General features: G+C 39.3%; 1 protein-coding gene across 1 annotated transcript; it reads left to right on the top strand.

Annotated features, from left to right (window-relative positions):
• The first annotated feature begins 11,826 nt into the window (after positions 1 to 11,826).
• On the top strand, positions 11,827 to 67,780 carry malrd1 (MAM and LDL receptor class A domain containing 1). Its single transcript, XM_053628243.1, has 33 exons — positions 11,827 to 13,634; positions 20,673 to 20,807; positions 22,506 to 22,594; positions 23,359 to 23,532; positions 24,250 to 24,346; positions 26,998 to 27,123; positions 27,274 to 27,426; positions 27,528 to 27,633; positions 27,717 to 28,084; positions 28,213 to 28,643; positions 29,542 to 29,629; positions 29,770 to 29,949; positions 30,052 to 30,211; positions 30,499 to 30,655; positions 30,917 to 31,027; positions 33,139 to 33,352; positions 34,483 to 34,730; positions 36,638 to 36,923; positions 40,586 to 40,831; positions 41,821 to 41,978; positions 47,966 to 48,143; positions 51,875 to 52,003; positions 52,987 to 53,139; positions 53,803 to 53,960; positions 56,861 to 57,062; positions 57,242 to 57,520; positions 59,372 to 59,491; positions 60,420 to 60,486; positions 61,600 to 61,691; positions 61,868 to 61,967; positions 62,136 to 62,196; positions 63,105 to 63,206; positions 65,581 to 67,780. The coding sequence occupies exons 1-33, from the start codon at positions 13,469 to 13,471 to the stop codon at positions 65,641 to 65,643; spliced, it is 5,397 nt and encodes a 1,798-aa protein (XP_053484218.1). The 5' UTR covers positions 11,827 to 13,468; the 3' UTR covers positions 65,644 to 67,780.
• Positions 67,781 to 72,089: the final 4,309 nt, after the last annotated feature.

The raw sequence follows: 72,089 nt of genomic DNA, 5'->3' as shown, positions 1-72,089 counted from the left end.
GACTCATTGATTGTTGAACATTGAACATTGGCATGAAATCATACGAGATAACGAGAAAGGGATATTATCATAATGGTAAATCGATAGCTTAATATTTTAATAGCTTAATATATTGTCCATGTTAGACCTGACATAAATAAAAACGATTAGTGGTATTTGTTACTTGTAATGATGAGCTCTGTGATGCTTAGGTTGAATGAATATGTTATCGCTGTGCTTCCAGGTGAGAGACAGGTAATTAGTGTCTATTCATGCAGAACACTCATATCGGGCTGAGCTAATAACAGTGCTTCCTCGTTCAATTGTGATGATGACGTGCCTAATAAAGGGCGTGTGTTTATAAGAAAAGTAGATACGTTTTCTCATAACGTTTTCTTATAATAGACGTATCGTAGCAAGTAAACATTTTGAAAGAAATTCCACTATTTCTTTTTATTTGATTGTTTTTAAACAAATAAAAGGTTATTCGGCCTATTCATGGGTATTTTTAATCAGTCCGAGCACGAAAGTTTCTTATTCATTTGGCAGATAGTTTTTGGTAATTTCAAACATTTGAAGCATTTCTAGAAAGAAGCAACACACACAACAACACACATATGTGCTTCGTATATATAATATACTGTATGTTGTTGTAGCTGTAACATTGATTTGGTGAATGAAAGAAAGGCTGCTAAAGAGCAAGCCTAATAAAATATATATATATATATATATATATATATATATATATATGTATGTACAGTGAGGGAAAGAAGTATTTGATCCCCTGCTGATTTTGTATGTTTACCCACTGACAAAGAAATGATCAGTCTATAATTTTAATGGTAGATTTATTTGAACAGTGAGAGACAGAATAACAACAAAAAAATCCAGAAAAACGCACATCAAAAATGTTATAAATTGATTTGCATTTTAATGAGGGAAATAAGTATTTGACCCCTCTGCAAAAAATGACTTAGTACTTGGTTTAAAAACCCTTGTTGGCAATCACAGAGGTCAGACGTTTCTTGTAGTTGGCCACCAGGTTTGCACACATCTCAGGCGGGATTTTTTCCCACTCCTCTTTGCAGATCTTCTCCAAATCATTAAGGTTTCAAGGCTGACGTTTGGCAACTCGAACCTTCAGCTCTCTCCACAGATTTTCTATGGGATTAAGGTCTGGAGACTGCCTAGGTCACTCCAGGACCTTAATGTGCTTCTTCTTGAGCCACTCCTTTGTTGCCTTGGCCATGTGTTTTGGGTCATTGTCATGCTGGAATATCCATCCACGACCCATTTTCAATGCCCTGTCTGAGGGAAGGAGGTTTTCACCCAAGATTTGACGGTACATGGCCCCGTCCATCGTCCCTTTGATGCGGTGAAGTTGTCCTGTCCCCTTAGCAGAAAAAAAACCCCAAAGCATAATGTTTCCACCTCCATGTTTGATGGTGGGGATGGTGTTCCAGGGGTCATAGGCAGCATTCCTCCTCCTCCAAACACGGCGAGTTGAGTTGATGCCAAAGAGCTCCATTTTGGTCTCATCTGACCTCAACGCTTTCACCCAGTTGTCCTCTGAATCATTCAGATGTTCACTGGCAAACTTCAGACGGGCATGTATATGTGTTTTCTTGAGCAGCGGACCTTGCGCGCGCTGCAGGATTTCAGTCCTTCACGGCGTAGTGTGTTACCAATTGTTTTCTTGGTGACTATGGTCCCAGCTGCCTTGAGATCATTGACAAGATCCTCCCGTGTAGTTCTGGGCTGATTCCTCACTGTTCTCATGATCAATGCAACTCCACGAGGTGAGATCTTGCATGGAGCCCCAGGCCGAGGGAGATTGACAGTTCTTTTGTGCTTCTTCCATTTCCGAATAATCGCACCAACTGTTGTCCCCTTCTCACCAAGCTGCTTGGCAATGGTCTTGTAGCCCATTCCAGACTTGTGTAGGTCTACAATCTTGTCCCTGACATCCTTGGAGAGCTCTTTGGTCTTGGCCATGGTGGAGAGTTTGGAATATGACTGATTGATTGCTTCTGTGGACAGGTGTCTTTTATACAGGTAACAAACTGATATTAGGAGCACTCCCTGTAAGAGTGTGCTCCTAATCTCAGCTCGTTACCTGTATAAAAGACACCTGGGAGCCAGAAATCTTTCTGATTGAGAGGGGGTCAAATACTTTTTTCCCTCATTAAAATGCAAATTAATTTATAAAATTTTTGACATGCGTTTTTCTGGATTTTTTTGTTGTTATTCTGTCTCTCACTGTTCAAATACAACTACCATTAAAATTATAGACTGATCATTTCTTTGTCAGTGGGCAAACGTACAAAATCAGCAGGGGATCAAATACTTTTTTCCCTCACTGTATGTATTAATCTGGTTATGAGAGATAACTTATTTATCTAATAATTTAAATAAACAGCAACCTTTCTTTTATTCTCAGAACCAAGGTCGCATCCTTATGTTTCCTGTAACAATGGCTGTCAAGTAGCTAGCTCAGAAGCCAAATACACCAAATAATACACAAACCCAAGTTACATAAGAAGGTAAAACAGCAAGACATGCATTTCAAAGATGTACTGACCATCCAGATGGCTGAAATCAAAATTCCAATACAGTAATGTACTTTTTACAAAATGCAGCAATGTCTCACACTTTCCAAACTTCCTAAGTGATGTTCATGATACTTATGCATAAGTCTCCAATTCACAAGTGTCAAAGGTTTGCTAAACGGAAGTGTCTGTTTAGGAATGGACAGCCAGGCTGCTGAGTGCCTCAAAGGAAAAGCGTTCACCCTAGCTTCCTGAGATCGCAAGTTTATGACAAGGAGTCCACGAGAGCAAAACTGTCCATGCTCTCTGCTAGTGTAAGCTCTATCAGTTAGAGAGGCACTAGTAGTATGTGAATGAGGTCTGTTAGCACTTTCCTCCAAATGTGTTCTGCTACCCTGTAATATAGTATGAGTAGCAATTTGAAAAAGTGCAGCAGTTGGTTTTAGAGAAAGCCTAAACACACACATACACGCACACACATGGCTTCAGGCTCAAAGCTGTGAAAGGACATCATGGTCAGGAGGGGTGTCAATGTTTAACCAAGCAAAGAACCAGACCTCATTTGAAGAGGGAGATCTAATGTAGTGTGGCTGAGCTGGTTCTTTAAAATTCAATTAAGACTTCTTTGTTTATCAGCTAGCTCTGTAATATCTTCGCAGTGAATAACTGTTAGCCTAGCGTTCTCTCTCTGTTCACTTACAGTAGTTTGTCTATACCCTAGCAAGTATAGTCTATATGATGTAGATTTTTTTTTCTACTGCACATACACTATATGGCCAGAAGTTTGTGGACACCTGACCATCACACCCATACGTGGTTCTTCCCCAAACTGTCGGCACAAAGTTGGAAGTGCACAATTGAATAGGATGTATTGTACACTTTACATGCTGTAGCATTACATTTTCCCTTCACTGGAACTAAGGGACCCAAACCTGTTCTATCATGACAACGCCCCTGTGCACACAGCGAGCTCCATGAAGACATGGTTCGCCATGGCTAATGGGAAAAACTCGAGTGACCTGCACAGAGCCCTGACCTCAACCCCACTGAATATCTTTGGGATGAACTGGAACACATCATTGCCTGCTTCTCTAATGCTCTTATGGTTGCTCTTACACTACAGCCATTTTCCAAAATCTAGTGCAAAGCCTTCCCAGAAGAATGGAGGTTATTATAACAGAAAAGGGGGGGGGAGGTAATAACTGTGTATAACTCTAAAGACTCTTTGTGAATTTTGTTTCTTACCAGAATTTCAATTCACTGTAAATTGGTTGTAATAATGAGGTGTAGTGTCACGTCTACTTTAAGTTCCTCAGTAACCCTTGATATCAATATCTTTTAAACACTGATTAACGGTCTTGGATAGCAAAGAAATGGGAGAAAAGAATCAGAGGTGCCAATCATCCAGTGCAGCACCAATTACCCAAAATTCGGCTGATCAGCTTCCTAATGTTTGATGCACCAGACATTCAGCTTGCAGCTACACAGCTGGGTATACACAGCTGCTTGTTAAAGCTTTTGTGGTGCTTTTGAGTTTAGGTGTTAAATGTGAATAAGTAGACGCTAACCTTGAAATAGCCTTAGGAATCAAAACTGCTAAAGACTTATGAGAGCAGGAGGCACGTACAGTTATAGTGGCAGAATTATCAGTATATCAGTATATAGGTGTGTGTGTGTGTGTGTGTTCATTTCCTTTAGTTTATCTCTAGGGAGAAATAATGCCTTAATGTATTCATTTGTTCTTTGGGCCAGAGTGATATTAAACTCTGCACAAACCTAAATATCAGGAAAGTTCATCCTCTATCCATCTTCGTCCATTTGACCTTTTCAACAGAGACCAGGCATGATACGTCTCAGTCAGATCTCACTGAGACAGGATATCCCTCTGTAGACCCCCTGTGTTTGTGAATGTGTGGATTGGAATAGGTATTCATGGATATGTAGTATTTCATCAAAGCTCTGAACCAGAAATAGCAAGAAATAGTACTCCTGGAAAAGAACAAGTGATGAAAAGAAATGATGAAAATGGCCACCATGTTAAGTGTGGTAGGGAGATTGTGTTTTGTACTGGAACGTAATGGAGGTCAGGACGGAAGCAAGTGCAGGTAAGCGCTTTTATTAAAGAGAGGCAGTCAGACAAATCCAAATCATGAGACAATAGCGTGGTAAAAAAAAAACAGGCAATGGGTCAGACGATTGGCAAACAGTCCAAACAAGGCAAGGCAAAAAGACGAGGTCGTAAACAAGAACAAGGTCAGAACCAGAATAAATAAACACAGTATCAATTGTATAACAACAGAGACGGAAGGTAACCGAGCGTATACTTCACAAAGATTTAGTGTTCGAATGGACTCGTTTATGTGTAGTGTGAGATTGGAAACAGGTGTGTGTGATTAGAATGAAGGTTCTAGGAATTGAGGTCCATGGTGGCCATGTTTATAGGCCGCAGTGCATGATGGGAGATGTAGACACTGGTTTGCTGTGATATGACAAATAGCAAATGGTCAGGAAAATAGCAGAAAAGATAACGGCTAAAAGAATTGCTAAAGCTTCAGAAACAACAGAATAGTAAACAGTACATTAGCCTACCTGTCTTTATTTTAGACTTACAGGTTTAAAACATAAATCTTGTACTTGACACATGTGTAAATATATAAAGGTATCCAAAGTGTTAAAAGAGCATCTATCCATGATGCAGGACACCAATCCATTTTCTTCATGAGAAAGGAATTTTCATTCTTAGGCACTTTTGATAAATTCAATTTGTAGGAAATCTTCCTAGAGTTCCAGTACAACTGTGTGTGTACTGTAGATGTATTTGAGTCATGAATCACAAAACCTATGTCTATGTTATGAAAATTGGTTCCTTAAGAGTTTTGCTCTTTTACACAAGTGAACATTTGGGTTCTGGACAAGCTTAAATTCCCAGTTATACATGCATAGGATTTAAAGATTCTTTTGGAAAGCATATAAGACATTTTGCTATACTCATGCAGACACACAGATCTGTTTCGATTAATATAAATTAATTAAAATTCAGCAATACGTACTATATTCATTATAATGATGTATTCATCTTCATTAACTACTGTATCTAGGTCATGGTGGATCCAGGATCTATTCCATGAATACTGAACCCAGAAACCCATATTGACAGAAACTCAATATGGATTGGATGCTACACACACACACACACACACGCACAGACACACACACATACATGTAGGGACTATTTTGTATAGTTGATCTGCTTACAGGCATGCTTTTATAAGGTTGGAGGAAACCAGAGAACCTGGAGAAAACCCATGAGGACAGGAGAAATTCCACAACTTAACATAGAGGTTAGAAATTGTTGTCATTCCTCCATGATTCTTCACTGAGGCCTTTAACTACATTTTATCAGCGGGTCTGAAAAGCCTCAGTCTCAGTCTTTTTTTTTCTTTCACTTTTTCCTTATCTGTCTCCCATGTTTCTTTTCAAAGATCTAACTAATGGAAGCTGTGTATGTACTGGAAGGTCAGATGGATGAGAAGTCTTTTACGTGTTATTTTTAGGGTTACTTATTTATTTATTTATTTATTTTGGGGTTTGCTTTGTTTTTTGTTTTTACATCATTTCCTGACTGTAAAAATGTAAACTATGAGAACAAGGTGAATTTTTTGTTTTGTTTTGTTTAAATCTAGAGCTGGATTTGAAATATATATGGCACCCAGTGGAAGTCTCAGTGAGATGCCATTATCATTTATTAAAGCACTAGAGTGCTCTGGAGTAAAATATGACTAAGGTAATGTCTTCAAGCTGACAGATGGAGTGCAGGTTTTGTGTTTTTATTAAAAGCAATATAGCAGACAAGCAAAACAGCTAGGCGATAGTCAGAAACATGAAGCAGGTGAATGGTCAAAAACGCTTTTCCTGACAGGCACATAACAATGGCTTGGAATCGACTTATACGTAATGTTGGAGTGGGACTTCACAAAAAAAAAAATGAGTGTGATTTCAAACAGGTGAGTTCCATTACCTATCAGGTGTTGACTGGAGGTCATGTGATGAGGTTGTGTGCTGAGGATCATAGGAATCTCAAACTTATATGGGTACCAGGTCTCTATACAGTTGTCTACATAACAAATCATTTCAGTAGCACTTGCAATTCGGGCCAAAATTCATACATCATTATATCTGTGCTTAAGTTGGTAACGATTCCTCGTAAGCATTTTGATCAACTCTAATAATGCCTCATGAAGCTGTATATCAAGTCATGTGGCTTTACTGTCATTTCAACCATATACAGTACAGCTGGTACAGTGCACAGTGACACGAAACAACGTTCCTCAGGACCATGGTGCTACATAAAACAACACAGGACTACAAGAGACGATACAGAACTAAATAAGACCTACACGTTTGTCAGATCTAACAGGTAGTGCAAAATAATAACAATCTAATAAAAAAGCTGTGAATGTAAACATAACATACTATGACATAGTATTCAGTAGATAAGCCGTATACCATATATGGACATAGCAGTTATTGCAGTAGCAGCCAGGTAAAGAAAAAATAGTGATTTTGAAGAAATCAAATACAGTTGTGCTCATAAATTTACATACCCCTTGCAGGATCTGCAAAATGTTGATCATTTTTGTTTTTTAATAAAGAGGGATCATTAAAATTGCATTTTGTTTTTGTTTTTTTATTTATCTAGTAATGCCCCAAGTAAGATATTTCACATATGTTTACATATAGTTCACAATACACAATAATTGAATTTACACACAAAAAAAAACCAGTTCAAACGTAAATTATTATTATTTTGTTTAAAGGTCTTATTTTTTCACTTATTACTGCCCTTCAGGAGTTAAATAAGATATTTGCATGTTTTCCAGAAGATAAAATAATAAGAATTTACACCGATCATCCTGTTCAAAAGTTTACACCCCCCTGGCTTTTAATGTATCGTGTTGCCTTCTTGAGCGTCAGTGAATGTTTGAACCTTTTGTAATAGTCGTGTACGAGTCCCTCAGTCGTCCTCAGTGTGAAACGATGGATCTCAACATCATATAGCCGCTGCTGGAAAGAGATCAAATATACAGAAGATGCTGGAAAAGTAAAGAATGTGCAGGACCTGGAGGATTTTTCTGAAGAACCGTGGACAGTGTAACTGGACAAACAAGGGACTCATGAAGAACTCTCACAAAACATAAACACAGTCGTCGATCATCCAGGTAACGACACACGCTATTAATAATCAAGCATGTGTAAACTTTTGAACTGGTTCATTTGTGTAAATTCAGTTATTATTGTGTCTTGTTGACTATATGTAAACATCTGTTATGTGAAATAACTTACTCAGGGTGGTATTAAACAATAAAACACAGGTAGTCAATACAGAAATGTAAGGGAAATGGGGTGGTGTTCAGTTCAGTGTGTGTGTGTGTGTGTGTGTGTGTGTGTGTGTGTCTTACAAAGAGCAGTTGCTTTTGTTTGTTTGTTGTTGTTTTTTTAATCTATGTATATTGGCTTTATAGAAAGTGTTACCATCATTATGGTAAGAAATTACACGTCAGGAAATAACACCAGCCTGTAGCTTTCATTTGGTCTCCTATTTTTGCTGTAGTGTTCAATACATTCCCTCTAGTCCAAAATATTTTTTTGCTTAATCCATTAAATTGCTCTCCCTTGTGCTTGCATGCAGTCTCATAGCTGAGAGTGTGAAATGAATGTAAATGCCTCATTTCTCCCTCAGACCCTCATCACTCTCAATATTCTGTAACCTTCTGTCCTGTCATTCTCAAGAATTTGGTTGCATTTTTCCCTATTCATCCAGGGCAGTTCCGACATTGATCAATTTTTAGCATAGCATTTTCAGACTAAATTAACCTTCAGTCTTTCTTCTCTCCTTCATGGAGTGTTTTTTACTCTTGATAATACCTTACATGTTGAGCACTGAACTTGCTGTACTATTAGTTTCAATCTGCTTACTGATTAATTCTTAATAGTTAACTATTATTAAGTGTTACGGTACCGCCGGCAGATGGCGCTGTGGCGACAACGAGCACGAGCAGCTTGAGAACGCGCACGTGCACGTGATTGAAGTGCGCATGGACGCTAAAGCTGGGTTAAGTGTCGCCAGCTGTAGGTAATCAAGAGACTGTTTACTTAAACACCTTGCGGTGCTGTGCACGGTATGAAAGTGTTAAAACCAAGCCAAGCGGAGATGGATTAACAGAAGACGATGGAATGTATAATGGTACCAGGTTGTGATGTTGCCATGCGCTGTCTGTTTTCCTGTTACTTAGTTTAAACCCTGTTGTAGTTGAGTGTTTGTATCCTGTCGTAGTCAAGAAAGTTTGTCCTGTCATAGATAAGAATGTTGATGCCATGCCCTAGATAAGTGCTTATTCTACGCTATAGTCAAACGAGACGTTCCTGTTGTAGTTAAATGTGTTCCTGCCATTGTTAGAGGATTGTTTCCTGTCTCCTTTATAGTTAAAGGAGAACTGTTTGAGGTAAGTTTCATGCTCTTTGCTTGAGTTAGCGTTATGTTTAGCTCTGGTTTCCTGCTTCCTCGTGTGTTTATTCAAGTGCACAATAAAGACTGCTCTCCTGTGCTTACTTCCTGTCTCCAAGTCCTGTTATGTAACATTAAGATAATATTTTGAAAAATAATCTGGGAGTTTAAGGGGTTAATTACCTGTCGGCTACAGAAGTGGACTGATACAGGGGTGTTCAAAAGTCTAAGACCATATTGAAAATTTGGTGGTTTTTTTAAAATAGGAAATAAACATGTTTTAGAATTTTCAAATGTTTAAAACAAAGTAAATATTAATATCCATCCATTTTCTGTACTGCCTTCTCCCAGAGAACTTGAAGCATGAGGTAAGGGACACTTTGCTAGCCCATTGTGGTGCACAATCACATGCCCATTTACACTATGAACAATCTAGAAATGCCAATTAGCCTACAGCACATGTCTTTGGACTGGGGCGGAAACTCCCGAAGCACAGGGAGAACATGCAAACTCCGTGCACTCAGGATGGAGGCCGGATTCAAACTCTCTACCCCTGGAGGTGTGAGGCAAACGTGCTAACCACAAAGCCATGTGCCCCCCATGTGCAATATCTTGAATATTTAATATTCAAGATTCTGCACTATTTCACTAGGTCCCTATTTTTTGTGATACTGACTCTGTTAACTGCTTTGAACAAAAGCTCAGATTTTCATCAAGCCTAATCTCTTCTCCTGAAGCACATGTTCAGACGACACTCCGACGTATTTGATCTAAAATCAAAGTTGTGGAGTCCATGCCAGCTCAAGTGTCAGGAAAAGCAAAAAGGGGCATACCAAATCCTAAAACTCCTGAAATTCATGTCATTATTTCAAAGATTTTACTTTTCACTCGAGTTGTCAATAATAGAAGTTGTTGTATTAAACTTGAAAATGATGCACACGAAGTGTTTTCACTGCTCTCAGACTCTTGGACCCCAGTATTCTGTATATACAGTTAATTTTTTTTTTTTTTTTTTTCCCCTCTCTAGTACAAGCACTGATTGACTGACTGTTATTATTCTAAAATCACCCCAGATCATTTAATTTACCACTGCTTTGGCTTCCTTTGTTTGGTCTGTCTATAGGATTGACATCATTATTAGGTGGCATTTAGGGAAAGCACAGCCTGTCAAGTGTCCACTTTGCTCTAAAGTTCAATTAACCTCATGAATCGCTGAGGCAGAAAGTAATCTTGGTGAGTCAAGATCTTTTGTCCCTTCAGACAATGTGTTACTGAGTGTCTTTCATTCATTAATACCTCATTTCATCAGTCAAGGTAACACCATTATTGTTGGAGCTTGACGGCTATAACCAGTAGAGTATAGGAACTGTTCTGATTAGCTAGGTGAGCCAATTCACAGCATCCATTAATTCTTTTGACGGAGCACAAATTGAGACAGTCGACACATACAAATATTTGAGTCCTTGGCTGGGTGGCAAATTTTCTTTTAAAACCCGTGTGGAACAGTTTACCGATTAAAAAATTTAATAAAATACAGATAGAAGACTTGTTTTTCAGTTGTTCATCCATTCAAATACATTGTCCAAATCTGTATCTGTTTTATCTGTGCTGTATTACGGTGCTTACTATCGATCCGTCCCAAACTACTCTCAAATAATCAGTAAGAGCTTGAGTGAAGGTCCACATCAAACATCAGAATGAAGGAAAAGTGTGATCCTTGTGACTTTAACCGCGGTGTGGTTGTCAGTGCAAGATGGGCTGGTTTGTGTATTTCAGAAACTGCTGACCTCCTGGGATGTTCACACACAGGACTAGCTAGAGTTCTGTGAGCAACAGTTCTGTGGGTGGAAACACCTTGTTGATAAGAGAGGTCAGATTAAAATGGCCAGATTGGTTTGAGCAGCCAGGAAGGATAAAGTAATATAATCATATAATCACTCTTTGCAACTGTGGTGAGAAGAAAAGCATCTCAGCATTCACAAAACATTGAATTATAAGGTGAATGGGCTGCAACAGCAGAAGACCACATTGGGTTCCACCCCTGTAATCCAAGAACAGGAATGGAGATTTGCTGAAACCGGACAGTTGAAGATTAGAAAAAAAACATCATCTGGTCTTTTTCCTGGTCTGTGCCCATGATAGCCTCAGATTCTTGTTTTTGGCTGACATGACTGGGACCACAGCTGGAAAGAGTACTGACTTAGTTTCATTTATTACAGTTTACTGCTCTTTATAGTATTTTTTTTTTTTTTTAATGCAGAAACATTTAATTTCAATATTTTTGAAGCTATCTTTGCTCTACAGCATATCTGCTGCAAGACTTTTGTACAATACTGTATACATACAGAGCCCTCCACTAATATTGGCACCCTTGGTAAATATGAGCAAAGAAGGCTGTGAAAAATGACTTTATTGTTTAACCTTTTTGATCTTTTATTTAAAGAATTCACAAAAATACCCTGCTCTCATGGATATCAAACAATTGTAAACACAACACAGGTTTATCAGAAAATATCTTTTTGAACAACAGTAAAGACAAATTTCCACAGCCCTCTTTGCTCATATTTACCAAAGGTGCCAATATTAGTGGAAGGCACTGTACATACGTTATATATATATATATATATATATATATATATATATATATATATATATCTCACACACAGCAAAAAAATAAATGTGCAAAATTATATTTAATATACAGTCGCCAAAAAAAAATCACTTTTTAGGAGACTGTATAGAGAGAGAGAGAGAGAGAGAGAGAGATTTAAATTTTCAAGACACCATGCCTCCAGCATCTTCTGTCCTTGTCCGAGGGTCAAAACATTAAAAAGTTTTGTATGGGGAAAACAGTCCTCTATCCCACAGTTTCCAGTGCTATGGTCTAGTGCATCTAAGACTGCAACTGACAGCCACCATTCGTTTTGCCATTTGTGACCCAATCCATGTCAGTGGATCCATGTCGCCATTTTGGATTTTTTTTGGTTAAGTCTGACAGGGTTTTGTGAATGGGTCGGTCATCAGACACTCACGGTACACTTAGGCTTATTTGTTCGTTTCATGGGGGGTCATTAGGATCGCTCTTTGTCTGACCTCGCTTCTTCTCATGTTTGTTCATCACAGGTAGCTCTAATGGAAGCATTAATGGGACCATATCAGGCATGTCCCACTGGATGGAGACCCTAGGGTAGACCCAGGATCAGCTGGAGAGAGATTGGGTTTGGAAATATCTAGGAATCCCAAAGGAAGAGCTGGAATCTTTGGTCAAAAATTTGGAGAAGCCTGGATTGAACTAACAGTTGCAAGACTTACTAACAGATCCTGTGATTAAATTTGGGGGTTCTTGGAGACTTCTTTTTGCATCAGATGGACTGCTCTTGGGTTGAATTTACTGGGATGGCAAGTCCTGGACAATTTGGCAGGCTTTTGAAATCTGAGCCCCTTGTAGATTATTTTCCTTGCAGTAGAATGATGTATTTCAAATAATTTGTAGAGACTCATAGGCATCCACAACTTTTTTTTTTCTGAAGGCCTTAATGAACTCTTTAGATCTTGGCATGATGACGCCACATACCTCAATAGCAAAGGGAACACCAGACACTAGATATTAGAGGGGTTTAAATAAGACACTTACCACCTGCACTCCCTAAGCAGATTCTAATCACTGGAACCCAATCTTGAACACTTGATTCAAATTATATGTATTTGAAGGTGTGATAATTGTAGGGGTGTACTTAATTTTTCCATGTGACTGACCTGTTTTTTTGTTAATTGTGAAAATTACTACAAAAGATACATTTTATGTGCCATTTCATCGTGCGTAGACATCTACAATCACTGTGTTTTGTCTTCTTTGAAGGTTATTGTAATATCATAACCAACATGACTTTCCTCCCAGTTAACACCGTGTCTGCATGCTGTCTTTTAGCCACGGATTCTTAATAAATGTGATAACGCATGAGAGAACATTTGTCATACAGCCATGAGCTGGCAGCCAGAACTAATGCCACCTAACACAATGTGGCTCAATTCACCATCCATGTTTTCTATCCTTCTACATTTTAATCAAACTGAGAGTGCATTGAGGAAGTCCTACTGAGGTGCGCCTGCCATTTAGATTACAGATTGCATGCTTTACAATAGATTTATCTGTAGCCAATGACTTCAAGGTTGACTTTAGTCTCCCCCATACACACTGTTTTGTAACCATCATAAAAGTCATTTATGGCCTGTGGTTGGTTTGAGTAAATTGCTTTCTCAGTGTACAGAATTTACACATACCCTTTTTTTTTTTGGTTTTTTTTTTTTTTTTTTACTTTTACGGAGCATTGAGGAGTTCTGGGTGTGTGTGTGTCCTTTTTTTTTTTTTTTTTTTTTTTTTTTTAAACTGAGTTTATGTATTTATGTTTATTTGATCTTACTGTCAGAAAGCCTAATGCATGCACTTGTGTGGCCCTCCGTCTTGGTATGGGCTGTGATGTGTGTGTCAGGTCAGCCATGCCAGCCAGATGAGTTTGAATGCCTGACAGGAGAGTGTGTGTCAGAGAAGTACGTATGCGACTTCACCCGAGAATGTTCGGATGGCAGCGACGAGAGGAACTGTAAGTATTAAAGCTCACTACTATCATCTAGCTTTGTGCTAAATTCTCTTTCATTCATGTTTATTGACTCTATTCATTATGTTTTGATGTGCTCGGTTATTTAAGACTTTACGTGTTATTGTTTGCTAACTGCTAACCTAAAAAGTGAGCTATTAAACTATTGTTATCTGTATTTCACCATGTTTGGTCCTACTTTAATTCTGCCTGGGGATGTAACAACTGATAAGTCAATTCCTTAGTAGTCTCAAAGATTCTTTCATAAGATTATCTCACAACATTCAATCCTTATAATCTTTAATCATTTGATAATTATAATCTCTCCATCTATATCATTTTCAAATATTTCAGTCATGTGCAAATTCAATCTCTCTTCTCTGAACTATTAATTATATTCAATGTAGTATGTTGTGGACTATGTGAGATATATAACTTTACATTATTCAGAACATTAGCAGCTTCCTGTTTTAGTTCATTGACAGGACAATATGCTTTTAAATGAGCTGTAATGTGTAAACACCTCGGTTTATGGCACAGAAAAAAAGAGCGGATCTCATAAAATGGCATATCATTGGGGAAGCTTAGAGATGACACGATGTTTTTATTACCACATTTGTAGCCTCGGTTGTGTCTTTTGGATAAGGAAACATAGCTGGTATTATGTTTACTAACTTCATAAATGTCTTCTAAGTAATTCTGATTAAGTGTTAGCTCTCAGTTTTGGACAAATTCCCAATTAATGAAGATGGGACATTGTCTGAGCCATCCTGCTGTTAGACATTAACAGCCATTTTCATTAAGAGCAAGCCTTATTTTTACTGTCAGCCTTAATGTTTTTTATACAACATGAAAACAATATTCTTGTCCAAACCAATACAATCTAAAATATTTCTTTATAATAATAATAATTCCTTAGATTTATATAGCGCTTTTCTGGACACTCAAAGCACTTTACATAGTATTGGGGGGGGGGGTCTCCTCAACCACCACTAGTGTGTAGGATCCACCTGGATGATGCAATGGCAGCCATAGTGCTCCAGAACTCCCACCACACACCAGCTATTGGTGGAGAGGAGAGAGTGATGTAGCCAATTCAGGGATGGAGATTATTAGGGGGCCATTATGGATAAGGGCCAAGTCTTTAGTCAGACTGTTTTATCTATGTCTCTTAAATTTGATTTGTTATGAGAAAATCTTTTTGCTTTTTTTTCTGTTTGGTTGTTTCTTTGTACAAACTGGATGACTTTCTCAAGTTCTATTTTTGTCACGAAGTGATATGCAAGATTTGCAATAAATACTGCTGTCATATAGCCATATTTCTCTTTCTTCTTCTTGCCATGTACATACTAGAAAACCTGTACACCATATGGACCTGTTTAGCAGTCTCTTCTAATCTCAACTCTTTTCCTCATTAGCATTACTAACCTTATTAGCTATCACTCACTGTGTTGTTTTCTTTTACATTATCTGTATGAACTTGTAGTGGGTCATACGCCGCACTCACTTCTCATTCTTCCCACTGGGTTGTCTGGGTATTCCATATCCAGTGGACCTGTTGTTGGTTTTCTCTCCATAAACCTGGCCCTTTTCTTCACTTTGGGTCTGATTTTCCACTTATTTCATTACCCTTTGAGTAGTTAGGCTAAAGAGCCATGCTGCCAGGAATTATGGTCATGTGGTTGATGTCTGAAGACAGACACCAGGGTTAGGGTTGAACATGGCAGTTCAACTGCTAGGTCATTATCATCTTGTAAGAATACACATGCACCTGTAGGCACAGCATCCTTGATAGTGCTATACAACCCACGGCACGTTTTCCTGCTTTGGTCGGAATGAAACTCTGCAGCCATATTGGCCTTTTGCAGATATGAACACTCCTGCTTTAAATGCAGTACACATTAATATATTTTAAACAGGGATGATACTGACATATTGCTTTAAAGTTTGTAATAGTAGTAAAACTTTATATGGCAACTCTATGTAAAGCATCCAGTCTTGCTTTGTGCTAAAAGTTAAGTATTCTCTTAAGTGAAAGAATATGCAAAAGAAAAACGGCCCTACAACAAATAGCTGTTTCAGAATCCTGAGTTGTAGTTTTATTTATTATAAATCTGCTTTAGGTCCTATATTATATTTCATATTACCTTCACAAGCCAATATCATGTAGGCTATATATATTGTAACCAAAGAAAGAACTCTTTAACACTGACACGGGCCACACAATACATCATCATGAATCACAACTTACTGAAAATGCTAGCCATACTGGCATCCCAATATGTGGCAGAAATGATTAAGATTCCAGCTAGGTCACTGTGTGCAGTACCAGCTCCTATTAATGATGCTAAGATTGATAACAGCTGATGAAGCAATAATTCCCCAAAGCTCGCTAGATCTACAAGCTTTTCAGAAGTGAGTTATCAGCCTATGGTTAGACCCCAAACACCACAAACAGAGGCATGGAAGCTATTGTGAAGCTATCTGTGAATATTGTGCATACCTAAACCTGGATCTGATGTGCTCCCCAATTCACAAAAATTCACCATGGACTGCTAGACAGCTGCAAGCCTCTATCTACCCTAAAGGTGTATGTAGCTGTCATATCAAAGCATCACATCACAGCATGGATGGCATCACTTCTTATGATTTTTCTGAAAGGGGTGAGACATCTCCATCCTCTCGGTTCACTTAGGGATAAGGCACAGGCTCTTCCCTTGAAGGCTTATAGATGGACTGAATGCTTAGCCCATACCACTGAATGCCACTCTAGGAGAACTGACTCCTCTTTATTGAAATTATTTAGAGGCATGCCACTTCAGGAAGTCTCTGGCATCAATATGCACTTTTTCTGGATTCCACAAAGTTAACCTCATGCTTCCCAGTTGCCTGGGTGTGACAATCATCATCAAATATCATTCTGATTAGTCCTAAGGAATGTTTGTTATCCAGGTGATTCTCACTTCCCCTAGTGGTTAGGCGGAGTGAAACAGAACAATAGTTATATATGTAATTGTGTTATAAAATATGTGCAATATAAGCAATACTTTTGAAAGTATGTGCCTAGTTTCAATGGGTTGTTACATTGAATCATAGCCAGAGGAGAGGGGGTGTAAATGCATTATATTTTCTATAGGGATGCTCCGATCCGATTCCTGATTTCGTGTCATCATGATCTACCAATACCGATCCTGATCCCGATCGTTCAAGCTTTATATAAGTGACATGAAAGCTTTCTGTTGACTGACACTGTTAAAATTTTTTTCAGATAAAGTAATATCACAGATGTTGACTTGGTTATATTATTTACAGTAATGTTGTAGATTGTTGTTTTAATTAAGAATCAAATAAATAAACACAACAAATATTCATTTTACAATGAACATTTTAATAGGCCTTTCAAAATAGATGGCAAATGGCAAATTTTTCATTGTTTCTTGAGACCTCGTAATAATTCCACACTGGTGATATGATTGCAGCACTAAAGTTTAATGTCAGTACTAGTGTGAGGGAGGCACAGAAGGCGAGTGTGCTGGGCCGCCTCCCCACTCGGAAAGCCAGGCAGACCAGGTGGCCACAGTCACTAGTAGCTAGTAGGCCTGATCTAAGAATGATGATCAATGACAAGCAGGCAAAGAAGGAGCGGACCGGATGGGCTGCAGAGGGAGGTATCAGGGGACGTGAGGTTGTTAGGGCAGGTAGCCCCCAGTATTACTGTAGGGCCCTAGCCAATGTCATCCCAGGTTTTCAGTGTTCTCTGGTCAGCGAGCTGTCACAGGGCAATGAAAATCTGATGATTTTCCTCCAACAGAATGTGAAAAAATGTAACATCACTAAAAGACCATATGGCAGCATGAAAACTACTGTTAACTGTGTCTCCATGGGTTCTGTCCACCATAGAAAAGGGTTACTGGGGTCCAGTTCAGAACTCGAACACCCCCCGGTTCAGAGGTAGTCAGCACAGAGCAGAGCCTGATGTTAGCGCAGGAAGTATGATCTTTCTTGGATAAAGAGGCCACAGAACATGTACCCCTTTCTCTGAGGGAGGGAGGTTTTTACAGCCATTATTTCCTGATCCACAAAAAAGATGGGAGTATGCAGCCAATTTTAGATCATCTGAACCGTACTCTTCACACATAAAGGTTCAAAATGTTCTGCATTTGGAGGCAACACGTACCAATATCATGTTCTTCCCTTCGGTCTAGCTTTACCCTCTCGCACCTCCATGAAGTGCATGGATGCTGCTCTGACTCCCTTGCGACTCCAGGGCATCTGTGCAGTAAACTACCTGGATGACTGGTTAATTCTAGCACGATCAGGTTGAACCCCAAGAAAAGTGTGCTTTCTCCAGTGCAGAGGGTGACTTTTCTACAGGTTATATGGGATTCTACTATAATGAGGGTGTATCTATCCCCAACATGCATAGGGTCAATCCTATCAACATTAAGCAAGAAAAAGCTGGGTATGGGCATCCCCTCCAGTCTCTACAAGAGACCTTTGGGGCTTATGGCAGCAGCAGCCAACATCATACCATTGGGCTTATTTCACATGAGACCATTTCAGTGGTGGCTGAAAAGTCGGGGTTTCATGTGAGGATAAAACCCCTGAGAGTAATCAGTGTCATGCAGTGATGCCTACGTGCTCTGAGAATTTGGAGGTGTCCCCAGTTTCTAGCCTCGGGTCACACTCAAGGGGCATCTCCGTATCACAAGATGGTAATGAGAGATGGCTCCCTCACGGGCTAGGGTGCAGTCTTAGACAGCCATCCAGCTCTGGAGCCCCTCGTCTAGAGTGGCATTTAAATCACCTAGAAATGTGGGCCATATTTCTAACTGAAATTCTTTCTTCCTCAGTTGAGAGGTCACCATGTGTTAGTTGTGACAGACAATACAGCGGTGGTTTCATATATTAAACAACAGGGAGGGTTACATTCATGCCCTCTGTTCTGGCAGGCACAACTAATTTTTTTCTGGGCAAAGGGAAAGTTTTTGTCAGTGAGTGCAAAGTATATTCCGGGTAACTAGAATGTGGGGGCAGACATCCTGTCGAGGCAGGGACTGAGGCCTGGGGACTGGAGGCTCTATCTACAAGTGGTGGAGTCCTTATGGCAGATGTTCGGCCAAGTGGAAGTGGATGTGTTTGCCTCCAAGGAAACAACACACTGCTCGCTGTGGTTCGCCCTCACTCCTCCCGCACCATTAGGGCTGGATGCCAAGTTACACACGTGGCCAAGGTCACCTCTGTATGTCTTTCCCCTGATCGCTCTGCTCCCACAAGTTCTAGCGAGAGTTCGCCCAGACCGTCTACGTCTGCTGCTATTAGCACCTTATTGGCCAGCTTGAATATGGCACTCCCTAGGAGATTCCTGTTCGCAGGGATCTACTGTCTCAGGCCAGAGGGCTGAATTATCACCCTCGGCCGGAACTATGGATACTGTGGGTCTGGCCCCTGAGGGTCACCAGCTCATAGGTGTCAGTCTCTCAACCAAGGTTGTAGAGACCATGTTGAATGCTAGAACGCCATCCATGAGAAAATTGTATCCGCTCAAGTGGCGACTTTTTGTCTTGTGGCGTGAGGAACATCAGTTATCCCAGTAAACTGTGCAATAGCTACAGTCCTGGAGGTCTTACAGGACATTTTTCAGCAGGGTTGGCTCCTTCTCCAATTAGGGTCTATGGGGCCACCATTTTGGCCAGCCACGCCCCTATTGATGAAGCCTCTGTGGGGCAACATCATGGTTTATGCATGGTGTCAGGTGGCCAATGCCCATCTGCAGACCATGCATACCTTCCTGGGACCTTTCTGTGGTCCTGCAAGGTCTTTCAGATGTGCCATTTGAGCCCTTAGAGTCAGCCTCAGAGAAGTTTCTGACTCTAAAGATAGCTCTTCTGCTGGTCCTGACATCTCTCAAGCAAGTAGGAGATCTACAAGCTCTCTCTGTTGCCCCTACATGCCGTGACTTTGCCCCTGGATTAGCCAAGGCCTTCCTATGTCCTAGGCTGGATTATATTCAAGTGCCTATATCTTCTGCCAAGCCAGTAGTATTGCAGCATTTCTGCTCTCCTCCGTTCTTTACACCAGAACAAGAGAAATTGCACCTACTATGTCCATTAAGGGCTCTCTGTATTTACATACACTCCAGCCAGTGGCGTAAGTCGGATCAGTTGCTGGTCTGCTTTGGTGGCGACAGTAGAGGTGATGCTATATCATAGCAGCGCATCTCTAATTGGATAGTGGAAGCAATCTCTATCGCTTATGAGGCGTGCGGTCTCGCTACGCCTCTGGGCATAAGGGCTCATTCCACTAGGGGGGTCGCCTCCTCGAAAGTTTTATCCCAAGGGGTACCCTTACAGGATGTGTGTGCTGCGTCAGGGTGGTCGATGCTGCATGCATTCATTCGATATTACAGTTTGGACATGGATTCCACCCTGGACTCGAGGGTCTTGCAGTGACTCTCTGGCTCAGACCATTTTGAACAGGCCATACCCTCAGTATGGGTCTGGGTTACGCATGTTACCATGTAACCTTGTTCCCTGAGAGAGGAACGAGATGTTGCATAGCTTTGTCATACTGGGGCATGCCTGTGAATCGCGTCTTTGCTTCAGATAATAGAGGCTGATGATATGGTTTACAGGCACCGTTTTATAGTCACGCAACACACGTCACCTATAAATAGGCATGATTTTACATAGACATCAGATACCAGATGCACACGAGTGCGCTTCCCACAGCATCAAGCTCACGCAACATCTCGTTCCCTTTGCAGGGAACAGGGTTACATGCTTAACCCAGACGATTGTATTTGCATCTGGTGTTTCCATCCAGCCTTTTTTATGTGATATCCCAAAATTTGCATAAAAATGCATGCATGGAAACATAGCTATTGTGAGTATGGATCAGAGTGACACTGGCTAATGGTCAGTAAAAACTGGCAGCTACTAAATTGAGTGAATATGCAGTAAAATAAGTTCATTGATTGTGTATATAGATGTGGGGTTTTTTTGGTTTTACAGTACAAAATGATTCTGGTTTCCAATTGTTAAGGTACCCATTCAGAGAGATGTGATTTTGAAGATGGTCTTTGTGATCTGCAAACACCAGACCCAAATAATTTGTGGACTCGAGGCTCATGCCTGACTGATCCTGGACCTCCATTAGACCACACTGGCAACCCTGCAGGTATGTACACTTTCTTTAGGCACTTAGTAGAAGTAATAAAACTGTTTATACATTGTTAATGTAATCTATGCCATCAAATGGAAAGCATGTGTGCACATTTATTACAATATATTAAATACTTGTACATGACAGAGATATTTGAGGTACAGTGCCCTCCACTAATATTGGCACCCTTGGTAATTATGAGCAAAGAACGTTGTGAAAAATTGTCTTTGTTTAACCTTTTGAACTTTTGTTTAAACACAAAAATATTCTGCTCTCAGGGATATCAAGCTATTGCAAACACAGCACAGGTTTATCAAAAAAAAATATATATATATATATAATATATATATCTTTGTTAACTATAGGTGTGCAACAATTATTGGCACCCTTTTATTCAATACTTTGTGCTAGCTCCCTTTGCCAAGATAACAGTTCTGAGTCTTCTCCTATAATGCCTGATGAGGTTGGAGAATACATGGAAAGGGTTCAGAGACCGTTCCTCCATACAGAATCTCTCCAGATCCTTCACGTTTCGAGGTCCACACTGGTGGACTCTCCTCTTCAGTTCACCCCACAGGTTTTCTATGGGGTTCAAGTCAGGGGACTGGGATGGCCATCGCGGGACCTTGATAATGTGGTCTGTAAACTATTTTTGTTGATTTTGATGTATGTTTTGGATCATTGTCCTGCTGGAAGATCCAACCACGGCCCATTTGAAGCTTTCTGGCAGAGGTAGTCAGGTTTTCATTTAATATCTGTTGATATTTGATAGTCCATGATGCCATGTATCCTAACAAAATGTCCAGGTCCTCTGGCAGAAAAATATCTCAAAACATTAAAGATCCTCCACCATATTTAAACGTGGGCATGAGGTACTTTTCCATATGGCTACCTCTCTGTGCCAAAACCACCTCTGGTGTTTATTGCCAAAAAACGCTATTTTGGTTCCATCTTCCCATAGAACCCGATCCTATTTGAAGTTCCAGTAGTGTCTGGCAAACTGAAGACGCTCGAGTTTGTTTTTGGATGAGAGCAAATTCTCCAACTGTGATCCTTGGAGATTTTTTGGCCACTCGAACCATCCTCTTCACAGTGCGTTGAGACGATAGAGACACACGTCCAATTCCGGGTTGATTCATAACATTTCAAGTTGACTGGAACTTCTTAATTATTGCCCTGATGGTGGAGATGGGCATTTTCAATGCTTGTGCTATTTTCTTATAGCCACTTCCCATTTTGTGAAGCTCAACAAAATTTCGCCGCACACCTCAGCTATATTCCTTGGTCTAACCCATTTTTATGAATGACTAAGGGAATTTGGCCTATGTTACCTCATATTTATACCCCTGTGAAACAAGAAGTTATGTTTGAACAGTTTCCTGTTCCTAGTCACCCAGGTGTACTAAAAAAAAAAATGAAATATCAATGGGAATATACTTCAGATATATTTTTCTCATATGACTTCATAGGGGTGCCAATTTTTGAACACCTATATTTAACAAAAATTGTTTTTGATAAACCTGTGTTGTGTTTGCAATTGTTTGATATTCATAAGAGCAGAGTATTTTTGTGATATTTTTTAACAAAAGATCAAAGTGTTAAACAAATAATTTTTTATAGTCTTCTTTGCTTATATTTACCAAGGGTGCATATTAATGGAGCGCACTGTATATCAAAGAAAGTAGTGTAACAATGTTCCCTTTTTTCACTTAGGACACTACTTGTTCTTGCACTCTGAAACTGGAGAGATAGTCATTGCAGAAATATCCAGTCCATTTTTTCTGCCCTCAGAGTCCTGCACGGTACTGTGTATTGCATGGATCAATATTTCCACGCTTATTCTAGAACATTATTTTAATTATTTTACATTGTGTTTCATGTAGCTACTGGATTATGAGCATAAGCTCATAAGAGGTTAAAACGATTGACAACTGATTGCCTTAAATTCCTACATAAGTCAGAGATAAACAAAACCTCAGCTAGCACAGGCCTAGTGAACATATTGTAATGTTTTGTAAAATAATTTGTCTTATTGATGGATACATAAATGTGCAAAAATTCCTGAGTAGGATTTCATATATATTTATACACTGCAATTGTTGAGCAGGAAGGCACAGTGGTGCACTGAGTAGCTTCATAGCTCTTGGGTGCAGGTTTCAATCCTGGGCTCGAGTTACTGTCTGCTCGGGTTTCACATATTCTCTCTGTGTTCATGTGGCTTTCCTCTGGGTTCTCTGATTTCCTTCCACTTTCCAAAAACATGCACAATAGGTTGATTGGTTACAACGAATTGTAGATTGCTGTAGGTGAATTCTCCCACCTTGCACCCAGTTTTACCAGAACTGGTTCTGTACCCACCACGACCATGACAAACCACTTACTGAAGATGAATGACTGAATAAAAAATCTTGAGACCTGTACTGGATTATAAAACTTGGCATGATATTTTATGATCCACATCTAATCCAAAAAGCATAGCTCATGAAAAAACATTAATATCCTATTTCTGATGTTTTCCCCTTTAGCATGTGCTAATTTGAGTGTGCTCATTCTTCATACTCTGCAGGTCACGTTCTACTATCACATTGGCCAGGTGGGTGGAGACTTACAGGTTCTGGTTAAATCAGAACCTTCAGGAGAGCAGAGACAAATCTGGATTCATACAGGACTGAATAATGAGCCACTTACAAAGCCTTGGATAAAAACCTCAGTTACATTCAGACAGAGCCAGGAGTTTCAGGTATGTGTACGTGTGTAAATTTACAAAGCCCCTTAGCAATTTACTGAGCAACACTTAACATTATCGCTTTATAGATAAACTCTTAAGCATGATTAAGTGAATCTGTGGATCACTTAGTTCTGTCGAATGTCCTGTGTTGCTTTATTTGATTTAGATTGCTTCCTTTAATGAGTGTCCTTAATTCAAACTGCCTGTAACATGGATGTTAATTTTCAGAGAACTGCTTGAAGGTGTGCTCAGTGTGAGCAAGGGAGAAAAGCAAAAATAAATAAATAATCACTTCTTCAGGGGGAACTCTGAAACCTCTTCCTTGTTTGAAAGGTGTATTACTGATATGAACTGAATTACAATTCTGCCTTAGTCATTAATGAACTCACAGCCATAAAGTGTGCTGCTAAAAAATCCATAAATTGGACTTTGACCAGTAAAACCTGTTATGGACTGGAATTATGGAGGCACATTAAAATGGTTAGCAGACACAATTTACCAGAACTTACCAGACTGTTTTAGGACTTGACCCTTTTCTTCTTGCTGGTTGTGTTACCGCTGTTCCTCAGATTTTAAGAGCATTCATTATATTTGGAAATTAAGGGTAAAAAAATGAAAATAAAGTATTCATCTGTACATTATTGTGATTTTAAACCTAAGTATATTGTTACAAAATGTCGAATGTTGAGTTTGAAGTGGAATTATATTATAAGTAAAATGACTCTACAGGTAATATTTCGTGGACTGGTGTTTGGCAACATTGATCCTAACGAAGTTATTGCCTTTGATGACTTGTCGTTTAGCCCAGGCTGTGTGTCTACTGGAGGTAACATACAACCACACACCCCTAACATAATAACCTGATAACGTAATCAAACTTTACAATTCAATTAGAATTAGGTCAACTTAAAAATAAGGGTAAGAGTAAAGCTGATACTGAGCCTTTGAAGGAGATTAGGATCGATTCTGGGGCAAAATTGGCAGCTCATATGTGGATACACGGTATATTGTAGAGTAGATCATTTAACAAAATTATGTAATTATAAGGAAGGAGATCATAAAATACTACTTGGGTGTATTAAAGGAAAGAGAAGGTTGATGAGTGCCATTTTTCATCTGGGAAAAGCCCCATTTAACTGTTGCTGATTGTGCAAATTAAAAAGAGGTGAAATAAAGATGAATGACATTTATAATCTGTCTCAGTTATGTTATATAACTGTATAAGTTATCATTTTGGTTCTCATTTTATAGCTTACCTTTCCCTCTGCCACAGTGAAATATGTCCTCATGAACATGGGCTCAGTTTTATTTGTCTATAAATAACTGCACTACATCTTTCAGCCTTAATGCTATCTATTGTTGGAAGGAAAGGGGGGGGGGAGAAAAAATACAGTTGCAGGATTTTGAGAAACAGGGAGTGATTGCACAATTCAACACAACATATTAACTGCTACTTTGATACTGACTGATCAACTATTTAATTATTTGCTTGATTGCATGACTGTTTCATCACGATATATCATTATAATCATTGTTACATTCATGAGACAACTCATCGAGTTATTGCATACAGTATAATCAGTTCTTCAATAAAAATGATCAGTGATAAAGATTTAGATGAGCTCTGCTGTAGTCATTACCATTTTACCATTGTATCCTAAGAGGCTGATGATATAACAACGATATCTTGATACTTTCTATATGATCTACATTTCTACAATACAATGGATATTAAAAAAAAAATTAAAAATCTACACACCCCTGTTAAAATGGCAGGTTTTTGTGGTGTAAAAAAAAAATTCAACTAAGATAAATCATGCAACGTTTAGAAATAAAGTGAAAAACTCTTAATTAAAAAAAACTTACAGCAGCCTAGTTGCATAAGTATTCACACCCCTAAACTAATACTAATACTCTGTCTTTTTGGTTAAGAGTCAGCGTGGCACATCTTGACTTGGTAATATTTTCCCACTCTTTCTTGCAAAAACATTCTAGATCAATCAAATTGTGAGGGCGTCTCCTGTGCACAGCCTGCTTCAGGTCACCCCATAGATTTTGAATTGGATTCAGGTCTGGGATCTGGCTAGCTCGTTCAAAATTTTGGTTAAACCATTCCTTTGTTGATTTGGATGTATGTTTTGTGTCACGGACATACTGAAAGGTGAAATTCCATATTCCGTATTCATTTTACTAGCAGACACTTGAAGGTTTAGCACTAAAATCAACTGCTATTTGTAGCTATTCATGATTCCCTCCACTTTTAATAAGAGCCCCAGTTCTGGCTGAAGAAAAGCAGCCCTAAAGCATGATATAAGAGATTGTTGTCACATGCAAAGCGTAATAATCAGTACTTGTGAGATATTTCTACCGTTCCTTTAATGTTGCTGTAGGTCTCTTTGCAGCCTCCCTAGTAAGTTTTTGCCTTGTCCTTTTAAACATTTTGGAGAGATGTCCTGTTCCTTGTGAGGTCACTGTGCTGCCCCATTTTCTCTATTTGTTCATGATGGCCTTTACTGTGTTCCATAGTACATTTAATGTTTTGGAAATTCTTCTTCTCCTGATTGAAATCTTTCAACAAGTGAGATACCACGCATGCGTTCTCAGCTCTTTGCAGACCATCCTGCGATCCTATGGAAATAGCTGGTCTTTCTTAGGGGTTAATAAGAATAATTTCATTGACAGTTGTATGATAATTACTTTGGAACATGAGATTGGAGGTGTTCGGTTCTTTCTGAACACAGCCACATCCCTAGTTATAAAATTGTGCAACCAGGTTATTGTAACCTTTTTTTATTTTTTCCTATTTTTCCCTAAAATGTTTCTGATTGTTTTTCACATTGAGGGTGGAAAAAGTTCTAACATGATTTATCTTGGTTTCATTTTTTTTTTTTACATCAGAAAAACCTGCCATTTTAACAGGGGTGTGTAGACTTATTATATCCATTGTACATGATGTATAGACATATACATAAGTACTGTCGCATTTTCCTGTCAGTTTGACACTTTTATTAAATGTTATTAAATGCAAATCTAAAAGAAGGAAAATAAAAAAAAAATTGTCAAACTTCATATGTTTGTCCCAAGATTTTTATTAACAATATGATCATAACAAAACATTCCATACCCTTTAGTACTTTTAGTACATTTAGTAATTTTTTTTTTTTTTTTTTTACTCTTATAACTATTTGCTTTTTCTCTTTATGAACGTATAAGTGCACATTAAGGATGTAAATCTACATCTGTATTTCTGTAAGGATGTGTTATGAATGTCTATTATTATAAGGGTTATTGAATTGAGCAATTTTTACAATCCACCGCAAAATTTTAACAGCCGCTTTAAATCAGAGTTTGTCATTTTATTTCAAAAATCTAAAGTGTATTGTGGCATAATACATTACGATATTGATATTATATCATGTTGCCCAGCCCAAAATGAAAGTATGCCTAATACGTTACATTCTACCTACCAAATGGCAGAGGGAAGACGTGCGTCCTCTGCAAGTCCCACTCAGTTTGACTGTGGGGCAGGTGTATATGTGGACCCAAAGCAAGTGTGTGACTTTACTCTGGACTGTCGTCATGGAGAAGATGAGGCCAACTGTTGTGAGTATTGTTTAGTATTGTAAATCTATTAACCTTACTATATGCATAATTTGTAAAGCATTAGTGTTTTCCAACATTTTATCATACTTTTAGCTTCCTCTGCACAGATTGAAAAAATCGTGTTTATGCATGTTTGTGTGTCTTCTACAGCTGCACAGTGTGATTTCGAGGCAGGTGCATGTGGCTGGCATGAATTCGCGCCTGGTGATGGGTTCGACTGGGTCAGAAGCTCGCCTCAAGTCGTCTCCACAGACCATCACTGCAAAGCACCTCCAAGAGACCACTCTACCAACTCAAGCACTGGTAAGCACATACATACAGCTTTCATTCCACAGATGAAAATATTAACATATATATATTAATATTAATATATATATATTTATGCTTAAATTCCTCCCTATCAGGCCACTTTCTTCTAGTCCTAAAGAACCGCAGCAGTTTTTCTCAGCATGCTTTACTCCGGAGTCCGACGTTCCAGCAGGCTGGCCCGGACTGTAAAATTTCCTTCTGGTAAAAGGGAGATCTTGTATTTTTCATCTGTCATGAATATATTGATAGATGAATAAATTTGATGTCTGATATTTTGGTCGTAGGCATTACAACGCTGGTATATCCGTGGGTGCAGCCAACATGTACCTGCAAATCAAAGGCATGGAGAACTTCACAGTTCTGTGGCGCACACTTTACCATCAGGGAAACTTTTGGCAGCCAGTGACTGTGCAGCTTGGCCGCCAGAGAAGTCCTTTCCAGATCTTGGTGTCCAAACTGAGCCTGGGCGTGTATGATGGAATCTCTGCACTGGATGACATCACATTTCACAACTGCTCACTACCGGTGCCCATGGACGAGTGTCCTACCCCCGACTACTTCCACTGTGGGCTGAGCCGAGCATGTGTGGACCGCCTCAAGCTCTGTGACCTTGTTGATGACTGTGGCGATGGAACCGATGAGGAAAACTGCTGTACGTTCTTGTTTTAATATAGCAAGAGATTTTAATAACAAAAAAAAAATTGTGCATTTCTTACAATGCAAAACAAAGTCATTTGTTAAATATATGTGTGTGTCTCTCATCTCTCCTTGCTTTTTCAGCCTCTGAGTTAATGTGCGATTTCGAGGATGGCTTATGCAGCTGGACTCAGGATAAAGACGACATTTTTGATTGGACCTGGAACCAAGGATCCACTCCCACTCCCAACACCGGCCCCTTTAAGGACCACACATGGTCCAGTGTGAGTGGGCACTACCTCTACATTGAGTCCTCTGCCCCTCAGAAGTTCAAAGACACTGCTGTACTCATTAGTAGACCATTTCATCCCACTGTCAGCAAAGGAGAAGTCCCTTGGGCAACTTGTGTTTTCAGGTTCCACTACCACATGCTGGGCCAGTACATCTTCCAATTAGCTGTCTACATCCGCAACTATGACAGTGGGCGTGGCCAAATGCTGTGGATTCGTCACGGTGACCAGGGCAACCTATGGCACAGAAAGACCCTGTACATCAGCAGTGCACGGCCCTTCCAGGTGAAATCTCAGCTCGTTCCCACTTTTTCATTTAAAAACATTTCATCATAAAATCACCTTCCATCATGCAGATATTGAACGATGAAGAGTGAATGAATACACAATGCTGGAAGGCTGAAATATTGTAAATAACACCATTCTTAAGTATGTTATTTATTGAATTCTCTCAGCATTGACTTTTTACTGCTTTTGATGAATCACCTATCACGATCAAAAACATGTCATAGCTTTCATCTACCCAGATGTGCAAAAGAAGGGACACATACACGCACACTGTCACACACAGCCCTGTCCTTTCCCTGATAACTATAATTAGATGTTCTCTAAAGCAGCATAACCTTGGCAACGTCTGCTATCAGCAGTATTGTGGTCTCTGCCCCAAAGCTGTAAAACCTTTCGCTTTAGATCATTAAACACACATACACACACACACTACAAATGCATTGACACTTTAAAAGACATTTGAAACATCTGAGCACCTCTCATTTCCAAACCTTTCCTCTTTTTTTTTTTTTTTTTTTTTTTTTTTTTTTTTTTTTTTTAAAAAGCTGTATACACCTCATTTTATTCTTCTTGTATCTGGACTGTCACAAGCCTCTCTGGCCTCAAATCAAAATCATAACATCTGAGCACTTCCAACTTCCTGCGTTGTTATATAATTTGTTATATAAAATGTTTGCATATCATGATACAATGTTTTGTTTGACAGGGATATATTGTATGTGCAGTGCATTTGAATAACACATGTCTAACATTGTAAGATTCTGTTGATCTGAGATGGTTTGACCAGTTAGATGCAGAAATGCAGATGATTTCTCTCTAGGTATAATCCTGATATTCAAGATACATGATACAAACAAGTGTAAACTTTTCTTTTCCTCTCTCAAATTTGTCTCAGATTCTTGTAGAGGGAACAGTGGGAGATGACTTCACAGGAGATATAGCAATAGATGACCTCTCATTTCTGGGCTGTGAGCCATATGAGGGTAAATGTGCCAATGAGACACCAATTGTTTTTGACACATAATGGTCGATCAAGACTCTCATAGACTGACCTATAAAACAAGTGCGTGCGCTTTTTAAAATTTGGATGATCACACGTTTTTTTCTGTGTGTGTGTGTTTAGGTGAACTCCCTTCATTTGTAGCCAGCACTATGACTCCTGCAATCAGCCATCCCACATTGCCTCCTAGTCACTGTCAACTGGGCCAGTTTGTGTGTGGGGCCTATGGAGAGTGCGTGAGCCAGAATCAAGTGTGTGACTTCAGACAGGATTGTTCTGATGGGTCTGATGAACAAGGCTGTGGTATGTCTGTGTTGATCTATCTATCACTCCATCCATATCTCATTCACACATACAAATGCTCCTCACTCTGTCACTTTCTCTCTCGCTCTCAAAACTTTTTAGTGATGGAACGGTGTTATTTTGAGGGTGGAAATTTATGTGGGTGGGAGCTGGATAGTCCCAAACCTCCAGTTCCACTACATGCCTTCAAGTGGCTAATAGGACAAGGAGAAACTATATATCATGGTGAAGAATATCACAGGCCTGTTAATGACCATACACTGTAAGTAACTCCATGTGTATATTTTATATGTATGAGGTTCTATATACAGTCCCCTCCAAAAGTATTGGAATATTTTGAGTCCGTTCTAACAAAATGTGCCATGTTCTTCTGATCCATCATGTCATTTTCAATCTTTCGAACTCAAACACAAATGTCTTTAGTGTATAGCAAAAAATATCATATGTTTCGATGCAGTTTGAGTCTTCTACCTTTTATTTGAAATAAATTGTAGGCATCATCCAGTTTGGTTAATCCTTTAAGTTGTGCACTTTGTGTGTTGGACTCAGTGGCACTGCAGAAGGATGGTACATCTATGCAGACAGCTCTAATGGTGGTTATGGCCATGTGTCTGATCTTATAACCCCACCCATCACTGCCACAGGGCCCCAGTGCACCATGGAATTCTGGTACTACATGAGTGGCTTCACTGTGGGAACGCTACAGGTGGATGTTTCAAATTTCATCTCTTAGATTAAATCAGTTATTAAACAAAAATGATATACAGCATTATAGCACAAGCTCTCTTCATTACATTTATGCTCCTGTCCTGTGATTTCCAATTTTCTGAGGCTTGTGATGAAGGGTTAATCTTATATTAAAATTCACACTGTGTTTGTGTGTGTGTGTACAATGCATTTCAATTACATTTACTAAATAACAACGTGCCTTTTTATCTGCCAAGTTTTTCCCTTTGTGTGTTTGTAGGTTTGTATCAAGTCTGGTAATGTCACACATGAGGTGTGGTCTGAAACTGGAAACCAAGGCAGCCGCTGGATGCTTGGCAAAATTTTCATCGGAATCCGCCACAATTTTCAGGTCTGTATAAACATTTCCCAAAGTTCTTCTTCAATTATCAAGCATGTTGGAATATTCACACAGTACCGTGACTAGAGTGCAAGAGTTCCCAGAATTTAAATGCAAATCCAAAAGCCTCTTCACCAGTACACTATTCTGTTATACTCAAAGAGCCATAAACCTGAAACTGATCATGTAAAAGGGACCCAATGGGATCCGCAGCATTCTGTGACTCACCTCAAGAATGGAAGTGAATGCTGCCATCCTTTTTCTGGACAATGATAATTGATTTAGTAATTGTAAAGATTGGCCTATCTCAAGCAACTCCTGTATATGCTATTTTATCAATTCATATTGGAAAGGTGGTAATCCTTTGAAATTGTGCTAATGTTGATCAAATAAACCCCAACCAAACCCCCCAAAAATTCCATTAAACACATCACTATAGCTTTCAAATGGTGATGTGGGGGGTGCTAACTTCCTGAAATTCCTTCATAGATAAACCTGGCCTAACAACTTCAGATATATCAATGAGTAACACTTCTTAAACCTCTATTGTTTGAATCAGAGCATATCCTTGTTTTCTATATAAGTAAATAAGGTTTTACTAGATGTAAAAGATGTGGTAAGGTACACCTACTGACTCCAAGCCACCCTATGGAGGGATAGATGAGTAATGTATAGGGCAAGCAGCCAGTCTCACAGGACAGTGACCAAAAAGCAAAGAAGGCACAGTAGACACCCCTAGTGTAGCGAGGGTGGTGATAATTAGCTTGAGTGTGTCTAGAAGAACTCTAATATCTGCTTTTAATCTAATAGCTACCTACCAAGAGATCATGTTAAACTCTGGCATTCGGTAAAAACATCCTTCTGCTCTTTTCATCCACCCCACATAACTGGGGAATGGAACAAAGTATCACCATCTTTACCAAAGAAATCTTGGTAGCAGCTCCAAATAAACCCATTCCCAGAAAGCCAGATATAACTGAATTTGGTCATCTAGTAGCCAAGTTAAGTCCTCTAGGTCTATAGCAATCAGAATTCTTATTTTTTGAAGATATATTCAACTTCTAGTTGTAAATAATAAGGTATTGCCAAACCACAGGCAGCTTCGAAACGTAGCCAACTGCATGGTTGTTGCATTATGTTGAAGAAATGAGAAATGTATGAATAAGCGAAAATGTCCTTTGAAAAAGCCTTTAATAATGGTTGTAACTAGATAGTAAGAGGCAAGATGTTGCTACCCCCAGTAACAACCTCAACCATGATGCATTGTCCAATGTGCTGGTGCAATGTAAGGCTTAACTAAGTTGAGCCAGTGTTTGACTCCCTGACGCTAGGCTCCCAACACTGGACGGTACTAATGTTTTCTGTCAAATTAAGCTATAATCACTCAACCAAGTTACCCTACCCTAGAAAGTCCTCATCCCCAAGTGAGTTCTACATTAGTATAATACGCAATATGTCATTTATTTTGGCTAAACCACAAAACAATTCACTAGAAATGTAGGTTATAAGTGTATAAGAGGCAAACAAACAATTAGCTATTAAACAATGCCTCTGTGCATGCTTGTAGCAGGTTTGCATGAGTGTTTGACTAAATTTGGAGTCAAATGATTAGAGTAGCTCTTGAGTTGAAGAGATTTGTTCAGAAATACCACAGCCTTTCTCAAGCGGTTCTTCACTTTACATCATTAACCTTTATCAACACTCCATCTACCACAAACACCTGCAGGCACATACACTCTCTAATGCCATTTCGAACCAGTACTTAGCTTTGAAGTGCTCTTCACAGGCGCCCTACAACGCTGAAGTGTCTTCTCTGTGCATACCACAGCTCTAAATGTCCTTTGGCTCCTTTTCCCTGTTTGAGGGCGATTTTTTTTTTTTTCCCCTTCATAATCTACTTTCTCTCTGTTTCTTTAACAGACATAGATATTACCTGATTAGTATGTGCAATTATTTAGTAGTCTTTGATGTACAATGAAAGTTCATGTGTTTCCATTTCTATTTTGTACATCATACATCTATTTTGTTAATGCATGAGAGATCTTAAGAATCAAAAATAAATAAAAAGGTTTTCACTGGTTTAGCTGATGAGCATGCTAAGATGTTTTATGTGGCGCTTTCAGGTCATCCTCCGTAGTAAGCGAGGCGTTAGCTACATGGGTGACGTGGTGGTTGATGATGTTGAGTTTATTGACTGTGCACCTCTGATCTTCTCGGGTCTCCCCTGCACAAAGTACGAGTTTGCATGTGCTAATGGACTCTGTATTCCTGATGGCAATCTATGTGATTTTATCGACCACTGTGGGGATGGCTCAGATGAGAACCACTATATCTGCAGTAAGTAATATCACTCAGTACAAAATAAAAGACTGACCATTCATTTTTATGTATTTTAACCTCCTATGAGGAAAGAAGTGTCCTTGAATAATTGAAAGTATAACATTTAATTTAAGTAAACATTGTATGTAAAACAATGTTTATCATCTGTCGGCCATCACAAATGAATGGAACAACACTGACCCATCTATGTGTAAAATGGCGGCTGTGGTTCAGGTGGTAGAGCGGGTTGTCCACTAGTCGTAGGGTTGGTGGTTCGATTCCCGGCCCACGTGACTCCACATACCGAAGTGTCCTTGGGCAAGACACTGAACCCCAAGTTGCTCCCGATGGCCAGTTAGCACCTTGCACGGCAGCTCTGCTACCATCGGTGTGTGTGTGAATGGGTGAATGAGACACAGTGTAAAGCGCTTTGGATAAAAGCGCTATATAAGTGCACCATTTACCATTTAAAAGGCTGTCTGAAAGTTAACCTCAAACACCTGGTCATTTTGAATTTTTTTTTTTAATCTAAAGCAAAAGCTATTCCATATTAACTTTAACAGTTTTTATGTCACAAATTCCAGCTCTCTGGAAAATGTGCTGCTTTCACATCTTTTGTTCTTAGTTTTCCATGTGCTTTTAAAAAAATAATAATAATAATTTGGTTTTGTTTTCTCATCTTGTCTTAGCTGATTGGTTTTGATGTGTTAAGGTTATCTGTGTCACCTGTGTCTTGTTCGTATACTGTTTATTTTCTTGGTTCTCGCATATTTGTTCTACTCACGTCTTCTAGCTTCTTACTTGTTTCTAGTTTTTCCACTGTCTAGTTGTTTCATGTGCGTTATCCCGAGTATCAAGTATATGTTTCTTATTACCATAATGCACTTGTATCCTTGATTTCCATACTTTCTGACTTTTAGTCATCACACTTTACTTTGTTTGCTAACTTTTTATTAATTGCTAAACTAAAAAAAACTTTTTTTTTTTAAAAAAAAGCCATTTTTTGCTTGGCCCGATCTTATCTTCTGTCTTTGACACCTGATCAAATATAAACAATGATTGGTAATGGTCCTTTAGGCCCAGTTACACCTTGCATGTAAACAAGTTTCTGTGTCTGTGTTTGCTTGTTCATGTCTTTTGTTTTCCAGAGGGCTTTCATGGCCGCTGTAACTTTGAATTTGACCTTTGCTTCTGGAGCCAAATGGAGGACGACAATTCTGATTGGCTAATTAAAGCAGGAAGACCACCCATGGTGGGAACAGGCCCGTCGACTGATCACACTCTGCGCAACTCATCAGGCCACTACCTGTACAAGGAGAACATTTTCTCCAAAACCTCTGGAGACATTGCTCAAATCTCCAGCCCAGTGTTCAGCCAGAGCAGCAGAGAATGCAAGGTCAGATATCATGGGTAGCGTCTAGTGTGGATTTAAGTGTTATTTTTTCCCCGAAGCAGTTCAGTAAACACCTGGCCTTCTAACAGTAGCACAGTGGATCACTTACAGAAGGGACAGTATCTTGGAATAATAATTTCATAGGTGGATAGATGGGTCATTAAGAGGTTGTATGGAGTTATCGGGTGAAATGGTGCTAAGCTGGAAAAATCGAGGTTTCAAACGCAGTCTCTGTGATACTGTAAAACCCCAATAAGGTATTAAACCTGGTTGCCATTTACCTTTATCAGCTCTCAATCATTCTGTCAGAGAGAGAGAGAGAGAGAGAGAGAGAGAGAGCGCGAGCGAAGTCAAAAAAGAGAGGAATAGAGATGTGAATAAGTTTGTATGTGAGCAATGAAAGAAAGGCTTTATCATGTTCTATACTGCCTTTTCAAGCTTGTTTGTGTCTGTCTGAATGCTGTGAATCATTTCTGTCAAATCATTTCAGAGGATTCTCTTTCATTTTAAGAAGCAGAAATCATTGGAAGCCTGTGGAAGAAAGAAAGGGACAAAGAGACAGGGAGATATAGATGATTGGCCACCAGGAAGAGATCTGTTGTCCAGCCTCAGACGCACCTACAATACTAATCAATTGCACTCTGCCATCCTGACAGAGAGCCAATTAGAAAGAGATAGACAAAGAAAGCGAGAGAGAGAGAGAGATGTGTGTGTTGGTGTAAGCATATTTTCTGTTTGGGATTTTGTCTGTAGAGTTTATTTTTATTCTGTTTCTGACCATCATTTCATTAGCAGTGTGACAGTTATTGAACATATGCCGTAATGTAGCTAATGAGTCAATGCAATCATTTATTTATACTTATTAAAACTTCTATCGATACGGTTTAAAATGCTACAAAAAATTCTTAATATTTGCCATTTAGTAGGCATAAACCATGGGTAGAGGGGAAAAAAAAGTGTCATCTAATAAAATGTAATTATAGGCACATTTGATAACTAAGATTTCCACCTGATGGCAGGACACACAGTGACGGTGGCATCTTCTCGACAACATAAACAACACGTTTATAACGTTAGTGCTAGAGAAAAGAGCACTGAAACGAGACAAATGATCTTGTAGTATTGCGTCAAAAAGCTTTATGAATGTACTTACTGCAAAAATAAATGAACGTTGTGATTTAGTGAATGCTTTCTAGCTAGTCTAAAAAGCTACATTAAATAACACAGGATCATACTGCAGACAGCACACAACCGCACAGACGCGGACTAGTAACCACTTCTGGTCTAAAAGGAATTTTATTTCATTTTTTAATATTGCCTTTGTATTTAACTGCCTACTATATTGACAGCAACATTGGCAATTGTCAATAGCTACTCCAAGCTACACACATGAGAACATTTCATAATGTGGGCTGTGCTACAGAAGACCCTTCTCCACCAGGATTATTCTCAAAGGCCTCTAAAGCCAGTTACAGTAAGCTAGCCCTCTAGATCTAGCCAGCTAGCTAAAAAACGGTGTAAGGAACTCAACTATTGCATATGATTACTAAAGGAATGGCTGAAATAGAAAGTCAATAATATACGACAATACACAAGAATACAGCAAATAATCTGCTATACAGCTATCGAGAGCAGAGTATGTTTGAAAATATTTTTAACAAAAGGTTAAACAATAAAGACAGTTTTTCACAGCCTTCTTTGCTCATATTTACCAAGGGTGCCAATATTACTGGATGTGTAATACAGGTTTTTTTTTTTTTTTAAGCTTTGGAAGACCTTAAATTCTTCATAAATCTGAAAAGAAATGGGGGAAAACAAAGTAAACATAAGTACAATGTATGATCTAGGGGTAACTATGATACTAATACCATTTGCATTGAATTCTCTATGACCATCTTTCATTGTTGTAGATGGTGTTTTACCTGCATATGTCTGGTGAGGGCGCTGGCACTCTGAGTGTGTATATGATCACAAAGTCCTCCCTCTCCCTCCTCCTCAACCTCACTGGGTATCAGGGCAACTACTGGATCAGACGGGAAGTACCCCTTTTCTCCAAAGAGCACTTCCAAGTCATGTTTGAGGGCAGCATGGGCCGAAATGGAAGGGGAGACATCAGCATCGATGACATCACTTTCTCGCCAGGCTGTCTCTTTAACCATGATCCCAAGACAAACCACCCAGACCCTCCGCCCACTGGTATGCTTTTATTATTTTTTTAAAAAAAATTTTAATCATATTCTGTATTGTGTTCTCTCAGGATGAGCCGCTTCCTTCCGCTCTGTTTATTCAAATGGCATGCACCATGGACCTTCTTGGTCCATATCGATTCAAAGTAAAAACTCATTTGAATGTCAGCTGATAGCATTATAAGCACTTCAATTCCCCTATCATTACTCAGTCAAACCTATGGCTCTCATACATTATTGCTTTTTTTTTTTTTTTTTAAACCAATATTTTCCCCTTTCTATCCCACTGCAATATTTAATTCCCTCCTCTTGAGGTGTCTGTAGTTCCATATTCCTCATACTATTTCTTCATATTCTAACCAGTTTTTCATAACCTTATCACAGGCACTATTAAAGCAGCTCCAAATGCTTGATGCAGTCAAAACATGAATTCTTATTTTTATCACAGTCTTAGGTCATACAGCACTCTCAGTCACATTCCCTTTCCTTTTCTCGTCCCCTCCCCGGGGTTGGCCTGTTTTCTCTCACTGCATTAAACACTGATAAGTTGTCTGTAGTGAGTTTTGGAGTTCTGGAGAAGCGTTTCAATTGGTTCTCTGCCAAGACACAAGGTAATAGCGAAGGAATACGGCCAGACAAATACGATTCTAGCCATTAGTTTTCAACGTTCCATGTAGACTGGGGTGAAGGAAATAACCATTGGTAGTTGAAAATGTAGTTATGGTTATAGACTATTCCGTTGTAATTTTGCAAGAACCAGGAAGTAGATATGAGCTTTTTTAGTGTTTGTGTCTTGCAGAGATTTGGTGTTTGCTCATTGATTCTTCTGGACGATTCACTTCTCTTTCTGTGTGTTTTCCTATTAGTAGGTCTGTAATTGGTGTCTGTCTTGCCTAAATTGATGTACAGCAAGGCTTTCAATGTGAAAAGCAAAGGGGCCATTGAGCATCCCTACACTTATTTAAACATTGAGTCCTCTGAGACACAGGCAGAATGAGTGCGAGTGCAATAGAGAGGGAGGTAAGACGTTCTAATTTATAGTCGGTTTTCACATTGATTGACAAGACCACAGGGTGTGAGTAATGGGAACCAATGTTCCTGTGATACAAAAAGCTTGGTGTGTGTGTGTGTGTGTGTGTGTGTGTTTATTCTCTGAAGAGTAACTCTGTGACTGGGTCTGTGTGTGGTCTCCCGGAAAACAAAGACTCTGCTATGGCTGTCTGTCTGTTCCTTCTCAGGCAGTGCATCTCTGCATAAATGTGTTTGGATTATATAATATTAGTGGAGGGATCCGTCATCTTCAAAGAAAAGATTAAACCTGGCCCGATTTAACGATGATCTTAGAGCTACATTTGGATCAAATTCAACAAAGTCATCATCTCTTGATCTGATACCTTAAAATTCTTTATGAGCTCATGTTGTGATTACAGTTTAAAACAAAGATTCTAATTTAACAAATACCTTCAAGTCAGGTCAAGGCTCTGCTTTAAACCACATTTGCCTGACACGCTGACAGGTATGTCCTGCAAAGCTGATGAGGTAACTTTAGGTTAATATCAGGTCTAAGAATGTCTCAATATATTTACAGGTTGTTTTTTTTTTTTTTTTTATGAACTGTATGGAATTAAAGAAAAAGGCCTTTGATGTATTTTCATATTTGCCTATACTCAGTCACATTCATTCTTTCATTCTTTCTTTGATGTACAGTAAGAATCCATAGTGTTTTGTTTAGCAGCTGTTAGTCATCTATTAATCATCAGAAAAGTCCATTCCATCAAATCTCTCCATGTTAATAACATGATGATGTTGGTGTAGGCTTTATCTGGAAATAAGATGTGAAAGTATTTATAGCCCAGGGCCCTGAAATACAGGTGTCATGTAGCACTTTGAACAGTTAATTAAATGAATGATATTGTACTTCTACTTGACTGCACGGGTACTTTTCATTTTAATACATTTCCAATAAATTGATTGTTTGCATTTTTCTTCCAATTCTATTATTCAATCATCATGATCTTTTGTGTAAGAAAAAAAAAAAAAAAAAACATTTGTTAGATTAAAAAAAAAAAAAACCCTGTTAATTCTTTCCATTGTGATCAACATTTATATTTAATCAGTATACCTGAATGTATTAGGGTCCACTTCAGAATCATAAAGCAGTTGTTGTTGTTTTTCCAGAACATTAAGTCTGAATATTAGCTCTAAAGAATGTAATGTGGAATGAGGTTTTGTGACATATACTACGACCATAATAATAAGACGACACTGAGGTCCAGACCTTGGTACTTTGTTTTACCGGGTTTTGTTTACATCTCATGTCGCCTGTCTCCAGCTGTCAATTTCATTATGGAAATATGGTGGCAGATTGTATGCAGAAAAACTGGTGTTCCACGATCCAATCTGCAATGATATTGGTATTGTGATACGGTATTAACCATATGTTAACCATGAGATATTTCTGCAGTGTGAACGTCACTAAAATTTAGATCCTAGTTACGGCCCTGACTCATACAAAGTTAGCCAAAGAAATAACTGACTACACAATACACATATTTGTTTGAGGTAGAGTGATAAATGAGCCTTATAAATGCGTAAAGTAATGATTAGTTACAATTGTTACAAGGTGCAATGATACGATATTTATCTGTACTTTTTATTTTTCAACAATTAGGATCAATAAGCCATTTTAATTAGCGGTTTTAATTTAATATAGTCATTAAAATGGATAAATCCACAAAGAGTAAAACAGTATTTTTATCTGATTAATGAATTCTCAATCAGAATAATTTTCTTCCCCGTTTGCATGCTGCGTGCCTAATTATTTTTATTTGTCGTGAATATTGTTTGTTTGAATATTGAAATTTAATGGTAGCGCATGCGCTCAACAAGGAGTATGAATTATGTTCACATCTTAATGGCTGAACATTGGATATTGACTGGATTACCGAAGTCCCCCATGTGTTAGTATCTCTACTGGTTCCAGTCATGCTAATGAGATGGCGTGATGGGTTTCACTGGTGGATTGAGAATTTTCAAGTCTGACACTATACCTGATTTGAAGCAGACATCTCTAGTCAGGGTGCATGAGGCCATGTGGATTAGATCAGCATCACATCACACATCAGATTCAGGCTCCGGGTTTTAATTATGTTCACTTTGTTCTGGAGAAACTAGAGAGATTCCCTGATGAGCGATTCACACATCCCACCACACTTCCCTTCAGCTTTGTCACAGAATTTTATCTGATGAAAGTGTGTGATTTTGTGTGTGTGTGTGTGTAGTTTTGATCTTGCACATACCTGAACATGCACAGTGATGTGCAGGTTTGTATTTTTTGGCTTTGTTAGTGATTACATGGAGAAAAAAACGTCCTTGTTCTAGGACTAAGCGTTGTAGAGAAGATAAAATAAAAGGATGACTGGAATGGTGTATGAGGAGGTCCTCTCTGGCCTTGAGCTCTCCACGGAAAGAAAAGATTGGAGAATTTATTCATTCTTTACATGACTAATTACAGAAACCTCCCCTCTTCCTCACGGCTCATCACCCCTTTAATACGCCGAAATTCCCACAAGCAGAGATCTACATACACGCAGTGTACATTTCTCCCATTCATCTTTCCCATTTTTATACGTTTTATTAAATCCTACTTTATTTGTGTATGTTTGTTCTCAGACTTCAGCCCTCTAGGTTTACTTCAGTGTGGTAACGGTGACTATTACAAACCAGAGCAACTATGTGATTTTATTGACAACTGTGGGGACAACACTGATGAGAAGAACTGCGGGACTTCCTGCTCATTCGAGGACGGACATTGTGGCTGGAAGAGTTCTCATGCAGACAATTTTGATTTAATGCTGGGCACTGGCTCCTCCCAGAGCATCAGACCACCACATGATCACACTCTGATGAATGAAAACGGTAGGAAGATTACTTTGTCCTGAGATGTTTACACGTGCACGTCATACAGATATCTGAGCTATTAAAGCATGTGCATAGGCTGCATTTACACTGTGGGCCTTGATGTACAATTTTGATATTTTCACACAGATATATATATTGTCTTACTTTTTTACATATACTTAAGACTTGATACCTGGGTTCGATTCCCAGGCAGGGAACCACTGGGTTGCACTCAGTACTGGTCCCACGTCTGGATAAAACGGGAGGGTTGCATCAGGAAGAGTATCCGGGCCAATGATCTGCTTTGAAGACCCTAACGGGAACAGCCAAAAGAACATCATCTTTAATCTCTACTTAATTGGCCAATCTAAAAATTCATATCCCATCAAATTTAGCCTTTATTTTGTATAGCTTTGGGCCTCTTTTAAGTGTCTCTATGATAAGATTTGAACACAAGCAAGCACAAGGCACATTTACTCAATTAATGTCAATGACGGTAATCTTATGCTATCATCCAACGGTAGAGTTACACGATCCGGAGTGATTAAAGTGAGAAATTGTTCCTTGATTTAACCCATGTGATGACACTTAACCCGGGTCAACTTGGCTGTGATGTTACAATGACTTTAATTATGCATTGCATATGGCTGTATCTCAGCACAAGACATTGTTCATTCTGAGAATTAAATAGCATTAGAATAATATCCAAATGCATTAGTGTTGTCATTACTCTGTTAGTATATACTATTAATCATTGTTACTATATTGGCACTTGCAATGTGTTATGCATTAAGCCTTCTGCCAAAACACTTTGCTGGAATTGTGTTGGTGTAATCCTAGAACAAAAAAGAAATGTTTCATCTTGACCCATCGTTAGTTCAACAGCTGGTTATAGTAATATTTTCGCTCTGTGCTTATTTAGACTGTCAAGGAGAAACACGTCTACAATCCCGAATCTCATTTATTCTGTTATCCTACCCTTCTCCTTTTTCTCTTCTACTTCCCAGGCCACTTTCTGTATCTGGCAGCCACTCCGGTAGGTCTAAAGGGGGATAAAGCTCATATGAGAAGTTTTGTATATAAAGAGTCCAGCGCCACCTGCAAACTAGCTTTCTGGTACTACATTTCCCACAAAGCAACAGGAGTCATCCGTCTCTTCTTAAAGGTAAAACACTTCCGCGTAAGTTACTGTGACTTCAGCCAGAATTACGTAAATGTACAACCCCAATTCCAAAAAAGTTGGGACGCTGTGTAAAATGTCAATAAAAACCGAATGCAATGATTTGCAAATCTCATAAACCCATATGCTGAGGAAATGTACCACTGAGTTAGGACACTAAAACTGCTGAACACTAAACTGAAAATAGCTTGAAGATGATCGAAAGAAAGGGCTGTCTAGAAATTGTAGTTTGCCGAGCTATAAGGGTCTCATGATTTAAAGCAGTCGAGTCTCTACTGTGACTTTTTCTCTGGAGGTAATTTGCATTTATATTATTTGCACTGGGATGATTGCACAACGGTCATTGCTACAGTAGGGTGTATTACGCAGTGCTACACTGTGTACACCATACACACCTGTCTCAGCAGCTGCATCGCGTTTATCTTTGTCACAAAACAAGTCTGTAAGTTTGGTGCATTTACTTCTGTCTTCTAACGCCTTTCTCTTATTTAATCTGGCCTTTTCCACGCCCCCTTTTCTTTTTTTGCTGTCCATATTGATTAAAGCTGAAGAGAGCTCTCTGGTCTAAGTGCAAACCTGTACATTTGTCATCTGACCAGCCTGGAATCAATTGACCAATTAGGGATCTCGGAGGGCCACACTCATTGTATCATTACCTCCTGTATGGGGAGGCAGGGGAGTGATCGATAGGCTAGTGCAGTAATGTGTAACTTTGTTTCAGTCTACCAGCAGTATTTGCTTTGGCAATAATGTAAAAAGATTCATGCCAATAATTCATGTACTTTTGAACTGAATTGTAGTGTGTGTGTGTGTGTGTGTGTTTGAGTATATGGCTCAGAGCACAGCTGCTTACGCTGCAACAAGTAGTTCTAAGTTATAACGATAACATTCAATTTATTGCGACGCCAACCCGCGGCCCACCGGGAATTCTCCCAGTTCCCCCGGTTAACCGCTCCATCATTGGACAACATGGAACTGACTTGTCTCACCGATGTTCCATAACATTACATGTAACTATTAACCTTAAAAAAATGTGTAATGATGCTTCATTAGTACATTTGCCTCGCACCTCCTGAGTTAGGGGTTCAAATCCCACCTCCGAATGTGTGTGAGATTGTGCCCTGCGATGGGTTCGCACCCCGTCCAGGGTGTTCAGGCTCCCCGCCACCCTGTATAGGGCAGGAAAACAGAAAACTGGATGGCGAATAGTTGTTGTGTTAGAGGAATAACACACTTCAGACCAGGCTGTAAATTGTACATAATGGCCCTCGCATAACACAAGCCCACATGGATTATTTCTGTGTAACAGCCTGGTCCATCATGTGTTATTCTCAACTTACAACATTACTGTCTGCAATGAATGTCATGAAGTCTCACAACACATGCAATTATACAGACATGATAATGTAATATATATATATATAAAAATATACACACACACACAGGAGACATGTTAGCACACGAAAGAAGAAATTGATCTCTCTATGTCCACTTGTCTGTTTTCCTTCTCTGTCTTGGTTTCAGTCTTAGACCCTCTTCTGGGTAATTTGAGGATCTTAAAGCAGCTTTGCAGCCCAGTTTGTGCCATCTGTACAGACGGCTGAGCAATGCCAACTTGCCCATGTGTTTATCTGGTCACCCAAACACCAGAACAGCCTTCCACTACCATCTGTCCCTGCAGTTAAGATGGAAACACTCCCAGACACTGTCTGTGTGTCTGTGAGTGTGTGTGTCTGTGTGTGTGTTTAAATTTCATTATTTTTGTCTTCATATGACAGGGTTTATAAAATAAGCTGCAGATTATGGTGATTACTGTATTATGATTTTTGTTTGTTTGTTTGTTTGTTTACCTTCGGTAGTCAGATAATGATGTTTAAATTCAGTAGCTGTAGCCAACAAGCTGCAGAGATTTGTTTCTCTGCAACTGCGTCTGCAGCTTAGTGTATCCATGAGACAATGGTAGAACCACAGAGATAGTGAAGAATGTGTGTGTGTGTGTGTGTGTGTGTGTGTGTGAAATAAATATACTCCCGCTTCGCATCAACCCAGTAACTCAGATAATTAGAATAACAAAATATTAGTCACACATAATCATGTAAACAATAAGTCTATCACTATCTCTTTCCTTATACTCTTTAATATCATATTCTTCTATACAACGTAAAATCAAACAGACTCCGCAATATTCTGAGGATTTTGCAAAATTACAGCAGATTTTCTGCAGATTTGGGCCAAGATGTGTCATGTGACTGAATCACAAAGCGCAATCAGCCAAAGCCCTCTTCGATTCACGTGCGTCGAACATGACTACAGCTAAAAGGTCTCGTTTACCAACAAACATCACTGCGAATTGCAATTTCGCCAATTCAGGTAGTTCCCTTTCAAAGGAAGCGCCCACGCACGTGACCGGTATCTGAAACTTGTGGAACATCATGCCTATTTATAGCCTGCCGTGATCAGGTGACGTGGCAATTAAGAGTGTTGCGTGATATAAAAACGGCACCTGTGAACCACGTCGTCAGCCTTATTATCTTCAGTGAGACTGCATGTCAGTCGTTTGTGTAACGCTCACAAAAAGACTCTTCATTTCCTCTCTATCTGTCCTTTTGGAGTCTATCCCAGGGAGCATGGGGCACAAGGCGGGGTACACCCTGGACGGGGTGCCAGTCTATCGCAGGGCACAATCACACACATTCATACACTACAGACACTTTGGACATGCCAATCAGCCTACCATGCATGCCTTTGGACTAGGGGAGGAAACCGGAATACCCGGAGGAAACCCCCGCAGCACAGGGAGAACATCCAAACTCCACACACACAGGGCAGAGGCGAGAGTTGAACCTCAATCCTGGAGGTGTGAGGCGAACGTACAAACCACTGTACGCCCTCAAACATGATGAAGTTATAAAAGTAAATAGTGATAAATATATAGTGCTGAGGTCAGACAGGGTCAAAACACAAATATACAACAATTCAAAAGAAGTAAATAAACACACACACACACACACTGTGCCAAGAAAGACTGTAATGTATTTTCCAAAGAATGCATTGGCACAAACACTCACTTTATTCTGTTCAGTCATCCATGCCTAATATTTGATTAAGACTGCACTTGCACCTATAAATCTCTAGAAGGTCTACACCGAGATCGGCTGTTTGTCCGCACTTATGTTTTGCGTACAGCAATAATGCTTCTCTCTACACTGCAGCAGACTGATGGATTGACTCTATAGTGCCCATAACAGCGCAATTATTTTTTTACCCTTTGCTAGACTCTAAGAAGCATGAACCCGTCTCTTGCCCCGTGCTGCAGGGTGGATTGGATTGGATTGGATTGCAATGCGTGCCAAAAACAGAGACTCCCACAAATCTTAGTTTTCCATGCTAGTTTGCATTTTCAAAGACCATATAATTAAACACTGCGGTATCCATGCAAGTATTTCTGTCACGAAATGCAGGTGAATGCAGATGCAGAAAGTGCTTCTATGTTTACTGCTATGCATTGCTGTCCACGTTGATTTGATAACTGTTGTAAACTGATATAAAATATGATATCATAAAAATGATAAAATTGTAAACTGGAGAGGAACTTGTAGTTGAGAAGACTACCCCAAGTTGATGATGAGTAACAATTTCAACTTGAAGGGATGTTTTCTTTAGCTTTTCCCGCTTGGAGATTGGGAACGACAAGTTGCAACCTCAAGCCAAAAGCCAGTACCCACTAGTACTTACGAGATTAAGCCAGTTTAACACAAAATGGTGTAAACATGAAGAAATCATTGCGCATGTAGCCTTTTACAGCCAAAAGAATGAGATAATGGTGTCATGCTGCAGCCATTCTACCGCTTCTATCAGGTACTATATCCTTATACACCCTTTTTTATTCTACACATTGAAATGTATAATGTCTATGGTTCAGTATTATTGGGAAATAGCACAACAGTACTTCAGTACTATAGGAAGAACAGAACTCAAATACATGAACCAACGAAATTTAAAATAACTGTAAAACTCTTTTACACGTTTATGCTTGACCTCCTGGGACAATTCATTTCACTATAGGTTCTTTAAAATAAATGGTGAATTCTGCTGGTGAGTGACAGGATGTGAGTTATGAGCCAGACTAGGTCCTTGAGTTAGATCCTTAACCCCCAGCTGCTTACGTGCTTAAATTCTGCTCTACTTAAAGTGTCACTGGATAAAAGTATATGCCAAATTAATAATGCACTACTATAAGGCTCTTAGTAGCATTATATGAGTAAGAGTTTATACAGTATATATCAGTCCATTAATTACAATGGCTGTAATGCATTTTGATTGCATTGTATTGATACTTAACGCCCAACCTTTGCGAGCTTTAGTATAGTGGTCTATTAATTTGGTCTGACATTTCCCAGGATTTTTCGAGCTTGATGAATGTCTTGGAGCAGCATTGTTTCATCCTTAATGGAAGGATTAATGCTCTTCTTTTCAGCCCAGCTTTGTTTTCTCTTTACTCATGAGATGGTTACACAAGTTTAGAGATTGGAAAACATCTAACATGAAACTTTGTGTGCTTGGCTCATATTATATTTGAGAAGAATACATAATGTTATTCATGTGACACACTATTACAGACCTATCCACTGCCCATCTGAAGTCAGAATGAAGCTGGTAAATATACATGTGTGTATAAGTGATAGGTGGCACCTATGTAATGTGTGGAACTACTACTTTTTTAGAAAAATTTAACTTTATTATTTATACAAAAAAATCTTCTGTATGATTGCCGTTTCTTTGTACACGCACACGGAGTCGTCTCGCGCACTCATTAACTCGTTAACACATCTGTCGTTATGGTGTTAATTCATTAACACATCTGGTGTTGTGCATGTAATTGCATGTCCATTGCTACCAGCGACAGCTTTCTGATCCAGCCATGAGAATGAGTGTGTTAATTTCCCCTATGTATGGAGACTTTTGGGACACCCTGTACAATTTAAAAACCCTGTTGTTTCTGGTAGTAGTTGTTTGTTTAGCATCTATGGAAGGAGTCTTGGGTGTCCATGCCTTTGTAGCGGTCAGTAAGTTTCCAGACACAGGAGCGTCTTCAGGACAGAGGAGTTTATGGTTTCCGGTTTCTCGGTCACATGTCAGGGTGCATCTCACTCACTTTAGGAGGGGGGGGGGGGGGAGAGAGGTTGGTGATGTAACAACTGTTTAGAACTGCTATCATGCAAAGAAGAAGCCATATGTGAACATGATCCAGAAACGCTGTAGTCCTCTCTGGGCCAAAGTTAATTTAAAATGGACTGAGGCAAAGTGGAAAACTGTTCTGTGGTCAAACGAATCGAAATTTAAATTCTTTTTGGAAACCATGGACTCCGCATCCTCTAAAATAAACAGGACTAAAGAGGAGCGGGACCATCTGGCTTTTTATCAGTGCCCAGTTCAAAAGCCTACGTCTCTGATGGTATGAGGTGCATTCGTGCCTATGGAATGGGCAGCACGCACATCTGGAAAGGCACCATCAATGCTGAAAGGTATATACAGGTTTTAGAGCAACGTATGCTTCCATCCAGATTCCATCCCATCTTTACTTCTGAAAGACTCTACCTCTCTAAGATACTCTTTTAATACCCAATCATGTTACTGACCTGTTGCCAATTAACCTAATTAGTTGCAAAATGTTCCTCCAACTGTTTCTTTTTAGCAACACTTACTTTCCCAGCCGTTTGTTGCCCCCGTCCCAACTTCTTTGAGACGTGTTGCGACCATCAAATACAAAATAACCTAACTTTTTCCTTAAAATGATACATTTCCTCAGTTTAAACATTTGATGTGTCTTCTATGTTCTGTTGTGAATAACATGCAATTTGCAAATCATTGCATTCAGATTTTATTTATGTTTTACACAGCGTTCCAACTTTTTTGGAGTTGTAGTTGTATAATATCCTAGGTAAAGTTCTGGTTTTGGTGTTGGTGATCAGACAGAGAATGAGCTGAGGGAGGTGTGGATGGAGCAGAGGATGATGCCTGAGTGGAGGAGAGCTGAGGTGCCTCTGCGGAACCTGAGGAACTTTGAACTTATCTTTGAGGTAGTGCGTGCGAGAGACGTCAGTGGCGGGGCGGCACTCGACGACCTGCAGTTCATCAACTGTGCCCGCAGTGAGTACACGCACACACACACCCACCCACCCACCCACACTTAACTTCATTGTTTATTGCCTCATATATCATTATTTTCCAGTTCAGTGGTTTCAAGCTTTCCCTGCTCCCAGAACACCTGATTTAATTTATCGAGCCTATTAGACAGTAACTATCTGATGAGCAACATCAGGTGTGTTAAATCGCTAAAAAGTACAGCACAAGGTTGCACCATGTCTGGAATGTCAGACTCAAGCCCTAGAGGCCTGCAACACTAATCGAGTTCAGAGTTCTACCTCATTGAACATATCTGCTAATTTCCAAGGCTCTTGTGGTTTGTGTTTGTTGTTAGAAGGTGTGTCCAGGTTTTTAAACATGGGAAAGCAAGAGGGAAGATGGTGGAGGAAGGAGACTAAATGGCCGCAGTTTTAGTCCTTGTTGTAAAATGAAGGCCATGTAAACATTCCTATATCGCCTTCACAGCTCCAAATGCGAAAGGAAGACACGTCGCTGTAGAACTGAAGTAAAGGCTCAAGGGGCACAGAAATGTGTACAGACCACCGGGGCTTTCCTCATGTCCCTTAGACATTTGGGTGAGCGATTATGGCTTTCAGGATCATTTCTAGAAAGTTCACTTAGCGCATACGGTGACACATTCAAATGAAGTGCCAACTTTTAATTTCCCTCAAGTCTCATTATTGCTTAATATTATTCATGTAGTGACTTGACCAGCAGGACTCTTTGGAACGATGTCAGCAGTGCTTAATAAAATTTCCTATCACTTGCTTAATTAGCTGATTAAAAAACACAACTCTCTTAAAGCTATTTTTTTGTAGCATGTCAGTCGTAAAAGCTAGCAATTAAAGTTTGGAAAGGGTTTTGGAAAGTGATCTTAGGACAGCTTCAAAGGAAAGAGACATTAACATTTCCATTTATACCCTTAATCCAGCGTGACTTACAGATTGAAATAATTATCTTTATCATTATATCAGCCAAACGGAATACTGGTACTCTTACATTTGGAAGAGAAAACTATGATTTACGCATTACTCTTTTTATTTTTTTTATTTTTTTATTTTTTAAATTTAGACCTCCAATGTACTCATTACATATCATGAATGTCTCTTCTCTCATCCAGCCAATGACTGTATGCTAGCTGGCACATTTTAATGACATTTCATTTTATTGACATTTCATTTAAAGCATCCAGTCGAGGACATCAATGTAGAAAAAAAAAAAAGGATCAAGAATCATACCGATTCGTCATCTGCAGTGACCTTCTCATACACGATGCAGTTCATGTTTTAGCAATCTGTGTGCATTTGAATATGGATAAACCAGTGTACTGCCGTGTTGAACTTGAGGATGAGCGTCCGTAGCCCTACCTCAGAATGCTGGCGTAAGCATATAAAATGAGGTATATCCTTTGCCTTAACGCCATCTCGTTGAAAAATATCGACTGGATTTATTTGACTAAGTCATCCATATTTTCTGTGCTAATGCCAGGTTAGACTAGCGTCAATTCCATTCGCTTACTAGAACTACACTACCCATCAGCCCTGCATGTCACATGATCTGGTCACATGTTCCTAATCATTGTGTGTGCCATTATAGTCTGTTTGGTAAAACTTTACAATAACAGTACATGAATAATCAGTACACGATTAGTACATGCCTTAACTCATCATTATTCATATTTAAGTAAGTATCAATTCAGGTATTAGTGCATGATTATTCATGTACTGTTATGTAAAGTGTATGTAAAGTCTGTTTGTTTCTTGCCTTTTTATTCATAGTTCGTGATGATAGTTCTTGTTTTCACTGTTTTGTTTGTACTTTACACAATAAATGTCCTGCATCTGCCCCTACTGCCAATTCCTGACACTTTTACTAGGCATTAAAGCCAAAGTTAAATTCAAGTTAAAGGAAAATATTGCTTATTTTGATTCATTAAATATATATATATAATGTATGTGTGTGTGTTTAGTTGAATTTGTTTTTTGATTAATTCATTCGCAAACTATATAGCATTAGTCATGTGTACGGCCAGCAGACTTTCTGAGATTGAATGATGTTTTCCAGCAAAACAATATACTTGCTTATAATAATTTTAGATAATTGAAGATGAATTAATTCCATTGGTTAAAAATATTGACATTTTTTAAATACGTGAGTACATTTAAAAGTAGCAATGTTTTTACTTTCGCTTCATTTTACTTTTGACACATGATCCACTGTATACTTTCAATTAAGTCTCATTTCTCAGCACCTTTTCCACCTCTGCCTGTAGCTACGTGCTCCACACGCGCACACACCTACATGGATGCACATGTGCTGTATACCTACAGTAGATATCCATGTATATTGCATACTGACACGTTTTTATTTCTCCAAGATCTTTTATGCATTTCTTTCTCTGTCTGGTTGTAAAAACAGAAAGGATTTATCAGTGTAATGAAAACAGTGTTCAGCTCTGTACAGCTCTCCTGAAGCTACTTCAGCATTGTGTGTGTGTGTGTGTGTGTTGTTCCCTAACATGTATTAAGGAAGTAATTCAATGTCTTTTGAATATGATAAACTTATTCCTTATAATACTTATAACGGGAACAGTAACAGTAGTTATAAGGAAGATACTGTAAATCGTGATCAATTGTATGTTTTTAATCATGTTTTTCCATCCCTCTAAATTCTCGGCTCTTCTTACTGTTGTTAACATCGTTTAGCCTTCATGTTGGTTTTACTGAGAGCTCAGAGTGCAGATTTCCTACGTCCGCTGTCACTAATGTTCTGAGGTCTGATGTGCTTTTGTCTCGGCTCTTTTGCAGTGTTTGCGTGACAGCGTGCTAGAGTCTTGTGTGATTCGCTTGAAGGGGCTGAAGGATAATGGATTTGCTAGAAATCCTGGGGAAGGCTGGTGGGTAATGGTGAAAACTTGGATTTCCTGCAGAGCGCTGATGTATGGTGTGATAATGCGTAATGTGTTGAAGCAGTATCCATGCTAGTATTCTGATATAAGGGAGTGCAAAGATGCTGAGGTGCTAATGGGAGTTAATAAGAAGACATTTACTGCCTGAGACAGACTAAATTCTGAAGGAGCTGCGTCTCAGACTTTCGGTACATCAGTTTGATCTGTTTTTCACAGTTCAATAAAGTTCTGCAATTTAACCATGTTACCGAAAGGGTATTCAAAAGAAAAATGAGCAAATGTTGCATATTTGATCAGCCTTGATCAAGTAATGAGCGCGCGTGCACACACACACACACACACACACACACACACACACACACACACACACACACAAAAACTTAATTTTTCAAACATTAATGGCATGTTGGACCTCTAGTTATTCTGTGTGTGTGTGTGTGTGTGTGTGTCTGGGACTGCAGACAGGCAGCCCTGGGGGCATGCTTTTATATCTTGGATATAAAAAAATCATATGAATATCTGACAGTTTTGGCTGTGAGGGGATATTTGGCTGCTTCCCATGAGGAAAACTGCCTTGCACCATTTTCATTTATTTATTTATTTATTTATTTATTTATTTATTTTACAAAAGCTGCAGCTTTCATTTGTTAAAAGAACCTAGAAAGTTCTTTTTGTTACCGAGGTTGTTATTTTTTTTTAATTAGGCATAGCATTAATTAGCTGCATTAATTAGATCAGTACAAGGTCCTCACAACTAAGGAGGTAGTAAGATAAAATGTATATTTGTATTTCTTTATGTGTCTGTATTTACATGTACATGTTTCAGGTGGCACACATCCTGGTTCTTGCCCTGAAGTCACCGATTTTGTGTGCAACAATGGCAACTGCATCGTTTCCAGTCTGGTGTGTGACAATAAGCCGGACTGCACCGACGGATCTGATGAGCTGGACTGCAGTGAGTTTAATAAAACTTCTGTAAAAGCCAGTCTTTCCGTATTAATGGTATTCACTGGAGAAATATTAAATATGGAGAAAAAAAAAGAAAGCAAGCAAACATAAATCCATAAATGAAAAGAAAATTAAGATCAGTCATTCAATTAAGAATGTCTCTAAATAAAAGGAGGATGGACTCCTTTGTATAAGTGGTGTATAAGTTGGTTCCATTTGCCGTGGCATCTACTTTAATTCTGTGTAAAACTCCGTTAAAGTCAGCAATAAGTGATCGATAAGCGACTGATCTAGTATGTCTCAAGCAATGTGCCGTACTGTATACTCCATATTACGGCTTTCATCCACATACACATGTGGGTATGAAGCTTTTCCAAAAAAGTTTGTAAATATTTTATCAAAAAGGCTTTCAGAAGTCTGGAAAACCAGGAAAAGGACCCATGAAGATGTTCAGGTTTCCAGAATAGTTTAACAATCAGCTGTCTAAGCACCACCTCCACGATTATGCAATGTTTAGAAAAGCTACATGAAAGAATCTTTTGTTTTCATTAGCATTTTACAGACTGTCCCAACTTTTTCGGGAATGGGGGTTGTACAATGTGGGTGCGGTGGCTTAGTGTTATAGGTTGCATTTCTGCCTCGCACCTCCAGGGTTTGCGGTTCAAATCTCGCCTCTGCCCTGTGTGTGTGCGGCGTTTACGTTTTCTCCCCATGGATGATTGCTGTCTCTATATTGTCCATAGTGTGTGAATGGGTGTTTGAATATGTGTGAGATTGTGCACTGTGATGGATTGGCACCCCATCCAGAGTGTCTCCCACATTGTGCCCCGGGTCCCCTGGGATAGGCGGCATGGAAAATGAATGGATGGATTATCTTAACATATCACTTACTAGCTTGTTTCTTCATAGGGATTTACTACGTTAAACTCAGGGCAGTGGAACTGTGTCATTTTGTATATATAAGCGTTATGTCCATTTTATGCTTCCCAGGTGGCCTGGCAGGAGCTTGTGATTTTAACATGCCTGGGGATGTGTGGGAGGCAGCATGTCAACTGGTGCAAGATCAGGAGGATGACTTTGACTGGCTGATAGGACATGGCAGAACACATCAAGGAACAGGACCATCTACTGATCACAGCCCCGGTAGATGTTACAACTACAGCAAACTTTAAAACTCATCTATTCTAATTAAACCAGCGGAATTTGATCAAAATGCAATTCTGTACCTAATTTCTATAGATTAGCCAGTAGTACAGGTAATGGATGAGGGTAATTTCTACATGCAGTGCAAGCAGCGTCTAAAAGGTTTTACAAAATAAGACCAGGGTTCAAAATAAAAATGATGACACCATAATCAGTGTGTAATTACATGGTTTCCTGTTATAACGGCTCTGAATTATAGATGTACCCTTATATCATTATGGGAATTTCTAGAAAGATAATTGAGGCATTGTTCTATTACCTGTCCTAACCATTACCTCCAACTAAAACTTGCATGAGAACATTTTTTGTCTGCTTCAAATATGATCTGTATTATATAAACAGGATAAAAGTAAATCAAATAAACAGTAACAGTAATTACCATTTTTAAGTTTAAATAGATCATTTAAGTTTTACGTTACAAAGGCTATATGGCTCCCTAATCATGGAAACACCCTTAAAGATTTCATTCAGTTAATATCAACATTAATGCTGTTGTTGTTCTAATGCTTCTTAAGTTCAAAATGTAATCTCCTCAGCAAACATATAAGTATGTACATGTGTGTAATGAAAATCTCTTGTGTATTTGTGGGTGTAAACTGGGAGATGGTGCAGGGAGCTACCTGTATGTGAACTCATCCTTGCAACAAGAGGGGGATGTTGCTCGTATAATCACCCAGCAGGAGTTTCCTGCCAGTACTGGTGTCTGCCATCTGCGCTTCTGGTTCCACATGTACGGCTCCAAACAAATGGGCACACTGAAGGTGAGAAAGACTTTGAGAGATTGGCAGGCAGGATTGATCTGACCTGAAATATAAACGTCAATCATTTTTAGTCAGAGAGAACTAGAAACACTAAACAAACAAGGCTAAACAATTGCTCATTAATTATCTCCCATCTTCTCTACCGCTTCATCAATAAGTCTCTTAAATCTGCTTCTGCTCCACTGAGGCTTAATATTGCTGTGGTTCCACCAATACTGGAACTGGGATTGATCCTCCGGAGCTCTCTAACTGTTCTGTGTTTCCCGAGGTGGAAAGTAACAGAGCTTTGTTACGGCACTTAAATGCTGTATGTTTTTTACGTGAATTTTTCTTTCACCTCATACTTTTTAGTTCTACTTCCTACATTTCAAAATGTTTTTAAAATCTGTGTTCCATTCAGTACGTTTGCACGGACAACAATAATCCGATATTAACCCGATTAAGACGGTACTCTGATTAAGAAACTAGCGTGTCAACAGCAATTTTTAATTCATTTAATCCGAGTAAAGTCATACTCGAAGTAAACACAAATGGAATTAAGACGTGTGGAGTATTCCTGTTTTAGTCGCATTATCGAGGTGTATTACAGACATGTAAACACCTTAATCACACTATTAACCTCGTGTGGGAGTTTTCACCGCATTTTGCGACGGGACGCGTACACACACGGCAGTGCTCAACCGTTTGACGGCAAACGAGAGAGCACGACTGCGTCCCAAACCGCGTATCGCCTGCTGTATAGTAGGTGAAATACATGTATCTCATCTACTATATAGTAGGTAAGTAAGCGGTTTGGGACGCAGCCCACGGCTTCAAGCAGTCGTCTATTTGCACGTACAGCATGACAAATAATTAACCGCACTTGAAGCGTTCGTAAAAAATTAAAATAAAAACACCCAAAACTACTGGCACCCTGTCCAGGGTGTGCCCCACCTTGTGCCCGATGCTCCCTGGGATAGGCTCCAGGTTCCCCGTGACCCAGATAAGGAGAAAGCATTACAAGATGGATGCATGGACACCCAAAACTGTATACAGTCCCATAACAAACTTCCAAACACATTAGTACAGTTCTTGTTTATAATATATTTGTCAAAAACTTTTTAGCACTCAAGGATTTTATCTACGCTTTAACAGATGCAGCAGCAAGAATCAGACATAACACTGTAATCAATGTTAAACACCTTTTGTATTGTACTGTATGTGTTTATTAAGGCAGTGTGCAGAGCGGTATCGGCGAGTATGGTCATTATTAATGAAGTCAAGTGAATTGCCCACGTATAAAATATTTACGAACGTGGAGCAGTGAGGGTGCAGAGAACCTCTCGCACGTGAGAGAGAGCACACGTGCACTCATGACGGTCTATTCATAGCACCTTTCGCTCATGAAATAAGCCTAATTTCCCCTCTTCTCAACCAACACTATATTGCAAGTCATGTAGTAGCACAGAAGGTATTTTTTGAAATGTGGAAAGTCTCAAGACTGAAGAAATCTCCAGTTCCATATTACGTACGCGTATTGTAGGAGTTCTGCTTGTTGAAAATGTTGTGATCTATAGTAAGCTTGTGACAAAACGGTGATATGTCCATTGTGTAGTGTATGTTTTTTTTTTTTTTATCTGTGAGAATGGGTTGGGTTTAAAACACCAGAACGTCTTAAACATCTTAAGTTCAATGCTAGCAGCACACAGCAGCAACCAACATAAACAGAGCGAAATGAAATGCTCCATGACACCCCTGATTTGTAATACTCAGTAGATGAATCATTTCTCTATCAGTATCTGTAAGTATCAAAAACGTGTACTTGTGCTTGGGTTGATAAAATAAATGGTACTGATGCATTATTATTATTATGCTAGCTAAAATTCGAAAGAGATCATTTTGTTAATATTTTTGTACTTTTACTTTCATCCTTGATCCATTTTTTTTCTACTTTAACTCGAGTGAGGAATTTGAAGCTATTCTTCATCCAAAGTATTTTAGATTAATAGTTGTACTTGAGTAAAGTTACGTGTACTACAGTACCTTTTGTATACATCTAACCTCTAATCTCCCAAACTGTCCAAACTGATAGAATGAATGGTATCCTCTCAGCTAAAGAGTTAGCTTGCTATTGACAACCGCTTTGAGTCTTTCCAGTCTGCTTTGTGTGCGCTGTATAGCACTGAGCCCGCTCTTTTAATAGGCAGTAATGATCTTCACGAGACTTACTTACATACCCAACTGGCCCTTAGGGCAGCCTTTAACACAATAAATCATAACATTCTTCTTTCTTCTCTGACTTTTATTTGGATTCCTTGCCACCTGTATGTCTATAAGACTCCATTATGTCTATGGATATCAAAACTTGTTTTGCTACATAAGTATTTGGACAGTGACGCAATTTTTGTCATTGTGCCTCTGTACGCCACCACAATGGATTTGAAATGACGTAATCAATATATACTTATAAGATGACTGAAGAATCGGAGACCAAAAGCCGGGTTCTAATAAAAAAAAAAAAAAGAGAAGGTTGATTGCGTGCACAAAGACAATATGGGCATTCTATAGTCTAAACAAAAGTCGGACACATCGAGCTTTTTATACTGATGTTTACGTGCAAGAAAGCACGAAAAAGCAAGACCATATAGATAATATCTAAGGCTAGAAGAAAAACATGGAAAGGAACAGAAGATTATGACCCAAGGAACAGCCACATGTACATCAGATAGCAGAAGGAACTTGAAGCGATTTCTAATTTGCATATCAATGCATATTCATGGTTATTTGCATACTTTATTAGGGTAAAGGTGTAGAGATGTTCCTAGGAACTTTTTGAGAAGTTTTATGGGTACTTTTTTCATTATAAAACCAGAACACAGTCAGTATACTATGGATTGAAAGTTTTTGCACTAACTCTGTAGGTCTACACGGTGGGCAGTAGCGGCATTCCCTTACTGATGTGGGCTGCTAGTGGGAACTATGGAGACAGGTGGCGTTATGGTAACGTGGTGCTGTCAAACCCTCATCCTTTCAGAGTGAGTTTTCAGGCTGAAGTGGGAGGAGACAAGTGGACAGACATCGCCATTGACGACCTCTCGTTCACCCAAGAGTGTGCCATAGGAGGTACAGCACCTACACCTCCCATTCTATTTCTTCCTTTTCTGTAACTATCTAATGACTACATAAGGAATATATTCCTTTACAAAGATCGTACCCTGTTCCTTATGACCCGAGAGTAAATACATGAAGGAAAAACGTTTAAAAATGATGGTCATATTTATTGTATTTTACTGTTTCCTCAGCTCCCGTCACCCCTGTGCCTCCGACGTGTGATTCAGGACAATTCCAGTGTGTGTACTTGTTGGAGTGTGTCCCCCAGATCTGGCGCTGTGATGGAGAAGCAGATTGTGTGGATGGTTCAGATGAGGAGGATTGTGGGAGTTTAGTACCCGGGACTGTGCCGCCACAAACAGGCTGTGAGGATACGCAGTACCACTGTGCCAAGAACATGTGCATTCATTCATTGTTGCGCTGTGACGGCATAGCAGACTGCCCCAACGGCGAGGACGAATATGGATGTCGTAAGATGCACACACACACACACACACACACACAAGGTACATAGAAGGTACAGTACATAACACAGTGATAGCAGCAATAGTAATAATAACGTGTAATCTATAGATAGGACAGTGCTAATCAAGTCAGTGTTAGATTGTGATTTTAGTATTATAAAGCTATATACATACAGGGCTGTATTTTAGAGCAGGTAGCCCTAGTGCTAGGAACGTTGCAAAAACTGTAGTCGAGATGTAAATATTGTTGTACAATTGGGATAAAACGTAAATAATAGTACTACAAAAAGTGTTCATCTCTAGAAGTGGCACAATTCGCCATTAAGCCTGTGGGAAAAAAATCAACACCTAAGGTAAAAGTGGTATAAGAATTCATAGATCAATGGAATATTTTTCTTTCTGATGTATAAATAATTTCTCGCTTGCCTTCCAGCACCACGAGTAAAACAACTTTTGGGCTTCTTTAGAAAATATAACTTGGCAAGTAAAAATATCTTAAATAAAGGCAAATTCAACTAATATTTCTCTTTATTACATTGTTCGTAAACAAATTCAAGATGACTAAGCTTATGTCTAAATATTTCTACTCATTTATACTCATTTCAAGAAAGTCTGAAATTAGCAACTATGTCTAGAAATAGGCTTAATGGTCTTATATTTGTTACATGATAATCTCATCTCATTTCTCAGGAGAAATATTAGATAACTTTTCATTTATTCAAGATCGTTACGATATCATTCTTCGCCATGTAAGCTTTACAGTTAGCTTGACGTTTTAGTTTAGCTTAGTAGAATTTAATACGAGCTAATAGCTACATAAGAAGTTCCCAATGTAAGCAGCACTACACTGGTCTAATTTGTCTGGCTGCTTCTTCATCATTAGCGATGCTTTGGTTAGATAGGTAGATGAGGAAAGGAAGTGGTGCTTGAAAGTTTGTGAACCCTTTAGAATCGTCTATATTTCTGCATAAATATGACCTAAAACATCATCAGATTTTCACACAAGTCCTAAAAGTAGACCAAGAGAACACAAACAAACGAGACCAAAATATTATACTTGGTCATTCATACATATCTGTGAGTGGCAAAAGTATGTGAACGGCTAGGATTGAGCAGTTAAATTGAAGGTGTTTTAAAGAGGCAGGTGTTTTAATGAGTCGTGAGGAATTGCTGATTGAATCAAATATTTACTTGAGCACATTCTAGTGTTTGGTACTGACTTCTCATTTTACAGGTGAATTTCCACCAAATTAATAGCTACCATCAATGTAAATGATTTATATACGACAGATTACATAACAACAGATCACTAGTCAATAACACACGTGATGCATATCAAGATATTTCTAAATGAATAAGAAAAGTCTATAAGATCTTATTTATGACTTGTTGATGGTAGTGTGTGCGGAGCTGATACGAGGGTATCAGGTGCAGGAATATTGTAGTATTGTTGGTCAACTTTGTACTGTAGAGGCACAATTTGTGCTATTCATCCTCTAATCCTGCAACACTGCCAGTTTCTGACTACAGGACTGCTGTTGAGGTGTTTAAGGACTTCAGCCACACCGCTCTACTTGATACACATGTACCAGTACCACACTCACTACAATATCAGGGTTATTGGTGTGCTGAGAATGATCCACCATCCAGATAATATCTGCTGAGTGGTGGTCGTTTGGTGGTCCCTTACCACTGATGGATGAGGTAGGAGGGGATGAGAAACTGAGCAGAGAAACAAATCTGCTAAGTCAGGAGCTCTACAAAAACTAAAATGGTAGGTTTACATGATAAAATGGAGAGTGAAAAGTGTCAATGTTAACACGTTCTCTGCCTGTGTCTTTGCCTCTTTGTGTGCAGCTGTTCTGAAGTGTGAGATTGGGGAGTTGGTGTGTGAGAGTAGCTGTATTCCTCACAGCAAGCGATGTGATCACACTGTCGACTGTCCTACCTTTAACTCTGACGAGTCTAGCTGCTATGGTAAAACTCATCCTGATTTTTTTTTTTTCTTCTCTCAAACAAAACACTGCGAATCAGTTATACAGTACACATGCATATACAGGTACATACAGTAAAGGTATGTTTGTGTGAATCTTACGAAAGATCTTTGTTTTGAGGGTCAGCGACTATCCTCTCTTCTAAATCAGGTCTCCAATTATTGCTGAATTTATGAATAAATGAAGTTTAAAAAAAAAAGGTCTGTGAGCAGGTTTGTAAGCTTATAATAAGTAATATGTTTGCCCCGTGCTTTTCCATGTTTTACTTGATTTAATTATCAGCTCATGGAGAGCTTGGCAGTTCACTAATGCACTGAGTCAGAGCCTGGTTCATGCACTATACCTGATTTGTAGCTGTGCACAGTGTGTGTACTTATAGACTAATGACGAGCTTAGCATTAGAGTAATGGAAGGAATATGTGAGGCCGGCTATGCTTCATTCACACATGCTGATCCCTATAATGAAAATATTTTTTTTTTTTAAAAAGGTACAAATTATTCACTGCACTGCTTCGGTATGTTTTCTCAATCAGCCTAATGAGGTTCGTCTTTATAAAAAAACAAAAAAAAAAAACCCTGATGTGCCGTTTATTAGTCAGTAGCACAAACTGAGGAGCTGAGTTTGAGATGTGAAGCTCGAGCAGGAGGTTAAACTCCAGAGAAAAGACTTGGTGAAAGTCTGTTGAAAGATTTTGAGACAAAGGAGATCTGACGTAACTCCTCGCTGTTTTCCAGGGTTTATAAAACCTCATCTGTTCTACTTCACGCCTCGTTGATTTGTAATCGTTGTTGCAAGTACTGCAATGAAACATTCCTAGAGACTGACTATAATAAAATATCAGTGAATATGTAAATGAAGATTTCTGGAGCTATTTTGTAATATTTGTGAAATATGTGTGTCTGGTTTACAGAGTGCCCCACTGGTTACTGCCTCAATGATGGGATGTGTAGTGTGGGGAACCATGGACCTGTGTGCATGTAAGTAACACATACACACACTGCAAACATATTACAGACATTTTAAGTTCCCGTACACACTCATAACATGAATAATTACCCACCATGACACAATCACACTCCATACAGCACATGAGGCACAATAACCTGAAGAAAAGAATTAAATTAATGGCAGAAATGAATGCAAAATCAAGCAAATGGTCAGATATTAAGCTTGTGGGACAAATAAAACACCTATTCACACACCACAGACATTTTGGACATGCCAGTCAGCCTACAACACAAGTCTTTGGACTGGAGGAGGAAACCGGAGCACCCGGAGAAAACCCCCAAAGCACAGGGAGAACATGCAAACTCCACACACACAGGGTGGAGGAAGGATTCAAACCCCTAACCCCGGAGATGCGAGGCAAACGTGCTAAGCACTAAACTATCTCAAAATGATAAGAACGTACCATTCTGGAAGCCAAGGAGAAGTGGAAAAGTGGAAGCTGAACTGTCATAAGTGGTGGAGATAATCTAATAACAGTAGATTAAGCCGTAATGTAATGTAACGCAAGCAAGCAGCTAGCTAGGAGTTCCCCCTTGGTTTGGAGCATGTGATGTCAATTACTTAACTAAATTTCATGGTGGAATTTGTCATGCTGCTTTAGTTGTCTTGATAGCAAGTACAGTGTATAAAAGCCTCTTGCAGGACAGCCTCTTGGATTTTCCTGCCTGGGACCGCCATAGTCGCTAGTGTTGCCTCTGATGGGAGCTCATTGTGTACTCGTGTGGCATCAGTAAATGTTTTATCCTGGTCTAGGCCACAGAGGGTTAAATGATGAATTTGTTTATATTTTTTGAAATGGATCCAACTAAGTTTGTTGAAAATATTGTGGGCAGGTGGGAAAAAACAAACAAACTGCAGGATTGGTCAGAATTCAGCGGGGGGCAGCATGGATTAAAGGAATACTAAATGTACTTTTAGTGAGTGTGTTTGTGTCAGTATGAGTAATTATAGACTGCACATATCCCACTGCTGTCTACTGCTGTAGCTGTACTACCTTTGTTTACTGAGGGTCATTTCAGTGAGCAGATGCCATGTTGTGTGTGTGTGTGTGTTAGCTAATGGTTCGTTTCTTTCCTGTCCAGCTGTATATCAATGTGGACTGGCAACCGCTGCCATGTGCAGCTAAAACCAACATCTCCCACATCTTCAATTGTGATTCCTGACACTGAACCAGGTAAGTGCGTGTGCATGCGTGTGTGCATGCGTGTGTGCATGCGTGTGTGCATGCGTGTGTGCATGCGTGTGTGCATGCGTGTGTGCATGCGTGTGTGCATGCGTGTGTGCATGCGTGTGTGCATGCGTGTGTGCATGCGTGCGCGCGAATATGTCATAATTCTGTGTGTGTTTCAGTCATACTTTACAGTGCTGTAAGTGTCGCAGTGATCCTGATTCTGGCTGTTGTCATTGGCACTATTATCCTCTTCCTCGTACGAAGGAAGTGCACAGTTAAGTAAGTGTATTTCAATCAGACCTGTTGTATTTTTATGCCTCAAATTTTCCCCTGATCCTTCTTATTGCATGGAAAGAAATTCAATACGAGTTTTTCTTGTTTGTGTTTTTTGGACGATTGTTGATATCGTTTTGTGTATTTGTTGCTATGATTCTTTACTGTGCTTAGGGATTCCAAGTTGATTGCCAATGACGAACTGGACATGTATGCTACTGAGTGTAGAGGAAAGGTCAGTCACAAGTATTTCAGGCACATACAGATTGTACAGATGGAGTACTTTTGCACGGGTTCATTTCAAAACATATATTGCATAATATACGGGGGGAAAAAGCCATAATGAAGACTATTAGATATGTCAAAGTCTCCAGAAGAACTGTGGCAGATCCGCTCAATCATTATCTCACATCAGATTTCAAAGTGTACTCAAAAACACGGTCACTGACCAGGTGACCATGTGATGCATCCTGGCGTGAAGCAGAGGTTGATTACAATATATCCAGAAACATAGTATTCGTCTTATAGCACAGCAATTTTAATACAATTTAAACAAAAACATCATATTTTACTTCATCAATTAATAGGTACATTTAGAGACAAAGCCATCATGTTCTAATATCACCTATAAAATAGTTGTTTGCTCAACAGCCTCTTTTTATTCTCTCTCTTCAAGAAAAACTGCAAAGCCCACCATCCTATAGACTTTCCCGTAGCGTAAAACATAGATACGCCTTTCCATCTGACTGTCACAAAAGTGCATACACTAGAGATGTCTTCCACAAAGGAAGTAAAGGAAAAGATGTAAATAAATGTGCTCTCAGAAACTTCACTGTATCAACAAAGAGACAGTTATTTTTAATCCATTTAAATAAAGTTGTTACTATAGAAACAATAACGTATAAGAACGAGCGCAGTAATATAACCCTTGCAGCCGATACGTTTGACCAATCAGAAGCAAGGACATTTCATCCAGCCCTTCATTGTATGAATCCCTGTACTGTAATGATGCTTCTGTAATAATGTACTCTTAGGCAGCATTACATAGATTAAACATTTGCTTAAAGTATAGATATTGTTGTTTAACCTTGATGCATTTCGGTTATTGTGTTGGTGTCTAATCGAGTATAATTAATGATTCAGTTTCTAGATGTGAGGCCCAGAAAATCTGCTGCCTTTAAGGCAAGATGGAGTAAATTTCCTAAACTGGCTATTAGTGTTTACCCATGGAGAGATGAACCAGAGGTACACACACACACACACACACACACGTGTACATGTGCTAAAGTAAACAGGACATACTGTACGTTGTCATGTTATCTGCACAATTCTTATTTACATTTGCAAGCAAAAGTGCTTTTTAGTCCTTTATGTACAGTGCTGTGAAAAAATATTTGCCCCCTTCCTAATTTCTTCTGGTGTTGTGTGAATCTCAGACTAAATTTTTTCGGAAATGAAAACAAAATCTAAGATAAAACAAAGGGAACCTGAGTAAACACAAAAAATACAGTTAGTAAATAATGTTATTTATTGAAGCAGAAAAGTTATCCAATACCAACTGGGCCTGTGTGAAAATGTATTTGCCCCCATAGTTACTAATTCCCCAAATCTATGAAATAGATTGATAATGGGGTTCAGCTGGATGAGACACAACCAGGCCTGATTACTGCAAACCCTGTTCAATCAAATCAACACTTAAGTAGAACTTTTTCAACAGTATGTTTATTAATTATTTTTTTCTTTTCTGGACTAGCAATGGAGATGAGTAATTACTTGCCTTGACACTATATGTAGCCCATTTGCAGCTTGGAACAGATTTTGCTCAGATGACAGTTTCCAACCATAACGTACAGTAGTGAGAGTGTGAGGGAAAGTCTAAGTACCATACATTTCTTTTGGCAAGTCAGTTAGGGTATCTACTTTGTTCACGTCAGTGGATATTTAAAAAAACAATCTATTAGAAGCAGATTTATTTCAGCTTTGCTTTATTCTATATCAGATTTCCAGTGGGTTGAAAGTTTGCATCTACCAAGTTAACAGTCTTTTTATACAGTCTGGAAGATTTCAGAAAGTGTTCTAAAGACTTTTAGAAGCCTCTGGCTAGTTGTAATTAGGAGTTGATTAGGAGCGCATCTGTGGTTGTATTTAAGGCCCTACCTTTAGAGCCAGTGCCTTTTTTGCCCTTAATAGCATGGGGAAAACCAGCAAAGACCTCAGGAAAAAAAAAAAAACTGATCCTAGGCATACCTCCAAAGTGAAAGAATTGGAGTGGCCATCGTCAAACACCTGACCTGACTCCCACAGAAAATTTGTGGACTGAACTGAAAAAGAATGTCTGAGCAAGGAGGCTCACAAACCTGATCGTGTACCACCAGTTCTGTCTGGAAGCACGAGAGCAAAATTGCGAGTATTGCGAGAAGCTTGTGGAAGGCTAGCCCAAGAATTTGATTCAAGTTCAAGCAATGCCTTCAAATACTAACAAAGTGTATGTATGCATCTGACCCACTGAAAATCTGGTACAGTAAATAAAAGCTGACATAAATCTGTCTCTTATCTATTATTTTGAAATGACCTCTTATGGAAATAAATAAAGTAGTTGCCCTAATTGACTTAACACAGGAAATGTATGGTAACTTGAATTGTGTAGAGTTGCATAAAGCCAAGTTTGAATGTCTTGGTCTGAAGGCTGTGACCTCTACAGATCATCAAATGCTGGGTATCCTTAATGGTAATATTCTGCCTGATCCGTAATCAAGCAATAGTCAATTTCTGAATGTTTTTTGGGGCAACCCATTTGCTTTGGGTCTTTATTGACATGCATACCCACTGCTGAAGTGCCTGACATCAATATTCCAATTGTTAGAATTGAATCACTCCTCAGTTGCTGTAGTAGCACATTGTTCTGCAGTAAGATGGATCATAAGCTGCCAACTGTTGAATTATGCATTTTTCTTTAAATAAGTGAGGATTATGTATTATATAAAAAAAAGGGACCTTTTTTGCAGAGGATATTAAAATTGCTTATGATTAATGTTTGTTTCAGTCACCGATATCGACACTGAGCGAACCCAGCTTGATATAAAGCTGATATTTTACTCTGTTCATAAGTTATGTTTCCATCCACGTATTTTTACGCGAATATTAGGATATCGCATAAACAAACACCATGGATGGAAACACCAAAATCACCAAAATGTGCATTAAAAAATGTATGCGCTCAATCGAGGCAGAAAATGTTTGTATATTCGATAAGAAGACTACGATGGAAACGCATTTACTGATTAAGTTCCTCGACGCGCACCGAAAAAAGGTCACGATTTTGTTCTCTTGAACACACAGAACGGAAACGGTGCTTTATTTGCAAATGTTTTATGCGTTATTCCAATTTTTCACACAAGTTACGTTCGCAACTTGAATGGAAACTCGGCCAAAGCGACAAAGAGTGTGTCATTGACCAGCAACACCACAAATCTCTAGCTAACCAGTTCACATCCGTCCTAAGAAATGCTAACTTCATTGAAATAACAGGAGGGAACGTTAATGAAATGAATAGAGTTTACTTGAATTCTTTTGAAAGCTACAGTACCGTTAAAACCTGCCTATTCCTGTGTGTTTTTAGATTCCTGCCAAACTGTCTTTTTCCAACCCACTCTACAAGGAACCCAAAAGCTCTGAGGCCTGAGGATAGACACACACACACACACACACACACACACACACACACTCACACACACAAAGGTACTACAAAACCCCTACGGATGTACTTTTGTAATTTGATCCTTCTTGGCTAACATGACTGTACTTGTACAACATCCAAAGCCTTAAAACTATATATTTATGAAAAATTTAATTTATTTTCCTCTTCTGGGACAAAACACTGAGCGCAACTTCAAATTACCAGCTTATTCCTTGGGCTCTGAGATGTTAGAGCCTGCATTTAAAGTTCTCCGAGTTGAGGAAGTTGTCGCATTAAGAAGCAAAACCCAAACTCTTTATAACTCCGTCATTTTTCAATGAACAAGACAAATTGTCCTTGTTTTGATTTCCTGTTTTGTTCAGAGTAGAAACATGTGTGGCTTTCATTATTGTTCATATAACATAGAATAGACCACAATTCTACTGCAAAACCTGGGCTTTGTTTAAGATTTAAATCATGAAATGGTTTTCGTGTGGGACCACAGCATATGCCAATAAATGCAGACAGTTCACCAAAACCAATATTCAGCCTGACAGCATGACTTTTCAGTTGTGTGTGTGTGTGTGTGTGTGCTTTAGACTCTCTCTGTCTCGCTCTCAGAATTAGCAATTACCAGTAACGTCACTACATGTGTTGATTTAAATGGCGAGTTGAAGCATTTTATTACATTTAGCAAATGACAGTCAGATAGTATGTCCTGCACCTAGAACAATTCTAAAATACACCAAATTATAGGAAAGTTATAACGTTATATGATAAAGAATATGTTATTCATATACAATAAGTAAGTAATGAATATTGTATGTTGTCATGGCAATATGTGAATGCTGTATTAAACTGGATATTTAAGGTCACTGAACTCAGAAACACACACCCACACACAATGTGATACTAAATCAGTCATTGAACTGCTGATCTGAGGTTCTGCGGAAACGCAGCTTTATTGATCACCTTTTTCCATGCACAGTATGTGTGTTTGTGGGTTGTGTTTATACTCGCTCCTGTGTTTTTAACAAGAAATTCAGAACACTTAACAAAACAATGTGGGAATCATTATGTGCCTCCATCCGTTAATGTGAATGTTATTAGAAGGCTACGGACTCACCGAGGAATTAAAATACTGAAACACCCACTCGCTATATCATAATTCATATGAAAATAATCCCTTTAGTGCCGGGGTTCTCAAACTTTTTAACAGCTTTATCTGTCAAATAAATTCTTTGCTACAAATTTATGAACGCAATCCACGTATTCAAATATCAAGCTCATAATTTAAACATGTACTAATCCACTCTGGCTAATGAAGATTTGTTTTTTATTCAGCTTTTTAATTCTAGGTTCATGCTGGCATTTTTTTTTTAGGAAGGGTTTGTGGGGGGCATGGTTGGGGGTTCAAATCCCGCTTCCCGTCGTGCATGTTCTCCCCGTGCTTTGGGGACGTCTTCCAGGTACTCTGGTTTCCTCTCCCAATCCAAAGACATACGTTGTAGGCTGATTAGCATTTCCAAATTGTTCATAGTGTTTGAATGTGTGTGCGATTGTGCCCTGCGATGTGTTGGCACCCCATCCAGGATGTCACCCGCCTTGTGCCCAGCATTCCCTGGGATAGGCCCCAGGCTCCCCGAGACCCTTTGTAGGATAAGCGGTATGGAAAATAGTGGATTTGTATAGAATTTTCCTTTCTAGCACCAGATGAACTGGGAACATTTCGGCATTGATCATAACATAGTCAGAGATTATTTGAATGGTATTTCAGGCATACAAATTAGTAACAGGAAGGACTAGACTTGTTGGCAGCAGAGGCATCCCCGTAGATGCTGCTGACATCCAGTTCTACTTTTCAGACCCTCCAAGATTTCACGATCGCAGAAATTAGCGCAAAATCAACGAAACTGCATAATATCCAAAGGAGCGGGCAATTTTTCAAAATTACCACAGATTTGGGCCAAAACGCATCATGTGATATCATCCCTACATGCATTTAGCCAAAGCCCTCAAACATGAGTAAAGCTAAAATATCTCATTTACAAAACGGACATCACTGCGAAAGACCGTTCAAAACAATTTCCTGTGATTGCAATTTCACATTTGCATAACAGGTGAATGTAAATCCTGTTTATGGTGCAGGGCAAGCCAAGTGTACCAGAGGCAGCATGCATGGGACTCACAGTGCATGTATGCCACTATAATAGGGGTGTAACACAACATTTGTATGTGTATCTGATTAGTGCTCCACATATTCATATCTGTATCTGTAAAGTACCTGTAAGTGGACATGGTCAAAACCAGACATTTTTTTGTTTGTTTGTTTTTTTAATAGAATCATGCATGGAACTGTTCTTTAATCCTTCTCATGCAGTTATTATTTTTATTTGTACCTGTCTGTGACATTTTCTACAGAACTCCAACCTATATCCATACTCCAAGCTGTAAGAGCAGAAGGCGTACAGTTTATCCAGCGGGTCTGTATGTACAGGAAAGTAAAGCTGTTTAGGTATCAGGTGGTTGTGGTTTGGTTAGTACAGAAGCCTCAGCCAAAATGGAAGATCGATGGAAGAGACATTTATTTGATAGAAGGGTCCATTCCACCTTATCCACTCAATAAACTGTGCTCTGAAGTTAAAGAGCACAAGGACAGACATCACTGCTTTGGCAAAGAAAACCTCCACGCGGAGATAACGGTCTTCCAACCATTTTCAAGCCCACAGTGTAACGATGTTTAAATGTTAAGTCGGCACTTCATTTGTGCTGCATTTGTTTGGGCAAAGAAGTGTACACAATTGTCATTTCCCTGTTCCCTTTCTTTCATTCTCTTTGTGCTGTTCTCTTTCAGTGCGCTCTCGAACACTCGTCATTTCACTGACAGAGAATGCGGAAACGGAAGAACGCTAATAGAGGAGTGTAACATGGCAACTCGGACATCACAGGTCTGACTTAGATTTAGATAAAGGTCTCATTATTTTGTTTAAGGATTTGTCATTTATTTTATTTCCCCCCCTTTTATTTTGCCTTTATTTCTGAATTAGTCAAGCAACACAAAATTTGAGAAAGCTGCAGATCCAAACATCCAGTCTGTTGAATGTATATACAGGTAAATCATTAGCTAGCTTAGCGAGCTAGACTAGCTATCCAGATCTTTTGATGCTTTACACTTAGGATAATGTATAAGGGCCAGATAGATAAGTGTAGCTAGAAATATGTATGAATTAACATGAGCTAGCTAGCTAATAAATCTACTACATAAAGCTACTGAAACCCCAACTACATTTAGCTAAGTTAGCTAGCCAGCTAACATTACTTTTCTTTTATACTGTTGATCATTAAGACGGTGTTCACATAAATAATACCATGACGCCTTGTTCCGTCATACGAAAATAATCTAAGCAGGGGTGGAGGGAAACCACCCTGATGTTGGTGCTGGTTAGCAAATTATCGCTAATTATTACTCCAGTCCATTACTCAAGTCAGTGTTTGGACTCTTTTCACTACTGCTCAAATTTCAGGAGTGCTACAATTTTTTAGATTTGATTTTATGTCAATTTAAACGTTAATGTGGGTTGTTCAGATCAGTGTCGGTCGGTGTTGAAGGTCAGCAGTGTGTGGGAAGAAGCTGATGCAGAGTCTGAGAGTTACAGACTGGATGTTCTGCCAGACAGCAGTGGCATTAAAAGTGCATGGGAGGGTCATTTGCATGGTTGCATTTGAGAGGTTTTGAGGATGCACCGTGGTCAACAGTTCTGTTTTATTTGATAGATATTTCCACCACACTGGAGACCCTCAGTGGTTACACTACTGCAGTACACTTTGCAGATGCATGACTGTGCTCCGAAGCACAGCTTGAATCACATCATTAACTTTACTGATGAGACAACAATACTGGGCCTCATCAGCACCAACAGAAAGTCAGCGTACACAGAGGTGGTAGAGCGGTTACGCTATATGTAGACGATGCCGCTATATACACTTTCAGCATAAACCCATAGAGCCAGCTTTGCGAAAACTCTAAAACATCACTCACACTGCACGATTAGGGGTTTACACCCAGCATTTCACAATGCAGTAAGAAAACTTTTCACTTGCATGCTTACACGCTCATAAAAGTGTGTCTTACCCATACATGCCAGGATACAAACAAACCCAGCAGGGAGGATGAGCATGTGCCGTGAGAGACCCCACTCCAGCCCCAGTGTTAAGTGTTAGCATTCAGTACAAGAAGATATGCAGGTGATATTTACCCACAGTGCAGTCACTGTAATCATACTAGAGACAGACAACAGTTAGTGGGCTGTCCAAATCAACTGGTTGATTCTTACTTGCTCAGCAACAGTAATAAATAAATAAATAAATAAATAAATCCTGGCAGACCAGAGAAGACCACAATACTGGACGACTGGAGAACACATTTAATCATGATGAAAAACTGTTGAACATTCTGATAAACTGAATACCTGATTTAGCCAATGAGCTGAAGTACTAAGCCAAAACAACAAGAATGTTGTTTCTATCCATTTACATAGAGATTGCAGTGTAGTGTGGATTCCTGAAGGATAACACAACACAACACGAAATATGAGCTCATCGAACAAATGTTTGTCCTGGGTATGGGTCCAAAAAAAAAAGAGTCACGCTTGATTTACGTCTTGTAATAAATAAAAGGCTATTGTTTTTCAACGTTGATGTCTTGAACGGTTGACTAATTGTTCATGCTGACATTCTTAAAAGCAATGAGTGACTTGTCATGTTCGGTGCATGCAGAGCTGTGGTTTGTACTTCATAGGGAATGCAACGAGAAGTTGGCTCAGAGACACAAATAACATGGAGCCACACACACATACTGCCTTCTAGACACACAAGGCACTATCAAAGGCCTTCGCTTGTAAAAATCTACAACACCAGAATCCAAATTCAATTTACACGAGATGGATGCTTTCACATGCTGTTTTAATGTGGCCTGGCCTTTTCACAGCTGTGTCAAGAGGCTGTTTGAATTGGACCCTCTGCAACATCTCTCAACAATTTTCCATAATGGACTTTCCTGGCCTGCACAAATAAAGGGCATGATGGAGTTGGTTAGTGCTCAGGAGTGCCTTACTAATTCTCAGTTCTTCTGAGGGTCTTGGGCTCAAGGTGCCTGGCACACAGAATGAACAGACCTGGCAACATACGGTATCTGAAGAACTGCTAATGACCCTCCACACATTAGTCTGCCTGAGGAGGAGAGGAGTGAGCGACTGTTTCTTAGTCACCGCAATCTCTACTCACGTCTCAGTACTGTCGAACTGCACCGTTTAAAGGAGTTCTTTAAGAAAGCTTACAACAATTTATGGGCTTTTGGTACATCTCGATATCGGTAGACTAACATGATAAAAACCTGAAGACACAGCCTATTGTAATCACATGCTCTATAGTAATTCACATCTACTGTATTCTCGTGAGCCGACTACAATAGGTCTGCTGAAAGCATGGTAGATGATGGAGAAATAAATCGGACTAATGCACATTTGTTTGATTAAGATCGTATTTGAAGTTAAGATTATTAGATTTTGGGAGATGGTGGTTTAGCATATTTGCCTCGCACCTCCAGGGTTGAGGGTTCGATTCTCGCCTCCGCCCCGTGTGTGGAGAGTTTGCATGTTCTCCCCGTGCTTCGGGGGTTTCTTCCGGGTACTCCGGTTTCCTCCGGCACCATTATGAACTTGTGGGGGATTTGTCCTGGGATGTACCATATGGAAATGATAACGCTGTGTCACAGAGGTTTCTAGATTACTAAATCACATGTCAAAGTAGTCAAATAAGGCGGCTTATTTCTATTTAGTCATCATATTTCATAATATCTGGAACGGTTGTGTGTGGTTTTGAACGCAGTATAAACTTGGGTAGGCTACTAAACCCCAATAATAGCAGACTGAGTGACTAAGCCATTATTCAGTTGAGGTCGGCGGCTCTCACAGTTTTCAACCGAGCGCCCCCCCCCCTCTCTCTCTCTCTCTCTCCCTCTCTCTCCACACACTCTCAGTCTCTTGTTGTCTCTTCACACACTCTCAGTCTCTCTCTCGTTCTCTCTCGCTGTCTCTCCACACACTCTGTCTCTCTCTCTATCTCTCTGTCTCACCACACACTCAGTCTCTCTCTCATTCTCTCTCTGTCTCGCCACACACTCTCAGTGTCTCTCTCTCTCACCACACACTCTGTCTCTCTCTCTCTCTCTCACCACACACTCTCAGTCTCTCTCTCTCTCTCTCTCTCTCTCTCTCTCTGTCTCTCCACACCCTCTCAGTCTCTCTCTCTCTGTCTCTCCACACACTCTCAGTCTCTCTCTCTCTCTCTCTCTCACACACACACACACACACACACACACACACCTTTATCCTGCTATCTTTATATAGTTACGTAATTATGAATGCTGCACCTCCACCTAAATTTAACCCTAA

Source organism: Ictalurus furcatus, chromosome 7 (assembly GCF_023375685.1).
Source record: "Ictalurus furcatus strain D&B chromosome 7, Billie_1.0, whole genome shotgun sequence".
In the NCBI taxonomy this organism is placed as follows: domain Eukaryota; kingdom Metazoa; phylum Chordata; class Actinopteri; order Siluriformes; family Ictaluridae; genus Ictalurus; species Ictalurus furcatus.
The sequence above is the reverse complement of the archived record's forward strand: the minus strand, read 5'-3'. Positions and strand labels throughout refer to the sequence as shown.

Bases quoted from the DNA above. Each gene is read 5' to 3' on its own strand.
- malrd1 (XM_053628243.1), top strand. From the start codon at position 13,469: ATGCATGCACTTGTGTGGCCCTCCGTCTTGGTATGGGCTGTGATGTGT. The intron at 24,347-26,997 runs GTAACATACAAC...ACCAAATGGCAG, and splicing joins AGGCTGTGTGTCTACTGGAG to AGGGAAGACGTGCGTCCTCT. The intron at 33,353-34,482 runs GTAAGTAATATC...TTTGTTTTCCAG, and splicing joins TGAGAACCACTATATCTGCA to AGGGCTTTCATGGCCGCTGT.